At 45.9% G+C, this 60,948-nt stretch overlaps 1 protein-coding gene across 4 annotated transcripts; it reads left to right on the forward strand.

The window, feature by feature from the left end:
* Positions 1 to 20,607: 20,607 nt before the first annotated feature.
* BDNF (brain derived neurotrophic factor) lies at positions 20,608 to 60,451 on the forward strand. Of its 4 annotated transcripts, none has more exons than XM_058026295.1 (2): positions 20,608 to 21,289; positions 56,705 to 60,451. In XM_058026295.1, the coding sequence occupies exons 1-2, from the start codon at positions 21,287 to 21,289 to the stop codon at positions 57,464 to 57,466; spliced, it is 765 nt and encodes a 254-aa protein (XP_057882278.1). In that variant the 5' UTR covers positions 20,608 to 21,286; the 3' UTR covers positions 57,467 to 60,451. The 4 variants fall into 4 exon arrangements, with proteins under 4 accessions (XP_057882278.1, XP_057882280.1, XP_057882281.1 ...); XM_058026297.1 differs by lacking the exon at positions 20,608 to 21,289 and adding an exon at positions 21,801 to 22,010; XM_058026298.1 differs by lacking the exon at positions 20,608 to 21,289 and adding an exon at positions 38,941 to 39,157.
* The last annotated feature ends 497 nt before the right edge of the window (positions 60,452 to 60,948 follow it).

Raw genomic sequence — 60,948 nt, forward strand, 5'->3', positions numbered from 1 at the left:
AGGCAGGGCAGGAGCCCAAACCATGCTCACAGCACCCAGTCCCTGCAGGGCAGGCAGTGTACTCTCTCCTGGCATGGTAGGACCTGCATCCCAGGCCAGGAACAGCTCTCCTGGCATTTCCCCTGAGCCTGGGGAGAAATGCTGGCCCACTGCACTGAGCTGAGCAGGGCTGGCCCAGAGAGTAGTAAAATCCTTTAATACAGGGCTCTCTAACTTTCACTCTGCCTTAAGAGAAGGCAAGATGATCAAACAAGGATTTTTTTTTCCCCTAGTTTAACTATGTCTAGAATATCATGCCCTTTTATTTTCTGCTGTGCTGCTTCCCTGCCCTGCCAAGCAGCTGCCCCCTTTCCCCTGGCTGTGTCTCAGCTGTGGTGGGTGCCCACATGCAGGGCACCCCTGCTCAGCCCCTCTTCTCTCCTGCTCCAGGAGGTCCATACCCCATTACAGCCCAGAGTCGAGAACTTGTGGGAAATCTGATTTCACTGAGTTAACCAATGCAGGAGCATTAGCAAAGAGGAGACTCTGAAAATCCCAGATTTCTGAGGAACAAAAGCTCTTTCAAGGTGTCCTGTGCATTAAAACTCGTACAGAACTTGAAGGATTGAAGTGTATCAGCTTCTTGGCTGAAACTGGACTGACGTGGTTGAAGATAAACTAATTTCCCCCAGCTGAAGGGCTGGGAATTGCTGCCCAGAAGTGCGCAGGGGCCTTAGCAAAGCCCTGTGCCCCTGCAGGGGTGGCAGGAGAGCCCAGGCTCAGCATCAAGCAGCCCCTCCCTCCCAAAAGGCTTCTCCTGCCCTCACTTACAAGCAGTTGGATCTCCTACTACCCGAGTTGTCAGAAGCCAACTTTGCAAATGTGCATTGTCATGGAGACAGTAGAGATCAGCTGAAGGACCATATGGTTCTTTACTCCTTCGAGCTATCACTGGAAGGAGTAGACTGAGGAATATATTTAGTGTTTTCTTTTCAACAGATGACTAAAGATAAGGAAATAAAATTAGCTGGAGAAAACCCTTCCTATGGGAAGTTGGCTGCTCTTTACTCTGCATTAGAAAAAATATTACTGGGATCTCTTGTTTTACAGCTGAGCATTGGCAGGTGTTTTGGAAAGGTCATGGCTGAGAGCCTCTCTTCACAAGAATACAAAGAAAAACCTTGTTATCTTTCTTTCTTTGACATGGTATGAACTTGCTCCCTTTAAAAGCAGGGTCTGTGTATGATTTTTCACAGATAGATGATTCTTCCTTAGAAGAAGACTCCTTTGATCATAACTGTGTGCTCCCATCCACTTCACCATCTCAAAATGAGTGACAGCCTCGCTCCCAAGTCCTTCAACTGCCACAAATGATCTGGTGCTGGCACTGGGGAATGAGTACCTCCCTGCAGCCCTGTTAGACATCCCTCTCCCCTGGCCTGGAGGAGCCCTTGGCTGCCCCTCTGCTCTTCTAATTGCTTTAATAGTGGGGTTTAACAGAGCTGTGGTGGAAATAAGGAGGCCCTTTGTCCCACAGGGTTGGGGAGAGGTGCGCTGAGCAAAAAAAGGACAGTGAAGCTGTTGATGACAACACCATTTCTCAGGAAAAGCTTTGTTTTAGGGAGAGAAAAATTACACTTTAGGTGTATTGACAGAAGTGTATTAATATAAGTATCATGAAAACTATTTGACCAGCTTTAGGAGCCCTATTCACTGGCAAGTGGACCACTGGAATTCACATGAGCTGGGCCACAGGTGTTGCACTTGAGCAGCCAATCTTTAGTAGAGAACAGCATTAGTATAATTCACCTGCCAGTCAGCCCTTGAAGCAAGCAGTAGATTGTTCCATGCCTTTGTGATACACATGCTCAGAAAGGGCAGCCTGACTGCAGTGTCTCAACTGGAATCCCTTCAGGGAAAATGCTCCCCTTGCCAGTCTGAGCCTCGTGTCTCCTCCTGGAGTGCAGGTGGAGGCAGAATGTTCTTTCCCTCTGATTGTGGTCTGCTGGGGAAGAGCTGTAACCTCCCCCATGATGGAGTGGTTAGCATGGTATCTGAGGAATTTCAGGGCTGCTGCTATGGGGTCTCTCTTGCACAGGCAAGTGGGAAAGGAACATCAGCCAGAGGAGCAGCCTGATGGAAACACAGCAGGGATCACGCTGTTCTGGTCCCTTGATCCCCTGCTGCCAAGGACAGACTGGCTGAAAAGGCACTGCTGCTTGGCTCTGGGGTGACAGCTCTGCCCTTTACCTTTTCTCCGTGTTTTTTGCATTCATCAAGACAGCAAAGTGTCCTATCAGGAGCAGCCTCAGCCAGGGGAGGGTAGGAGGTTACATGGCTGTTTGAGAACAGCTGGCAGCTGTGCAGGCAGCATGAACAGAGAGATGTGTGAACAGGAAGGGTGTTTGGCTGCAGCTTTTCAGGTATTGGGAGGTTTTGCTTCCTGATGTTTCTGCTATTTTACTGGCAGGTACATGAGCAGGTGTCCAGGGAAAAGGGCAAGAGCAAAGCTGGCCAGACCTCCCTTCTTCCCTCCTCTAGTTCCATGGTCCTGAGTGAGATACTTCTCTGGGCAAGACCCTGACTGAGGATAGGTCTGTCAGACTGGAGAGGGGAGGAGAGAAGATTCTAATTTGGTAATGATTAAACAAATACAAATTTGACTTTACTCGTAACCAAAAAATTGTGACATTCTTCTGCCTTCTGCCTCAAATTCTTACCCATTTTGCACTTAGAGGTTGGGGTTTTTTTAGCATTTAACTATCTATTTTGGTTTAAGTTGTGTCATGGAGTGCAAAACCAGAACACTAAATAGGACATCCATAAGCCTACCAAGCTGGACCAAAAGAGAGGAGATTCTTGAATTAACACAGCTGAGAGTTGAAGTTTAGCAAAATTTCTAGCTCCTAAGAGTCAGTGTTTGTAATGGGACTTTAAACTGCTTTATAACAGGGCGATGCTGTATTCATCAAAAAAAAAAGCACATCTTATGTGGCATATAACACAAGTTGACAGTTTTAACCATGTGTATAATTAGTGATATTGTCTCAGTAACAGTGAGAATGACTTTTTGTTGGCACTTCATCCCATTAAATTGAAGCTTTCCCAAGGAGGAAAATCTAGGAGGCACTAGTCAGTCACTGACTCACTATCAGCTGCCTCCTTGCTAAAGCCTGAATGCATTCCATAGTAAGTTATTTGTCACAGTGACTCAGCATTGTAGGCTCCTTTTTAATTTCTCTCTCACCACAGAGCCAAGAAAATCTCCCACCTCCCCATGCCGTATGCTACTGAGATAGCAGTTTGTATCATCGGCCCAAGGATAACACATGCAAATGTATGCACAGAGCCTTATAAGGGCATGAGCACTTGCCTCCAGCTTGGACGTCACGATGGCGAGCAGGGGAGAGGCACCAATAATAGATCCTGGTGTTGGGTTGTGTGTGCAGGGTCAGTAAGAGATCCTGGTGCTGGTTTGTGTGTGCATGGTCAATAACAGCTCCTGGTGTTGGTACCTGTGTGTGTACTGTCAATAATAGATCTGGTGTTGGGTTGTGTGTGCACAGTCAATAACAGCTCCTGGTGTTGGTTTGTGTGTGCATGGTCAATAATAGATCCTGGTGTTGGTTTGTGTGTACAGTCAATAATAGATCCTGGTATTGGTTTGAGTGTGCACAGTCAGTAATATCCTGGTGTTGGGTTGTGTGTGCAGGGTCAATAACAGCTCCTGGTGTTGGTTTGTGTGTACAGTCAATAACAGAGCTCCCCTCACCTGAGCCACAGGGGTGATCTGAGCCAGCCATGCAGCCCCTCCTGCACAGGTCACCCAGCCATGCAGCCAGCCCAGACTGCTGTGGGAGGGGCACTGCCAACCCTCCCCAGCCCTCTGTCTCCATCAGGTAGCTCCCCTCTGTCACATTCATATTTTCTGAAAAATCCCTGTGCCCAGGATTTTTCTCCTGGGAAGATGAGAAGCCTCAGAGAAAAAGGAAAACAGTAATTATTTCATTTGCTTCTCGTGTGTTGTGCTCACATGTGGAATGTGTTTGGAGATTGTTTACCCACAGGTGGTTGTTTCATTGGTTTCATGTGAATTATTTTGATTTAATGACCAATCAGGGCCAAGCTGTGTCAGGACTCTGGAAAGACTCACAAGTTTTCATTATTATCTTTTTAGCCTTCTGTCTGTATCCTTTCTGTATTCTTTAGCATAGTATAGTCTAGTATTCTTTAATACATTATAGTATCATAAAATAATAAATTAGCCTTCTGAGAACATGGAGTCACATTCATCATTCCTCCCCTTATCTGGGAAACCCGCAAACACAACACCCCTCCAGCCTAGACAAGTCAGTATGAAACGATAGGAACTCTACAGAGGCAATGAATCTGCTCCAAGTGGAACATCTCCACCTTGGTTAGCCCCGTGGTGAGCTGTGCCATCCTCTGCCAGCTGCCCCATGTCCTCTGTGCTGAAATGCTGCTCCCGTTAGCCACAGGTGTTCTCCAGCTGCTGCCTCCAGCCAGTGGGAGAAAGAGCTGCTGAGCTCAGGCTCCTGCTTGGATTGTGTCACCCCTGAAAGCACAGCCTCAGCCACAGGGCTGAGGGAAGGCAGCTGTGGGAGGTGAAACGTGGCCAGGGGCTCCCAGTCTGAGGAAGAAGTGCGGAGCAGCAGAGGAATGCTGCTGTTTCTCTCTGTCACCTGGTGAGTCAAATACTTCCTCATGGCACCATCCCGTGTTTACCCGCTTTTGTACTGCTTTATCCCTCAGGCCATATTGGCCACAGGTGTAACCCGTGGAGAATTTGGGATTCAGGCAAAGAAGTCACATGCCCTTGTACCAACTGAGAAATGCTATTTATTCTGGTAGAAATTAGTCTGCATTAAGCCAGAATGAGCAGCATGGGAAGCAGACCAAGTAACCAAGAGCTGCAGGGTGAAAAGCTGGGAAAATCTGAAAACCTCCCCAAACATTCTGAAGGGTGAGTACATTGCATAGATCTATTTTTTATTATTATTTTAGTCTAAACTCATGTAAAGTTCTCAAAGCCCAGTCAAAGGACTGAAATTCAAATCAGTTTAATCTGTTTTTTGGTGTAAGAGCCCAGCTTTCAATTAAAAATTAAGGCTGCTGAGATCCAAACAAAGCCAGATAAAACCAATTTCTACTCTGCACACCATGTGATGGGTGACAATCAAAAGGCAAAAAAAAAAGATTAATTGGGTTAAAATAGTACTTTAATGCCTACAAATGGAGGTTGGAACCACTGTGATCTCATGTCCAAGATGTTTTACGAAATCAGTCATTCTCAGGTGTAAGGATGTAGTGTATTCCCAAGGCTGGGCATTCATGGCCAGGGAGATTTGCACAAACAGAATCATTGTGAGTTATGCTTGCCATTTGGGTTCGTGTGCTGGCCAAGGGAGGGTGGGTGTCTGTGCTCTCTCCTGATGGATCACAGCAGGGTTACAGCTGCTGTAATTTTAAGGGTCCCTTTCTGTGCTGCCAGCTAGAGACAGAGCCCTGAGAATGACGTGCCATCCATCCATCACAGAACCTCCCAACCACCTTTGTCTGAGGATGCAGGGACAAAACAGGTCAACTGAGTTCTGCATGTGTTATTTTTCTCCTGAGTCCTTCCTCATTTTGTCCTCCCTTGTTACTCGAGCATTTATTTAGGAAGGTATTTGCAGTGGTTGCAAAGGTCAAGTTCAATTCCTTAGGGGTTAAAAGCCAGTGTTTGCCCAGTATCACCTGCGATGGGAGGGGAGCTGGAAAGAAACTCACTGAAGGTCCATTCTCCAGTGCAAGCTTGATGGAAGGGAGCAGCTTATGAGCTCTGGGAAAAAATCCTCCACAGAAGAGTAAATAGAAATAACAAGTGAGCCTGGGTGGTTTGTGTGCCATTGGACAGTAACAAGTGTGCATTTGGCTACGGGTGTGTGTGCCACTGCTGCATTTTTCCCACTGTAGATGCAGCACTCCTCATGCCTGCCTGAGACAGTATGTGTTTCAATACCTGGCTGTGCTGTACAATGGTGGAGGTTAAGGAGTAAAGCAAAACATAGCAGGCATGTTACTGAAATACTAACCAACCACCCCTGCCAGAAAAAAAAAACAAAATTTAAAATAAATTGTTGGCTTCCAGGTCTTTAAGACGTTAGAAATCCTCTAATGGCAGATCTTGGAATCTGTTGTTTTCCAAGCCTGCTTATTCATCCCCTTTTGGACAGAGCAAAACAGTCACAATTCAAATTTCCTGCAGCTCAGAAGTGCTAAGCAAGTAGATGGTTTGGAGCATCACAGCTCACAGCAACATCAATATTTGTTGTATCTTTGCAAAACTCTCCTCAAGTCACCAGAAATACCTTGACAACATCACCTTTTTGTCTCTTTCAAACACTCTGTCATCTTATCCCATGAAAGATTGTTGTTACTAAGAATCCCCTGTGATCAGAAGTCCCAGCTGAGATGACAATCTCAAACCTGTCCATTTTTTTCTGATCTTTCAGCTGAAAATGCGTGGACTTGAGGAACTAGTCATGTAAACAGTTGCCTTGCACATGTAGAGGCAACTGCAAAGAAAATCCTTTTTCAAAGAAGTGGTAGAATAATGTTTCACATTATTACAGGAATTTCAAATGCGCTGCCAACTTTTTATTTTTACTTTCTTTTCATTTTGGAGTTGTTTGATACCGTTCTATTCTATAGGTGTCAAAATATTTTTAGTGTTTTTTCCTTGATAACTGCAATGACTTGAAGATAGTTCTCATCTCTCCTATCAATGATGGAAAATTCACATCCTCAGGAATAACTCTTGATCTTGGTTATGTGGTGGGTAGAGCTGATGGAGCTCTGATGGCCCCCTCAGCAACAACATGGCTCAGTCCTCCTGGCAGGTATGGGCTGAAACACCTTGATCTTTGGGTGCTTGCAAGCTGGAAAGTCTTCCAGTTCTAAGGGATTAAAGTAGGGCTGGGAAAAGGACATAATTCCTGTGGGAATTTCTCTGAGGCTAGAAATCAGGTATCGCCTTCACTGCAGCAGGTCAGTCTGGGAGAAGGCTCTACATAAGGCTCCCCTGTACCTCCCTGCTCTATCCAGGTCAGGTCCCTCTGCTAAAATAAAATGCATTTCTTGGTTTAGATAGATGCTTGTGCAGTAAGAGATACAAAGGAATTTGCTATGTCCCTCCTTCAGTTCATTCTCTTCATTTTTGGGTGTAATCAGGCTACAGCTGCTGCCCATATTAGAACTTGGTACTTTTATGTCTCCTCCTGACTGAGACTTAAATCCATTTTTGGGAAATATCCCTCCACAAAGGCAACTTTTCCATTTCAGAGCTGGAGTAACTAACTAAAACAGATTTATTCACCTGCACAGTAGAGTCCAGGTTTCTTCATTTCCAGCTATACAATCCAGCCACAAGTTTTGAGGTAAACTTTCATTTTTTCATGGCCTGTAGGGATGGCTGCTTGCTGACAGGACACAGCTGATTGTGGCAGGGGAGAAGTGCAGCTGTGAAGGGAGCATCAGTCTCATGTAAACCATGATACAGACACTGGACACCACCTAAAGCAGCAGACTGAGGGCAAAAAGGTCTCTGAAAGTGGAGCAATGAAGGGCAGTGGCCATGGAGGGATGCTGGCAGGGCTGAGTGATGCTCCATGGTTAATTGCTGCTTACAGGGTCCTAGCACTGAACTTCTTCTTTTCTGTGACAAGACAGGCAGACCAACATCCAGAAAGGCCAGATTACCTTAGCTACAGGGAATCCTACAGGTGCATCCTTCAGCCACTGAAAAGCTTTGATTTCAGATTGATTTTTTTCCATGGGTCAAGCAGGGTTGCTCTTTCACATGGCAGCTCTGTCCTGGAGGATGTTTGGTTGCTCAGCCCTTCGCCGTCACTTCCTAATAAAAGTCTTGATTTGTAGTTTTGGGTTGAAACGCTTAGGACAGCTGTCACTCTGCCCCAAAGTCATAAATCCTGATGGTTTTCCTCATCTGGCAGCCCTCTGTGATTAAAGCAAGAGCTCCTTGGAAGGATGAATCACCGAGGCTCATAGGTATTCACTCCCTGTCTCAGCACTGCAGCCCACTCCATGTTGTCCAGCCTCTGTTTGCCTGACATCAACAATAGATGGGATGTCAAACATGCAGAATTGCTCTGAAAGGAAACAGCAGTGAGTTCTAGAGCTCCAGATTTCTTATTTGCTTTTAAGCTTGGAAATTAAAATGTGGGGGTTCTCTAACAGAGAGGCTGGAGTGGCTGGCAGTTTCCTTTATTTGTGCATATAAAGCATGTTTTGGTGCAGCAGGGAGAGAGATGCCATTGATACCTGCTAACAAGCACACAAATTACTAGTGCCTTTTGTGTAAGTAATTTAGATACTCTTGGGGTTTTTTCCTTCAGCATTCTCTTCTATTTATCAATTTCTTCCCTATATCTCCCACTTTGCCTGCATCTTCATTCATCATTCATTTACAAAGCCATTCCAAGCATCAGAAACCAATTTCCTCCCTGATCCCAGTCCTGTAACAAAACAATATTACCCTGCATGCAAGCAATGTTATGAAGATGTGGGGTGTTTTGAGCAGAGGAGTGTGTAACAGGAGGTGGATTAAGACTAAAAAGCCAAACCATGTTTTGTGAACTGTCTCATCTTCAGCTAAGCATCCCTCCACAACATGAAAATAGATGTTTCCCACTTTGTTCTCATGTAAACTGCCATAAAGATTACACATCAAGCTAATGGATGCTGAATTTTGACTTGCATTTTTGTTCTCTTCTCAATCCTGGATCTTTGATTCCTTTCTCCAATCAGCTTAATCAGCCCAAGCCCACCCAGCAAGTCCCCGTGCAGCAGCTGCTCAGCCTGCCTGTGCTGCTGTGCCTCTGAATCACAGCCTTGACTGGGCTCCAAGGGCTCTGCTCCCTCGGGCTGTGCATGTGGGAGCCTGCAAACTTCCCTGCAGGACCTGCAGGCTCTCACTGCAGGCAGCACAGCTCAGCCCATCTGCAGAGAGCACACGGAGATCACCTGGGCTCTTACACAACCTGCACCAACCCACACCTGCACAAACCTGCTCCCTCTGAGCACTGACTCCCCTGTAGCTCCATTGAGTAATCAATGTAGTCAAGCCATACTGGGCTGATTTGAACAGTTTTTGTTTCTTTTAGAGCTCCAAGACACACATCAGACAGATGCAAGGTTACAGGATGGTTTCTGCAAGGTGGATAAGCTCCACAAAGCTGTGGTGCTGCATCAATTTAAGCAACTAAGAATCCAGGCTGCACTTTTCCAATTACATTCCAAGCTCTTTGTTATTTAACTATATATTTTTTTCAATCTTTTCATCTTGCTGTTGTTTTGGCTCGTATTGCTCTAATCTCGAAGAATGCTCTTTAGACCAATAACCAAAATATATATTTTTTAGAGAGACTTGGTAAGTACAGGAGGTGAGGAGCTCACTTTGACACCTTCTAGAGGAGAGACCAGGTTGCTTGTCCAGGAAGGTGTGGGGAGCTAGGAAGCCAATTGGGTTTAGAGTTTTCCTCACACTGCATGCCTAACTCACCACTGCCTGTGTCCTCTACAGACATGCATGGGTAGGAGGGGAAGGTAAAGGAGTCTGAGACTGCAGAGCTACAGTGGTTTTTACACCCTGAACTGCCCTAGGTTTATTAGGAGAAGCACTCTCACTTTGTAGTGACAGTGGTCACCTTTCCATTTAGCAGCTGGCCCTTGAAGTGTGTATCATATGGGAGAGTGGTGAAGTAAGAATCTTCATAATTATTATTATAATAGATTATGGCTACCAATCTAGCCATAATTTATGGGTGGGAAATAATGACAATGGGTTAGAATTATTTTTTCAATTTCAGTTTTTGATGGTGCTTTGCTTTTGATAAGACTGGGGATAAACACAGAGAATTTCAGATCTTGCTGTCATAATGTCATCCCTGCAAACCAAGAGCTTTGCACGTTAAAGGGTCACATCTGTAGGAGAGAATGGCAGAGACAGAGTCCTCCTGACCGTTTTTTACCCCATCTCACACAAAAATAGACTGGTTTTTACCCTATCTCACACAAATAGCTTGGTTTCACTGCAGCACCCGTGCTGGCAGTGGTGTCTTGGTGCTCCTCTAAGGAAAGGCTTCTGAGAGCTCATTTCAACCTACATCATGTCATTGCTCTTAGTCATTCTCTAAAGTCTCATTTTTATCCTCTAAATTGCCATATTTCTACTCTGGTTTATAGTCAGTCTTGGTCTGCATGTAAGAAACACACAAGTGCATGTAAATTTTACTTTTATCTAAAAGTATTCAAAGCTCTTTATGTTATTTAATTATATAATTTTTTTAATCTTTTCATCTTGCTGTTGTTTTGGGTTGTGTTGCTCTAATCTCCAAGAATGCTCTTTAGACCAATAACCAAAATATAGGTTTTTTTAGAGAGACTTGGTAATACAGGAGGGTGTCATGTTTAGATACAGTGATTTATATTCTCCTAATTAAGTAATTGAGAGGTAGTATTATTCCATTACATACTTCTTATCCACTTACTTGCAATTAATCATTTGTTTTCCACCATATGCTTTATCTCCTAGATTTTAGTCACAATTGTTTTCCTTCAAGTATTGCCACATGATTCAGGTTTAGTGGGGATTACTCCTGAGCAAGGAATGTCAAAAGACTTATGAGAAATACGACAAAAATATAATTATGAGATTATGAGAGACAGCAACTTCATAGGAACTGGGAATCAAACCCACTGAAAGCCAGGGAAACCTTAGGCCAGGTTTCATTTTGGTCTCACATAACTGCACTTACACAAATTATTAATAATGATAGACATCTTGTTATCCCAACAGATAATCTGGAGTGACATTTATTGTACTTATCTGAATCTGCCCATCTTCCTTCCCTGCTGGTATCGGGGTTGCCTTCTCCTCCTCAGAGGGCAGGCTGCCCAAAAATGATTCACCTATAAGAAATCAGAAAATGTTGGCATGCATGATGTGCTCTTCAGGCCTGTGCTGTGACCCTGTGCTGATTGCTAAAGAGCCTGACTAGAGGGAGCAGCCTGGTGGCACAGCACAGGGTGCCTGCTGTGCCAGGGAGGGCCCCCAGCACTGCAGGGCTCTGCAGGTGAGGCTGCCTGCCAGTGCCACCCAGCACAGCAGCACCTGGCTCCAGGCTCTGCAGGGTGAGCCCTGTGCCCCCCTGGCTCTGCAGGGTGAGGCCTGTGCCCCCCTGGCTCTGCAGGGTGAGGCCTGTGCCCAAATGGCTCTGGGGGTGAGCCCTGTGCCCAAATGGCTCTGGGGCAGGGCAGGGCTCAGGAGGACCCCCAGCCACAGATGGAAGGAAGGCAGAGGGTGAGGAGCACTGCCAGCTCCTGTGTCCATGACCTCCCAGGCCATGCCTGTGTGACAAGGTGACCCATTCAGTGGATTAGGGAAAAGCTGCAGGTATTGTTCAGCTGGACCTCAGCAAAGTGCGTGACACCTGGAGGAGCTGCCTGCTCATGGCCTGCATGGGTTTGTTCTGGGCTTGGTAAAGGCTGAGTGGGCAGCTGAGCCCAGGGAGGGATGGTGAGTGAAGTTACACGTGACAAATGGTGAGTGGTGAGTGAAGTTACACCCAGCTGGCAACTGGGCACAGGTCAGCTTCCCCAGGGCCAGTTCTGCTTCATGTCCTTATCAATGATCCAGACAGGGGATCAAGGGCATCCTCAGTGAGTTTGCAGCCAATCCTAAGTTGGGTGGGACTGTTGAAGGCTCTGCAGAGGGACCTGGACAGGCTGGATCCATGGGCCCAGGTCAGTGGAGTGCTCAGTGTGGCCAAGTATTGTCCCTGGATCACAAGAACCCATTGCAGTGCTGCAGGCTGGGGGCAGAGTGGCAAAGGAGCTGGGGGTGCTGGCCAGGAGCAGCTGAGCATGAGCCAGCTGTGCCCAGGTGGGCACAAAGACCAATGGCATCCTGGCCTGTGTCAGAAACAGGGTGGGAGCAGGAGCTGATTGTCCCCTGCACCTGGCACTGGTGAGGCCATGCATCAAATAATGTGTTAAATTCCAGGCCAGAGGAGGTTTAGATTGGATTTTAGGAAAAACTTTTTCATGGAAAGCTTTGTTCATGGATTGGAACAGGCTGGCCAGTGAGGTGGTTTTGTTAGCAGCCTTGGAGGTGTTTAAAAGATGGCACACTTGGGGACATGGTTTAGTGGTGGGCTTGGCAGTGCTGGACTCAGTGACCCTAAAGGTCTTTCTCAACACAAACAATTCCAGGATTCTGTTCTATGACTTCACAGTTCTTCCACAAAACTTCCAAATGCACTACCCTGAGGTGCAGACCATGCAGTAAATGCACAAGAAATATGTTGTGACCCACAGGTGACTCTCAACATTTAGGGTAGAGCCTGAGAAGGCATAGGAGATGGAAAATCTGATTGCTATTTCTCACTGTTTGCCCAAGTCCTCTACTTTTTCTTCTAATTTATGCACACTTCAGAAAACTCAAGTAATTTTACCCCCATATTCATAATTCCTCCTTGCCAGTGTTTTGTTGTGAATGATATGGCATATCCTTGATATTATGATACAAATATCTTTGCATGGATCTTTTCCCAGTGTCAAAGTAATACACTCAGCAGGCACAGGAGAAGAGTCATTATAAATTTCTTAGAAAAAAGTGTTGGGACTGCCAGATCTTGACCGGCATTATTATTGTGGGTAAACTGCTCAGGGACCAAGCTGCACTATCAGAGTCATTTACTGGCAGCTCAAATGCTCTCTGCCTCAGTTTGTCTTTTTGGAAAATGGACACAAAAATGTCCCTCAAAGCTGGAAAGGCTTATTCAGGTTTCTGAGAGATTTGCAGCGAAACAAAATAATCAGATGTGATGCAGCTACTGATGAGGGATATATGATGTACAGATTCAAGAATAAGTTACATGCATAGTTTTGTGCAATTATGTTCAGTGATGTTGTTACCCACCAGTTATCAGATTGGTAAACTAAAATGGGATGTTATCTAATTCATACCAAGAGAGACAGGCTCACAAAATCAAGCAGACTTGATAACGCTGTAGTTATATCACTTTAATTGGAAAAAAAAGTTTCAATTTTTAGTCGTGCCTCAAAGTATTTATCCTTAACTATAGAAGCTCTGCTCTTCTGTGTTTTATCTTGGTTTCTTTGAGAAAGCTGGTATATGGTAGTTTGTGACATTTTCATGGTGAGAGATGCTTAACATTAACCAGTTATTTAGAACCAAAAGCCTGTGCCTTAAGACACATATGGTTGCACTTAAGCTGAAATCACCACTCTACCTTAGAAAATATTGGTTTAGTCATAAAAGGTAAGTGTTCCCAGAAGTGTATTAAAATGCACAGAGAGACAAAAGAGAAATATTGGAATTCAATCTCGGGTACAATGTAAAAATATTTAAATATGCTATAAATTGCATAGATCTAGCATGGTTCACTGAAGAATCTTTCCAGTTATTAAAATATTTTCATTTCAATAAGAGACACTAAAAGTAATCATGCAATATGTGTGCTGTTCAGCATTAGGAACGCTTCTATGTATATTCAATAAAGTTCCCGAAGTCACAAACAAAGGTTACTTCAGCTCCTATGAGGAGTAGTTAGAACAGGAGAGCACATCAGAGAAGAAAGTGGAAGAGAAAATGTACAGGTTGTATCTGGTTCAATTCCAGTGGAGGTGTGAAAGGCAAAAAGGCCTTTTTTGGCCGAAGTGGATTAATTCATTATGACATCTGTGCATCCCAAGTCTCCACATGTGCACTGCAGTTAGGAAAGGCTCTGACTCCTACAGCCCATGCAAAACATCTTCAAGGTAAATGGGTGGCATTACAAGGGGCACTAAGGGAAAATAATGGCCCCTTCTGGCCATTCTAGTTTCAGGTCTTGAATGATATGGCATATCCTTGATATTATGATGCAAATATCTTTGCATGAATCTTTTCCCAGTGTCAAAGTAATACACTCAGCAGGCACAAGAGAATAGTCATTATAAATTTCTTAGAAAAAAGTGTTGGGACTGCCAGATCTTGACTGGCATTATTATTGTGGGTAAACTGCTCAGGTCTTGGGGAAAAAAGTCAGGGTTTTTTAATCTCTGCTGGAACAGAGATTTGCTAATTGCTGCACAGTGGAGATTTTCCTTATAGCCCCCCTTTTTAACAGGTTATCAGGCAGAGCAGAGGAAGGGATGCTGCAGCAGGATCTGGGCTGCAAAGGAAAAGACATGTTTTAAGACACGACGAGATGAGAAAACTGATGCAGATACAAAGTAGGAGTAGCAATAATATTTTTATCAACAACTTCTAACACTGCTGCATTTGGTGAGTTTGCCACAAAATCCCAAACAAACCTCCTAAACAAAATTTTCATCTAGACTTGCCCCTGCCTTTGTGAAGCTTGGTTTTGGAAACAGATCTCAGCTCTACAGCTTCAGATTGAATAAGGACGACACACCTAATTCATCTGTACAAAGAATGGATCTGGAGAGATCTGTTTGGTTTGAGTGTAACTGCACGCTTTAGCAGTAATGAATGATCCTATCAAAAAATTGAGACAGCACCACCTGAGACAGAAAGCATCATGCAAATTGTCATGAGGCATAGTTAAACTTCATGTGCACCTTGGCTCAAAAACATGTGTACAACTCCACAAAAATAACACTTTTTTCTTTGAAAATTTATTTGTGCCCTAACTGGAAGGAATACCAGGACCCTGTGCTTTGGCATCAGAAGCCTTGCTCTAACACCCCTGTTCTCTTGGAGTGCAATTGTAAAGCTCTCAGCCTAGTTTGGAAACTGGGATAGTGAGACCATAGTGTCTGGCAGGCTGTTTGTCCCCCAGGGTTTCATATGCGTTTTGCAGCAAATGTTTTCAAAGTATCTTGTTTTAAAGGATCCTTGCAGGAATTCTTACATAGGAGCAGTTTTATTTATTTAGGTCAACATTAGCACTCTTTCCTGGTTGTTGTGAATACTATCTCAGGGGAGAATTTGTCATTTTAGTCTGAAAATGCCAGGATAAAAATAGATGGGACACTTTCATACCTAACTGGTAGGGGAGGTGTTTTTAGCTAACTTGTTGCAAGAGCCTGGATGGAGGTTATTATTTTATTAAATACCCCCGGTTCAGCAGTAACCTTGTAAGAGTTTATCTGTATTTCTACTTTTTCTTCTCTGTATTTCTACTTTCCTTCAGCATTTTTGCCCCATTCCACTATTGCCTGTTCCTCTCTTCTTCAGTTGCCATCTCACCCTCTTCCTCTGTCACACAGGGCCTTGCAGAGAACACAGTTCTGTTTGAAAGAGTTCATCAGGTGAGTACAGGGACAAAGCCAAGGGTCACTCTTACTCAGAGCCTGCCAGCTCCCCTTAATAACCCTCATATGACAGGCACCCAGCTCCTCCTGCTCTCCCTAACTCAGGGTGTAATTCCTCCCGCAGATATTTTGTTCTCCACAATAACAGGTTTCTGCCATGCTCAAACACCAAGCTGTGACTGCGAGCTCCCATGGAAGCTGAGAGGGGATTTGACTGGTGAGAAGTGGATTCATGTGGTTTGGAAGGTAGTTTGCTTATAAAACATTAACTTTGGAAGAGAATTAAGGTATGTGTTTACTTTTCACCTGTAAGTACAATTAAGGCTAATCCCCTATGGTTGTACATCTGTACTGTGAGTGCTGGTTTTCTTTACTAACTCAGGTCTGCATGTACCAACATTTAAAATTATGATGAAGCAGGGGTGTAGCTTATTTTGTTCATAGTCATGCTGTATGTTTTCTCTTTAAAGAATCTCTTTTAAAGGTTGATGCCTGGAGATGTTTTTCTTGTGGTTACATGAAGCAAGGTGTGGACTTCAATGCCAAAAGAAAGGGTCCCCCACCTTGTCAATGAATCCTATAATCAGGTTGCAATAGTAACAGATTACAGCTGTCATGTTTCTTTTTCTCCAGGTTCTGATTTCTCTCCCTATCTCTGGTTTTCTTCTCGTAAGAGATACCCAGTGTCTCATTTTGCTCAGGTCAGGCAGGAGAACTTACATGGGCCGATAGTTTCCATTACATTTATCTAATCTCCTGTCTTTTCCAGCTAACCTAAATGAGTGCCATGCAAGTACTGAACTACATTTGCATGTGTGGTAGTTTGAGAAAAACAAAACTTTAATTCTAGAAGGTTTCCTGAAACACAGCTTTTCCATAAATGACAGAAATAGTTTAGGCAAAACTTTTCTACAACAGGGCTTTTTTGCTATAAGCTGATGGCAAATAATTAATTAAAGCAAAACTCTCAGACTTGTCCTTGAAGTCCTGCTACAGTCCCACTCCCCTGTGAGAGGGATGCACCTATGGACAGCTGAAAGTGCAGGACAGAGGATTTCCCCAGGATTGGTGGCTGGCTGAAAGCTGACAGCCCTGATGCATGTCCTGCCTCTGTAACCTGTGCTGCTGCCTGCACAGATCAGGAAGGCTGGCCAAGGCATCTGTCCCAACGTATTTGCTTCAGACACTGTGGATGATGGAAACCCCGATTTATCCTGGCTTGTAGCAGGGCTGGCTTTCCTTAAGCACACCGAGCTCTCCTCTCTTACCAAATGTGAATATGAGCCCGGCACAGTTTGTGATGTTAAAAAACGGGCAGGGTACCCCCCGTTGATGGTGACACGAAGCCCTTCTCTTGTGGGCTGAGGAGGGTTGGAGCCCAGGCTCTGTGGGATTCCTGTGGGGATCTCAGCCTCCCTTCCCCACAGACACTTGGAGAGGAGTCGGTGCCGAGCCCTCCTCGGAGGTACGACCACAGCGAGCACGTGTGCTGCTGCCTGTCTGCTCCAGAGGATTTCCTGCTGCTTGCAGGAGACTGAAAGCAAGCTGAAATGTTCCAGCACTCTAAAGGAGGACAAGGCATTGGTGGGAGGCTTGTTTAGTATCTGAGTGGGATCATGACTACGATGCTCATCTGCATGTTACCAGCATGGAATATACGCACTTTGAAGACAAGTAGGCTCAGAAAGAAAGGAAAACTTCCAGGGAGGGAGGAGGCAGAGTGAAAGACTGCTAACACTTGCAGCACGAAGATCAGGGGAAAGATGGAAATATCAGAGCAGGATAATCTGCAGGAGGAGGAAATCAGGCACAGAAAATCAACACTTGATGGGAGGCTACCCTAAATACCTACTGGGAGGCTGGTATTTACCCTCCAGGCAGTAGCAGGGCAGGTGCCAAATCTGCCTGTTGGAGAAGCAGGAGGTTACCAGCAGAACTAGCACACCATAACCCTGGGGGACCCTTCTTGCAAACACACCATTAGATTTTTGGCATGGAGAGAAGCTGGCAGCCCCGTTTCACACCAGCGATGATGTCACACAGCTCTTATTTCAGAAGCATCTCTGTGAAGTTGACAGCTATCTCCTCTGATTCTGCTCAGATTGCTAATGTTGGTGGCTGAGGCAGGTTTTCAGTGGTCCCTGAGGGAGCAGCTGTACATAATGAATGGAAGGTGTCTTTTAGCACCTTAGCACTTAGGTGCTTAGCAGTTATCCACGTATTTTGGTAGTCTTTCAACTGTATGAAAAAGCCAACCAGTAACAGCTCATCATTTTCTAAGGTGTTTTAAGGCAGGGAAAGAGCATTTGTAGCTTGCTTAGGATTTTGGGATGCTTCACAAGTTGATTCAAGGCAGGAAAAGAGCATTTGTAGCTTGCTTAGGATTTTGGGATGCTTCACAAGTTGATTCAAGGCACTGTGACTTTCTAGCAATGCTCCTGCAGGATTCTTCACTTTGTTTTGTCTAAGAGAAGGAAAATGTATGGCTGATTCCCATTTAATTAGGCCTCATCTGCTAAACAGTTCTGTCACTATTTACGTAGGAGTAGTCCCCACTGAAGGCAGGTCCTGCAGCTGTATACTTCATCTGGTAACAATGTGATTCCAAGATAAACAGACTTGGAACAAGAGATGTACATTGCCTTATATGTATGAACTACCTGCATGCAGCCAATGCTGTGCCGTGTCATTCTGGCAAATGCTAGCAGCTATTCTGTTTCAACAGCCTGGAAACAGACCACCTGATTATTAGTTTGAAATAATGGGCTAAGCTCTACTCACTGCTCCAGCTTTTACTGAAGTGTATGACTTGTCAGGTGAGTAACTTTGAGTCACTTGTGCCCCTCTATGGTGCTAAGGAAAAAAGCCCTCCACACCATCTCATTTCCAGTGATTTTTTATGGCTGGGTCTCCCATGGCCTGGGGATAAGGTCTTCAAGAGAAAAAAAAAATAGCTGGAAACAAGACACAGGGAAAGGAAATGCCTTCAAACTCAACAGGCATTTAGGTTTAATTCTAGTCATCCCCTTTCTAATGCCCTTCTTGCAGGAATCCCTGACAGAGGATTGACTGGTGCATTGACTGGTGTCACAACTTCAGCTCTGGCCCAGCAGAATGTCCTGGGCTGTTCTCTCACCTGTGAGTGCCACTACAAGGAAAGAACTCCGATTGTTTCATACTGCCTCCTCCTACTCATCTTCTGCCAGGTAATTCCCATTCTCCATATAGCACCCCCTATTACCCTACCAATGACCTTTTGTTTTTCCATAGACTTTTGTAGCATTCCCTTGATTGCAGTCCCGTTTATTTCATTGATTACACTGACACTATCTAAAGCACACCCTTCAGCAAACACCTGCTTAATTTGGTCTATTGAGAATGAGATGTGATGTTGGTGCTATCAGTTGTCACCTATCCCCAGGGAGGTGGGTGGAGTCCTGTCCTTCAGCAGGAATACTGACCAGGAGCTCTCCTAGTTAGCTGTCCAAAGAAGTGACTTTGCTTGTGGCTCTGTCCCACGTGGTATCCCCAGCAAACACAAGTTCTCCCTGCCTCATCACTGCTGGCAAACCCCATCAGTCTCCTGTAGAAAATGCATCTGCACAGGGCTGAAATGACACCAGGCTACTTCCTGCTCTGGACCTCAGGGGGAAGCTTTGAGGAAGGATTTTTTTTTCCTATAAATTTAATTTTATTACATCAATATGATACTACGACCCCCCAAAGGTTTCTCCTGGGCATCTCTTAACAACTGAGACCTTCATCAGAAAATGAGGATACCTAGAAGTAAGTGAAATGAGGAGTAGGGGAGGAACAGTGCTGCAAAGTACTTTCTTACAAGTGCTACAGAGGGAATTGCTTTCTCAATCAAAGTCTATGTTTCTTGAGCTCTAAAATAAGTATGTAGAAATATGTTTTAAATGATAACTTTGTGAAGTTCTCTCTATAAAACACTGAGGACTCCACAGGGTCAGAAACCTTTAAGATTTAGATATGTGTTTATTTGGTCAAAACATGAATTGTGCAACTTACTACCCAAAGCAGATACTACCAAATTATTTTATTCCCCTGAGGAAGAGGCAGGAGCAAATTGCTTAGAAGAATGTGGGAGAAAGCTGAACTCATTGCAGTCTTGCCACTTGTTGAAACACTTAGGTTTGGGGTTTTATTTTCAACTTTAATGCCACTTAAAACTGGTGTTCCTGACCAGTATTAACACTCGCTATGAGTACTTCCAACTATTGGGGGGAAACTTCAGCTTCCTGCCTGGGGCTCAGCCCTTGAGGAGGTGTCTCGAGTGACACCGGGTGTCAGTGGCAGGGTGATGTGCCGGGTGCAGGGTTACACCAGCAGCAGCAGCAGGCTCTGCCTGCACATGGCACACGGGCAGGGTGTGATGCACTGAGGGGCTGCCGTGCCTCTCCTCAGGGCGGCTTTGCTGGATGCCACTTTGACTTTTCTTCTAACACCTTGTGCCCAGGACAGCCGAGGCAGGAAAGTACCAGCTGTACCAGTCTTAGGGCAGCATCTGCTGGTTATTGCATGGATCAACATAGATGGTTGTCATGGAAGAGGCTGCTTGCTTTGGCTCCCAGGCGGAGGTACCTGGGGCTGGGGGGCGGGAGGAACGGGCGCTTGGGAGAGAAATGACCCGTCCATGTAATTCCAGCACTCAGCCAGGAGAGAACGGGAGCGGACGAGGAGCTCCTCGGTCTTGGTCTCTTTTTTTCCTTATGAGAGGCAGCGCCCATAAACTTTGGCAAGACCAGGTTCAGTTGACTGCAATTCGCCTTGGAAGCGCAGGAACCTTCCCCACCGCCTCCCACAGCCCTTCCCGCGCCGCTCCCGCGGGGCTCTCGGAGCCGGGGAGGCGGGGCAGCCGCGGGGAATAAACCCCAGATGCCAAGACAAGATGGGGATGGGGACTCGTGAGCCTGGGCAGGAGTGACCCTGGGGCTCGGCCGCCTCTCGGGGAAAGGGGCTGCAGGGGCGCCCAGGTGTGCGGGCGTTCTCGCAGCGCAAGCAGACCGGAATTGGCTTGGCCAGAGAAATCACGGGCGGAGCCGGGGCGCTGCTGGGGGGGAAGGGGGGAGAGCAAAGGCAGGAGCCGGGGATGATGCGCTGCCCTCCCCTCCCGAGCTGTGCCTCGGCGGCGGCAGGGGCTCGGAACCGGCCGGCCGAGCATCCCGCCCCCGGGATGCGCCTTCCGGCAAGGGCGGAGGGAGGAGGGGGAGGAGAGGCGTGCGGGAAGTTGCAGCTCGGGAAAGGCAGGGGTTTCGGAAAGGAACTCGTCTTGGCAACTGTGCCACGCTCCTCTTGTGGCAGGACCTAGTATGCAACAAGTCCCCGCAGCACTTCCCGTGAGAGCGCGGTGAACGTGCCACTCAAACGAACAAACGAGCAAGCAGCCCCCCAAACGCTGACTTACCTGTCCCGAGCGTAAAGCCGCAGAGCCGGCTGGCCGTGCGCGGCCCCGGGAGGTGGAAGGAGGGCGGTGGGACTCAGGGCTCGCAGCGCAGCGCGCCCGGCCGTACAGGACTGTGCTCGGGAACTTGGTGTCCTGCTCCGGTTTCCTGGGAGGCGGCTGCGATCACGTTTTATACTGTATTGGTTGGTAACCCCTCTCATTCATTAAGATCACGTAAGAACTCGGAGGGAAACGTGACTCTGAGCTAAGGCGTTTGCGTAAATCTATAGGTTTTTAAAACTCCCTGCCAGTTGCTTTCTGTCTTCTGTAGGCACCAAGGTGGTGGAGAGTTTAAGCTTGCGGATATTGCAAAGGGTTATTAGATTCATAAGTCACACCAAGTGGTGGGCGATCCACTGAGCAAAGCAGAAGTTCTCACATGATGACTTCAAACAAGACACATTACCTTCCAGCATCTGTTGGAGAGACTGGATTTTAAACCACTTCTGTCTCCAGGACAGCAAAGAAACAATGGTGAGTACCTACAAAAAAAAGCTTATTTTTAATACCCGGAGAGAGAGGAACAAAACAACTACACCAAAAGAGCTCGAGATGCTGCTTAACGACAGGATCTGGTATCACGGGCTCGGCTTTCTAGTACTTAATACGCCAAAGAGCGTAACCCGCGGAGGCCGGCAGAATTGTGCTTTAGACGGTGTAACTTTAATTGCGGCGCTCTTTGATTTAGGGCTGCGATGCAAACGGCGCGTCTGAGCCACAAACTTGCAGCTTGCGGCGGCCGGGCGCTCTGCCGCCCGTCCCTCGGCGGGCACCGGGGGGGCCGGGGGCTCGGGGCTGCCCCGGAGGGGGCGGGGAGCGGCGCGGGGAGGCGGCGGCACCGGCGGCGGCACCGGCAGCACCCTGGACAGCGGCGGCGGGGCTGGCTCCGCAGTGCTCCGCGACCCGGCGGGCGCCGGGTGCCGGCTGCCCTCCCCCGCCGAGCCCCGGTGCTGCTTCCACTCCCCTCTCCTCCCCTCCCTCCCCGCCCGCCGCCCTCTCGCCCCAGCTGGAGCTGGGCGAAGTTGAATTCCTAGCGGTGCGGACTGGAATAGGAACAAGAGAGGAGGGATAAAAAAAAAAAAAAAAAAAAGAGTCTTGCAAGCTCCGGGGGTTGGTTTGACGGTGTCAACTTTGGGAAATGCCAGTATTTATCTCCGCGATCTAGCCACTGCTCGTGGTGTTAGCTGTAACCAAGGTAAGCACAGGGGGGATACCCCCGGCGGCCCCTCTGGCTCCTGCCTCTCCCTGTCTGTGGTGCGGGGATGGGTGCCTGCTCTTCGCCTAGTTTTGTTACCTTGCTGGCTGCTTGGTGTGTGAGGGCTAGAGGAGGAAGGAAGGAAAAGCTGGATGAGATTTAACTACGAGTTAACTTAAGTTGCGCCTGATTTAACCTGGGAATCTCGTCTGTGTGTGTGTGTGTGCATGCTTTGGGCAGAGATGCAACCAAAAGAAGCAGATGCGACGGATTTTTTTTTTTTCCCCGGCTAAGGATGCAAGTTGATTTTGCATAGCTAAAGAGATGCAGCTGAGCTCAAGCTGGCACTGTGCAGGACTGATCTTTCACAGATAAAGGGACGCAGCTGATCTTTACCTACACGGAGATTAGCTGACCCCTCCGTGCACGCAACCTACGGCTCGAAGGGAGAGCCGTGCATGTATTGCTGATGATCCAATATCCGCATCTACTTTGCTATAATTAATGGTGTGTGTGCGTGTGTGTGTGTGTGCGCGCGTTTGGCAAGGCTGAAACCCAAACGCAGCCCCCCCAACTGGAGATCATTCGGATAAGCTTTCTGCTCATCTCCCTCCCTATCTCTAGTGCCTCCCCCCACCCCTCCCCGCGCTTCCGATTCTTCCTACGTAGAAATGTAGCTAATAATATTTAGTCTCCGGGCTAAAAATAAGCTCTGGAAAGTCAGCAGTTTGGCGGAGCCGCGGCGGCGGCAGCAGCGCTCGCAGGTAGACAGGCTCAAGGGGTCTCGGGCTCCGCACGGAGCCCGAGCATCGCCCCCATTCCCGCTCCGCCGGGGGAGCAGAGCCCGCCCGGAGCCCCGCCGTGCCCGCTCGGCGCACACCGCCCGGGGAATCCCGGCCGCGGGGAGCCCCCTCCCTGCGAGCCCCCCGCGCCCTCCCTGCGGCAGCGCCCCGCGCCGGCCCCGCTGCGGAGCGAGGGCGGATCCCGGCCCCGCCGCCCCCGCCTCCCGCCGGGCTCCCTCCCGCTCGGCTCGCACGTAGCGCCGCAGGGCAGGGAAGCCCCCGGCAGGCGGGAGGGAAGGATGGATGGATGGATGGAGGGATGGATGGATGGAGGCCGGCCCGCCGCGGGGAGGGGGCGGCGTCCCCGGCGCGCAGCAGGGCGGAGACGCCGCGCAGGCACCGCGCCCGCCGGGCCGGGCCGCCCCCGCCGGCGTCCCCCGGGTCCCCCCGCCCTCCCCAGCGCGGTTGCCACAGCGACCGCCTCCCCCCGGGAGCTCCGTGCTGCGGAAGCGGGGCGCGGTGCCCAGGGATGGGATGGGACGGGGGCGCCGGGGATGCCGCCCCTCCGCCGCCCCCTCCGCCCCGCGGCCCCGGCCCCTGGACGGCGGCACCGGAGCCGCATCGGGCACGGCGCGGCCAAAATGCCAAAATGGAGGTGGCGCAGGACGGGGCTCGCTCCGGATAAAGTCGGGCATCTGCCGCCTGAGCTGCGGCCGTGTCCGCCCTGGGCGCCGGCCGGTAACGGGAGCAGCCGCTCGCCTGCCCGGGAGATGCGCTACCGGCGGCCTTGGCTTAGCGCCGTCCCCCTTTACACCCGCCGGGCCGGCCGGAGGAGGGAGCGGCAGCATCCCTCCGTGGATTTTTCCATTTCCACCTGGAGAACTCGCGTTTGCTGGGGATACCTGTCAGGGTGCCGTAGGAGGCAGCTCTAAAGGCGAGGAGAGAGGAGCCGGGTCTCGGCAGCATCCTTCGGCAGGAGGCTGGGTGACAGTCAAGCACTCATGATTTGCAGTATTGGTCTCATTAAACTCATAATGAAACGTCCTCTGTCCTTTTTTCACTTAGGGAAAAGTAATGTGGTAGAGCCAATATTTCAACACATCCACTCTGAACTAGAGGTTGATGAGCCCTACTAAAAATCTACCCACTTCCCAAAATAATTTTTTTTTCTGTTATCTAGGAGGTTGTCAAGGAGCTTCTAGTTATATGAATTTTCCACTCCATGCATAATTTTGTGTATCTTCCTGTATTTTAAGTTTGCATCCATTACTTTCTTGCCAACTCTTAAAAAACTCCAGCATTTTCCTTTCTGCCTCTGTTGCCATGTTTCTCTGGAATTCTAATCATTCTCTGCAGAGAGGCCTGGGATGGACGGCTGCTAACAAATGACACGGGACGGTTTTGGTCCCATCCTGGTGACTCATACCTTCATCTGCAAGTAGCTTTATTGATTTTAGTATCTCCTGTTTCTCCAGGAGCTGTCACTGCTTTGGTGGTGGTTCATCATCACCTTTCATCTCTTACAGTTACAGTACTGTAAAATGGCCAATGTCCTTGGACTATGTCTTCATCCTCCAAAGTTTTGGTGTGGCAGTCTTGTTTTGCCTTTTTTTAAGGTTTTTTTTTTTACCTGGTACCACAAGTGTTGGCTTCAGTGGTTTGGTGTCTGTCAGGTGTCTGTGCTCAGCACAAGATGGTTTTTATAATATATGGTGTTTGACACAGGCCTTGTCTCTATGCAAGTTTGTCATTCTCAGCAGCTCACCATTTGGATAACCTTTTGATTTTTAGGATTGCTCAACAATTTCCTGTTTCAAACGGTCTGATATTTCTCACTATTTATTTTTAGTGGCCAGCATTCACAGGCATGTATGCTAGTGGATTAATGTCTAGCATTTCATTAATCTGAGGTGGCTGGGTGCATACATTTGGCTTTGTACAGAGAGTCCTTTTTTTTTTTTTCTCCTTTCTTTATCACATTAATGCTGTTGAGCTCTTAGAAATGCACTAAGAAAATGCAGGCTGACAATCAGTAACCATAAGTTGCTTCCTAAATACAGTGGCATATGGTTGCCCTGCCATGAGAAATTCTGGAAAGGTGGATAAATCCCGAGGGACAGATTTTCCTCGGAGCTGTAAGTCTTACCATGAATCATTGTAGTAAATCACCACTAAGCACTTGAAGATGTAGCTGCTAGAATTTTTATTTTTTTTAATCAGCTACGCAAACAAAGAGAGCATCCCTAAGATTTCAGGAGAACTAGTTCATTCCTCTGGCAAAAAATAGTAACGTCAAGTGCAGTAAACAGCATCTGCAAGAAACAGTACCTATCAAAGTTGTTGAAAATCAGTAGATTCCCCAGACCTCGGGAATGAGACAGGTAATGCAAGGTAAAAGATGTCTGAAAAGACACTTTCACGGCTCCCTCCCCTTTGAGCTAACATTAGACTGGGGCTAAGAAACTGGGGCTGGCAAAAGCAGGCTTGTCAAAGTGGTCCTTAAAATGGATTTGATGGCTTTTGGGGCATGGAGAACTAGAAAGGAAGAGTGGAGAAATGCAGGGCTGGTTTTGTAATGCCCGTTTTCGTTTGTGGTCAGCAAGTCCAGCTCACAATAAGGACTGCAGAAGATGGGCAGATGAAATGTCAATGAAAAGGTAATAATTGTAAGCCTGGAAATAAGATGTTGGAACAAGCGTGGGTATCCCATGTTTCTCTCATGTTTGGTTTTCCAAATATTTTTACCCTTCCTTTCTGCATCTCTCCCACCACATTGCTGGGAGTAGTGAAGTGCCCTGGCAGGGGGATGTCAGGGAGCATCCTGCAGCCCCCAGGGCACATTATGGACAGGGTCACTGGCAAGCTGCTCGCCACCTTTGGTGAATTCCTACACCCACGTGCCAGCAGCAAGGTGTAGGGTAGGGCACAGGCTTCTCCCATGAACTGAAAATATCTCTGAGACATACTTCTGCAAAATGATAGCCAGGAAAACATACTGACTGACATGGAGTTCATATAACAACTGCCCACCCATTTCATTATTTCACAAATGTGTGATTCTTGCTTGTGAGCTGTCACCATTAACATTTCCATCTGTCTCAATATTGCTTCTATTCTTAGTTGCTTTGTGATAGATGTAGGTGTATGAAAAAGATTTTCCCTCCCTCCTTGTGTCGTGAAGTAAAATAAGTGAAAGCCACATATATGTATCCACACATTTTCATGCAGGCAGCCAGAAATAGAGGCACTTTCATGGCACTCCCATTACTAGATGTAGAGGGGAAGTAAGAAGCACATGTCTGTGGCCTCTTGGTGCTGCTGGAACAGGCACCATAATGGGGAAAAACATAAATAAGTCAAAATCTAGCTGCAAAAGAACAATGTTGCTTTGATCTCCTTTTGAATATGCAGTTGGAGAGACCTATTTTCCCAGCCATGTAAGTATGGGAATAATTTTACTTATCATGTAATCCTAATTGGTCTTTTCCTGAGGCAATCTTAAAGGGAAAATAGCTGTGACATGCTTTGGTGTTGAAAGGATCAGGTCCTCAGCTGTGTAGGTATTTCTAAACTTAGACCTTTGAAGCTGCTCATTGCTTGGACAAACAGAAAACTCTCTGCAATGTAGGCACAACCTGCTCTTCTCAGCATGTCTGTGCCAGGAGTGGCATCGGTGGCAATGACCAGGCATGGCACAGGAGTCTCCAGCAGAAGCACATCTGCTTCCAGCCACATTATCCCTGCTGGCATTTGAGCTTCATGGTTCTCATGCAGAGTGCAAATTTACAGTCCCCTGATGGAAGAAGTCTCTGAAGTGGCTGGTGGGTGTGAGGCATCTTCACGCTGGCACTGGTGCTTCCAGAGGGAAGGGATGTGCTCCCAGCTGGGCTGTGGGGCCTGGGGCAGAGCCTGGGGGCCAGGGCAGTGCCCCAGAGCCAGCTGTGCTGTCAGGGAGGGGTTCCCCACAGCCACAGACTGCTGTGTTGGCTCCTGTGGGGAGCACTGGCACAGGGACTGCAGTGGGCCAAGCTCTTGCCATGAGTGGCCAAGTGTACACTTTCTGTTCCCCCTGCTTTTGCATAGTGCGGCCTGTCTTGTTTTTGGTTTTTTTTTCCTTCCCAAAATAGCACACAAACCCCCAATTTAACAAGCATAAACCATGCACTCTGGCCTCCAATTTATTTTGACATTTGGCAAGAATGATTTTGCAACGTGTTCATTAAGTCATAACATTTTTGCTACTTTCCCATTCCAACTCCTTATTGACTGTAGCACATGTGAAAATAACGAAGTTATTTATTCTCCAAATGGACAGTAGACCCCAAAACTCCCAAGAAATTGCATTGTTCATGGATGCAATGTATGCAGAGACTTTTAAGGGCCTAGGTCTTCCCTGACTGTAAGAAAAATGGTTCATTTCTGAAAGGGGTGAAGAGGGGTTTATCATCCACTAAAATGCTAAAAGGATTGTTCAGTTAAGGAGGTCTCATCAGACCTGTTGTTTCTTCTTTGTTAAACAGAGCCTTTGTGGGATTTGGGAATAATGCAGTAAAAAGTTTTGGTAGTAGATAATTAGATGGACCAGCTAAAAGCAACATGAAAGGGGGCTGGTAGCACAAGGATTACAGAAGGTGTGTGGGCATTTTGACATCCAGAAAACATTATAGATCTGGTCTCAGCTACCTCAGTCTCATGATGATAATTAAGAAATGTGGGTGTAGAAAAGATCTTTGCACGGTTTGGTTGGATTATTGCTGCAGTTCAGAACACAATTGACAGAGACACCCACATTGGACATGATTGCCCTTTGATGAGGCAGATACTGACTTTTTAAAGCTGACACAGTTAAAATTATGTCCAAAGTTTATGGGGCCAAAAGCTTCTCACTAGACTCCATTATTATAACAAATGGTAAGCTGCAAATTGAAGCAGTTAAAAAAAATTGGGTGAGGCATGCTGAGGTGGAAGGGACCCTGGCAGTGGGAAGGCTTTGGGATAAACTTTTCTCTCATCTGTTTGGCAAGAGAAGAAGTGGCACATAGGCAGTGTCTGTGAAAGGGGGCTGCCTTTCTCTGTGTGTGTTTGTGCTCCCCAGAGGCACACAGCAGGGAGGAGCAGCCAGGTTGGTTCCTTGGATGAGCCACAGCAAAGCCAAGCTCCTGTGCAGCTCGTGTGCTGCGTGGCAGATCCTCCCAGCCCCTCCACCTCCATTTGTCCGGCAGCCATGCAGAGGTGAGACCAAGCTCCCCCCTGAGCACTGAGTGAGGGGAAATATGCCACCAATTTAAACCAGAGCAAAACCCAACCACAAAGCTCACAACCTTTTATCTGAAGGATATGTTTTAAAGAAACATTTGAGAATGGGAAGAGAACAATGGAGGCTGTTTAGATGCTTACTGCTCAAGTTAAGACAAGGCATAGCAGTACAGCTTCACATGCTACCTCTTGCAGTGTATTATTCTAATATTAGAGCCACTAAACCTGTACAGCCATGGAAATGTCAAAATATTGACGTCAGCCCTGATCCCGCATTCAGGTTTCTTTATCCTTTTACGTGTTTCACCCCTTGAAACAGCAGCAGGAGGAGGAGGTTGTATGGTGGCCCACAAGCAGTTCTGCATCTGTCACTTAGCTCCCATTCATATTTCCTCTCAGGAATCAAAAAAGGCCACACATTGTCAAGGCAGACAGACATGGGAAAATATTTGACATTTCAAAATTAATTTTTTTTTCCAGTATTTTTTCAGCACAAACTGAGTTCTATTGTTCAACAGAGTATTCAAAGAGGCTTTCAGTACTTCTGTCTAAAGCTATCCTCAATACTCTGACAATGACATTTGATAAAATATTCAGATTCAAACCCAAACAATATCATGAAAAGACAATGGATTTAATGGATTTCAGGTAAACAGGTGGGTACCAAAGGAAAGGAAAAAAAAAAGGCAGCTGTTTTCTGATAGCAAATACCTTTTGAAACCCAACCAACTCTACTGAGAATGAGATGAAGCAAGAGACATGAGCAGAGGTCAAGAGGCTGGAGCTGCTCATGTGTTGGTTTGCTCTGTAAAATACATGTTCACCTGCACCTGCCAAAAGTCTGTAAAACCATCTGAGAGAGTATTTGGCTGAATTTTGTGAACAGATAGTTGATAATATAGTATTGACCAAGAAAACAGAAAGATTTAGCAGTTTTTAAATGAGGCTAATTTGGTTTGTTTACTGAGATATTTTAAGTGCTTGCAGCACGCTCATCATTGATCACTGTTTTTGAACACTTTTTAAAAGTGACATGAATAACCTCTGTCACAGGTTTTGTTCTCATCCTCTTCTGAGGGAACAAGTACTTCATTCTAGGATTTTTCCCTAGTTTTAGTTTTTGACGGGTTTAGTTGCTGTGCATAAGTCTTTCACAAAGATCTTTGTTGTAGCAGGAGGTAAAGTTTAATCCTAGTTTCACCTCTTTTCTTTCTGTGTTTGCTCCTGCACCAGTCACTCTATCCACAGGCTATTCCCCAGGCAGATCTGATTCTCTGGCCCTTCCTGCCCACCAGCTGTTGTTTTCCTCTCCCAAATCCTTCACCTGGACTCAGTCAGCTGTCCAGCCACGCTCATAGCTTTTCTCACCTCTTTTTCTGAGCTCTTTTAAAGACACAAATGTCTCTGACTTCAGAAGAGCTTTTAATTCCCAGTCCACTGCCTTTGGCACCTAATGGTTATTTTTATCATCTACTTTCCCATCAAAGTATTTCTGCAGCAGTCCCTTAAGAAAATTCTGCTGGCTCCCAAATTTTAAGGAAGCCAAAACATCTGACAAGAAGGCTAAGTCCTTAAAAAAAAGACTTAGGAACCTAGGAAGTTCATTTGGAGTGGCCAGAATTTCCTATTAATTTTCTGTAGGGACAAAGAGGGAAGAAATTCAGACTGATGTGAGGCCTTCAGGCCAGGAGAAAGGATGCAGAGTGCAAATTCAGAGTCTCCTGATGGAGAAAGTCTCTGAAATGGCTGATGGGTGTGATGCATCCCATGATGAACCTTTCCAAATTATTTTCTTTGGATGCATCAGCCTGTCCAAGAGCAGCAGGGCAGGACCAAAGCTGTGTTCCTGCTCAGCTCCTGAGTCTCCAGAGACCCTGGCAGCTGCCTGGGGCTCTCACTGGCCTCAGATCCTTCCTGCAGGGCTCCTGGCACCCCCATGGGGCTCTGCCAGCAAGGAGGTGGGGGAAGGGCAAGCAGAAGTGGTGGAAAGTGCTGGAGTCCTGGCTGGAGCCCTCCCACACTGGGAGAGCAGTGCTTGGATGGAAAAGGAATAGCACTGAGTCTTGCCTGGTGTGGAAGAGCACAGGGTGAAGGCTCTTCCCTTTCCTTTGCCTTCCCAACAGGCAATCTGGCAATCCCTCAGCCATCTGCAAGTGTCCTGCCCCCTTTACTTGAAGCCTTGCTGGGGGAAGGTGCCCACCACCCTCCCAGTCCATGCTTTTCATGGGATGTTAGGAAAGATGAGTGGTCAGTTAAAAATCCATCAGCTAAATGTAGATGAAGGTCCAGCAGCAGTTAGTCAGACCATGAGAATGGGTATTTCATCTGCTTGTCTTTCATTTGTATCAGCACTCAGGCTGAGCCCTTTTTCCTGGGTCTCTGTAAGCCCATCAGTTCATGGAATTAACATTAATTTATGTAATTAATGTTCCTTTTCTGCCAGGGCGAGGGTCTGGCAACAGCACAGCAAACCCCAACTGCAAAGTGAACTGTGGTGTCAGCTACATGCTTCCCCAGCTCTGGTAGCTGGTGCAATTTTCTGGCAGCAAATGGGGTCTAAATCAAGAAACTGATCAGAAATAAGCCTGAAAATTGTACTGGCTCTTATTTACTTTCTTTTATCTTGATACAACTTCTTAAAAGAATATTTTTAACAGATCCTTTAAACATTTGTAGTAAGAGGCAATAGACAAAATGTCATAATTTCCATATGAAGGAGTGCAATTCCTATATAAAAAAGGCATTTTATCCTAATATGGTCTCAGAGTCTAAGTAACGTATTCTGTCACAAGAACTTTTGCATCAAAACAATTTTTCTGTTTCATATCCAAGAAGAAATGTTGAATATTTAAATTCCACATTCTTTTTGATCTTAATTCCCTTCACAGAAGAGCTCTTTAGGTCTCATCAATGTGCTCTAGGTGCAATATCTGAGTATATTTTTCATATTACGGGATCTAACCCAAATTAAGAAACCAAAGGGGAAGGAGCTATACATGCCTGGAAGGGAAAATGATTCTGCTTGGAGCACATAGCAGGGGAAAGCATCAAACTGAAACATAACAAAAGTCTAAAATAAGGGGTTTAATGCCTTGGTGCAAAGTCCTTGCTGAAAACCTAGCATTTGGCTCCCTTCTGATTTAAAAACTTTGCATTCCTGCTGACTTCAGTGGCGTTTATGTTCAAATAAGTAAAGGCACCATGAGGCCATATAGTACAACTGCAATTTGCAATAAATTATAGCAGATTAAACAGCCAGCTAATGAAATACAAAGAGGTGTTTAAAACACTCCCTTGTAAGCATTTACCTTCCAGATGTATAAACTATGTGAAAAGGAAACATTGTCCAGAAAATAAATGTATATTATGTTGTTTATGAGTTTATACTCTAATGGCACAAGTCCTGAACCACCAAGGCCCCACTAAATGTCTCGCCAAAGCCAGGGGTAAATTTTACTTGGGTATTCTTTGAGTCTTTGATATCCAACAGGGCCTAAAATACTAAAAATACAGGGCCTTTGAGCATCAGAATGCAGGATTGCTTCAGATTATATTCAAATTAGGTTTGTGGTGATGGCCCTGTCTCCACTGCTGGGTGTGCCCATCCCTCAAAAGCCATCCTGACCTTGAGCAGGCTGGGCAGAGAAATCAATGTGTTTCCCCATTTGAGAAATGGCGTGGAATGTGAGGAAAGTTATTTTAAAATAGCTTAAAATTTGTATTGATTTTGTGGGTCGATATTTCAGGATTTCTGAATTCCCAAGTAGCCATACATCCACCTGGGCTTTGTTTCCCCCTCTCTGCATCTGGAAATGATGGTCTGAGCACATCACATGCTGCAGAGAGAGAACCAGCCATGCATCCAACTACTCCCATGCTGTGCCAGTGAGCAGGAAAATTGTGTTTTAATAGTAGTACCAAAACCCCAGCTGCACTGGCACTATTTAAAGCAATTCTGCCATGCAAGTCAGTGAAACAATTTCACCTGGCCGGTGCAGAGTTAATAAGAGCCCCTGTGCAATTCCTGCTCCTTGGAGCTGGGTGCTGCAGCGGGAGGACAGAGGAAGTGACGACTGCACCTTCTTTGTTGCCTTTTTTGTGTATTAGCACGCCCTGAGGAGTGGGTGAGCAGCACCCCTCTGCCATGGATGAGCAGACCATTCCTTTCACTTAGACAAATGAGAACTCCTGGGCAGACACATTGACCTCCAGAGGGGAATGTAACACACAGTGTGCTCCCAGTCATTAAATTACCCAAGGATTAACAATCCCAAATATTCAACATGCAGAAATTACACCACACAAATGAAATGTTTCAGTCAAGGGAAACTTTTGCTTTGATGTGACTAATCCAGCACTTGTTTCTTGAGCCACAAGTCACAGTGACTGGAGGAGGAGAACCTAATGGGGTCTGAGCTTCATTTTGAGGACTCTCTTTAATGCCTGTTGCTGCATTGATAATTTTAGTTTGCAATTAACAAAAATATCTACTGTTTTGGAGACACTTCTCTCTTTAATGCTTTAGGTGGTTAACATAGAAAATGTAACATGGAAAATGTTTTGAACTCTTATGTTTTGTTTCTTAGGTGAAATAGCTCAATAAGCTATTTAAAGAAAAAATATCCTGAATTTATCTTTAAACACATCAGCTTGATTAAAGCATTGGTGTGGCTCTGCTTTGAAAAAGGATGGAGCCAAAGTACCTTAACCCCTTCGGAAAGAGGAAGACAACCATCTAAGTGCAGCATAAAATATGTTAATCTGAAAGTCCTGAAGGGCAGGAGAGCCAGCAGAACTATTTAATGTTTACACATGCTTTGCATTCCCAAGGATTTCTGTGTACCCAAGGAGGATCCCTCCTGCCAGCCCCTGGCAGAGTGGGACCCCGTGGGTGGTGGGCACCCCGGGACAGCCCCCTGGCCCTGGTGCCAAGCTCCACCTGCACCTTCCCTCCCCTCCCCAGCTGCTTGCAGATCCCTTATCACCCATCACCCTCCGGCAGTATCACTGAGCTGCTGCACGTGGCCAAGGCAGAGCTTGATGCCAGAGGAGATCTTTGTGGCTTCAACAGGAATAAGCTGCAAAAGGGCATTCGTAGGGCTGTGGACCTGGGATTTTGGGGCCTGCTTATTTTAAGCACACACTCAAAATAAGCTCTCCAAAGTTATGCACTGAGCAGGGTTTGCTAAGGCATAAACCTGCTCTGATAAGATGCCTGGCTAAGTTTATAAAGCCCTTGGAATCTGATCTCTTTAAATATTAAAAATAATCCACTATATTGCATCTAACTGAAACCCACTGAATACTTAGGGGAAAGGAGAGAAGAGTCAATCCCAACACCTTTCACCCACAAGTGCAGCACCAGTTTTCTGATCTCCTTTAATCCTAGAGCTCCAATGGCCTGATTCGTCACAGGAGTGCATCTCTAGCCATCTAACCTTTCCACACCTGGCTCAGGTTTCCACCATCCCAAGGAATCACACACAACCTCTTTGGGGAAGAGGGGATTTTCTTCTCCCTTCCCATGTCTGCTGCTCCCTCAGAGTGTGCATTTTTGTTGTTCTTGTCCCATGCCCTCTTTTCTGTCTGCTGGTGGCTGGGCTGTTGGCAGGAAGCTCAGGCACTGCACGCCAGACACCTGGTACACTGATACTCCTGGGCACAGCCCAGACACTTTCCTCTTTGCTCAGGTAGTGGGTGTTTAATGCCTCCAAAACAACAGCAGTAAGGCAGAGACACTCAGGAGATGAATTGCCAGCTTTAGTGAATGTCAGAGCATCAGGAAATGACAAACCAAACTTTTAATGTTTCTGCGGGGTTGGATTCATTCTCTCCTTACTTTTTTTTTTTTCTTGTTCTCACTTTTTGTTTTTCTGTGCCATCAGCCTCAACAGCTGCCCTGCACTCCAGAGTGTAGGGCAAGCCTGGCCATGGGAGAGGTGTCAGAAGGAAGGGTGAGTTATCCTCCTGGCTTCCCTCAGCCCTTCACGTGGGCTTTAGGGGTCCCTCTGTCCCAGCAGAGCATGGAGATCATGCAAAACCCCAAATGAAAAGCCCAGAGGTTCAGATGGGGAGGGTTTGGGGTGTGTGTGCACGTCACTGCAGGTGGTATTGCCACATATCACACGTTCTATTTCCACAACACTTCATGCCAGAGCAGAGACAGCTACATGAGCAGTGGCGAGGAACAAACCCGGACCTGGCGTGCTCACCAAACAAGTATGTTCATGAGCAGCTTAATAGATGGATGTGTGATAGACACATGCATTTCCTTGTTTGCAAAAGGCTAATCTTCACCTACCACAGAACTCTGTCAGAGAAATGGTTTCATGCACATAAATTGTGCTGAAATCCCTGATTAGAAGGCATGGGACAAGATTCAGGGTACAGATCCTGCCATGGGATGGAAAGCTGGCATACCTTTAGCAGACATGAGAAGAAAACAATTATTTTAATTGTTGGTTAGAGTTTTAAAATCACTTTTGCTGTAGCTGCAGGGTGACAATTCTGAGCTATTAAGTGGTATTTTCTCCAGGAAAAATGTTGTGGTTTTGGTGCCTGCCATTCAAAGAGTAGCTTTTCCTGCTTTATCGTGTGTACATGCAGCCACCAAACCAAGTCTAAGATCTTTGGGTTTGTATTCCCATCCTTGCTGTTTCACTTAATACTTTCCCTGCTAAAATGAGGCCTTTCAAGAACTGCTGTTCACTGAAGGTGAAATTATGCTTGAAATTAAGAGCAGCTACCCTGCACTACTTAAGCACTATAAGGGTCTGTTCTGGTCAGCCAGCAAGCTGCTTGCAGAGCAGAACAGCAGCAGCTCTGCGGGCTGAACCAATGTAAACCTTGGGCTGGCGAGACCCAAGAGCCAGCAGCTCCAGGGCATTGACACAACACTGAGGGCTGGCAGGGGCTGTGCCCACAGCTTGGCCAACCCCTGAATGCAAGGGGAAGTCACCCCCACCATCTTTGTCTCTTCATCTCAGTCAAAGCCTCTAAAATACAAAGATTTTACAAAGTTACACAGAATTTGGCTTTGGTCCTCAAAGATGCTGAAGTTTTTCCAGGGCACTGACGTCAGTGTGGGGCACTAGGGGCCCTCTTGTGTGTGCTGCAGCCACTGAATCATTGCAGAGCAGCATCACAGCCCTGTCATCCTACAAATGCACCATGTCTGCAACCCTGGCTGTGTATATAACTTGTGTATATAATCCGCTGCAATTCTTAGCATTGCTGGAGTGGGAAAAGTTTATTTCCATGAATTTTCCATCTCTTTAACGTGAAAAAAATAGCAAATAAAGGTAACTAGGAAACATGAATAAACATAATCAAATATAAAATGCTTGTAATGATAGAAGGAATTACTTCAGCCAATTAAAATTTTAAACAGAAAAAAACCCCTGTAGCATCAAAACCCGAGTACATCAATAGCATTGTCCTTTTTGTAATCAGGATTAGTTTATATTTCCTGACAGCCAAGTGAGAAGAATTCCAAATTACAGCTTCTTGACCTTTTTCTCATTCAAAAACAGGCCAAGATCCTACGTGAATAAAATGGGGAGTGTAAAGACAGTCTGGGGGAGGGGAGACTCAATCACCCATTGCCTTTTGTCTAATTATGTATCTTTTATGAATGTTACTCTTTTCAAATATTGACTTTTTTATTGCTTCTCCTACAATTGCAATGGGGGAATTTAAGAGCCCCACAAACTACTTTATCATATAATTAGTTTATCAGTAAATTTGGACCTAATACATCAATCACTATAATGCATAAACCTCCGCTGAGACAGAAACCAGGTGTGCGTGCTTCTGCTTCCTTCTTTATAGTATCTACAGCATCATTAGTCCCTATGCTACAGTTTAAATTGAATTCAGCAAAAAGCAATGGTCTTACTCTCCTGCAAGCAATATCAACATTGCAGGGATAAATCAACATTTTATTGATTGACAACTCATACTCTTTTCCTGCTGCTCTTTGGAAAATGGCGAAGTAGGATTTGTGTATGCAAAAAATTATTTTAATTAGTCATTAATAGAAAAAACACTTGGTTCCAAGGTGAATGCTTAAAGTGGGCATACTAAGAGGCTTGATACACTGAATTATCTGAAACCACCAGAATAGGATCTGCCTGCCCTTTTCATCCCCATGCAATTGTGGTGTGACTTTCTTTCCAAGAGCCTCTTACATGTGACATCTGTACAATCCAAATAGGAGAAACAACAAGAGAGAACTCCTTTTGGGTCTACCCAGAAAACATCAGGATGCCTGACCTTTGCATCCTATGTATCCCACAAATCCCAAAGGGGATGGTTCATGTAACCTCCAAATTTATAGTGCATTTTATGGACTAAGGAGTGGAGCTCCAACCAGAGCAGTGTCCATGTCCCCAGGACTATCAGTTGCTTCACAAACTGATACCTTGAAGATACAATTTTTGGGGGTTCATTCATAAAAATTCTCTTGGAAGTCAGGGTCTGATTTAACAGTATGGAACCCAGCTTACATGTGCAGTAAAAATCCAAACAAGTCATTATTTACGCTATTTTTCATTTTGTGAGTAATCAAGCACTGGCTGGTAATAATGCTCCGAGGGCTGATTACACCAGCAAGAAACAGCAGCTCCTCTGACCACACCTCTTCCCTGGGAAAATCTCTACACTGATGCAAAAGGCAACACGTTTGTAGCAGAGAAAAGTGGGAATTTCATGGTTGCATGGAATTGCTGGTCCTCATGTTCTCAGCAGAGCTGAGCTGAAGGCGCTTCCCACAGAGTGAGCACTTGTCAGGCTGTCTGTAACATGCTTCCTTTCCAAAATTTAAAAAAAAAATCTGATTGCAAGCAGATTTTTTTCAGAATATATCCCTTCTCCTTCACACCTGAGAAAAAGCCAGCAGTGTTTCTAAAGCATGATATTTGCTGCTGCTCATCTGCATGCCTGGTGTCCTAGCAGAAGAGCCTTTCCTCCAGGAATAACAAGTGGGCAATGTATTACATTACAGCTGATTAAAGTAGCCTCTCCTGCTGCTGTTTAACTTGTCTGCTTGATCATCCAAATACTTGCACTCACCACCTCATAAACACGGAATATTGGAATTGTGCTGTTCTGTGGCTGCGCAAAAGGGCTGCTGAAAGCGGGCTGCCTTGGTGAAATCAGGTACCCACACTAACACAGTCACACCTGGAAAGTTAAATGGTGCTGCGGAGCAAAGGCTAAAACAGAAAAATAAAATGCACACGTTAACTTTGCAGATTCCCGGTACAACCACGGGTTTGAAACGCCTCTGGAAGATCCACCCTGCATTGTTGCTGGGAGTTGTAAGCTTATACTGGGGAAAGGAGTGGTTGATGTATCCCCAGTGGCAGAATTTGAATAACACAGAAATAGCAGAGCAGGACTTGGCCTGAAGAGCTACCTGGATTAGTGACTATCCATCAGCCAGCAAGGGCTGGACGTGATTCCTCAGGCCCAGGCTGTTAGTGAAGGCTTTGAAAATGCCTCCTTTCTCATAAATTGGATAGATTTGAACTGGAAAACACTGAGACAAAAAGAGGTAGAACTGTCTTCATGCTCGCTGACATTTTTAGTTCAAACACGCGAAACCAAACCCCCAAGTGCAAGAAGGATGGTGATGTGGTAGTCAAGCATGATTTTTTTTAAGCTCTTAAAGCTGCAAAGGTTATTAACCACCAGGAATCTTTCCTTTAATATATATTAAAAGCTGATTTATATGGAAGGCCTTAGGTGTACTCGAATTTCAAACACCTGGGTTATTTTATTTACTTTACTGATAAATGCAGGTGTTTCATAGCAAAAGCACACAGGCAATCAGACTGTCTGAGGGCAGCAATGAGTTGCACACATTTCTCCTAGGATAAATAAATTTTCACAAGTGCGTGGAGTGAATGGCCCCTTGGCATTAATTGCAAATTAGATGGCAGTCAGGGTTTGAGGCGTGGAAAAATACGTTGTTTTGAAAGAGTTGTGCTAGCTTCTCCTGAAAATCAGCTGTTTCCAATTTTGCCTGTGAGGGAAGAGAAGAGACGAGGCTGCCGGAGCCCATGCCAGGCAGGGGGTGAAGCCGGCTCCTCTCGGTTCGCTCCAGCCGGCGGCACACGCGTGCGCTCCCGCTGGCCGCGGCCAGCCCAGCCCAGCCCAGCCCGGAGCGTGCCATCCCTCTGTCTTTACCGAGATCAAATGGAGCCGGTCAATCAGGGGATACCATTATTGCCTCCGCCATTCAATTTCCACTATCAATAATTCACTGTGCTCGCTACACGCGCGGGAGGAGGAGGAGGACATGGCCAAACAGATTTTTGTCGGGGTACAGGACGCTCCCCGCGGGCGGGCGGGCAGCCGGGCAGAGCCGAGCCGCCCCTTCCGCCCGGCACCCCCGGGCTCCGCGCTCGGCCGCGGCTCCACCGGCGGGCGCTGGTGCGACGGGCGGCCCCGCTGTCGGTGCCGGTCCCATCCTGGTGCCGGGCTGGGCAGAGCCGCCTCGGGACGGCCGGGACTGAGCTCTCGCTGGGCGCCTGCAGAAAGTCACCGGTGTAACGTTACCTGGGGCGCTCATTAATAAGCAATGCCTGTTATTATCTTGATTGCATTCTTAATAGGCGGACTACGGAGAGGTCAGCGCGGGAGCGATATTTAAATGGATTGGGCTTGCTTAATACTCGGCGGAGTAAACCAATATCCCGCCGCGGGCGGACCGGCACCCCCCCCCTCGCCCCGCTCCCCGCTCGGGAAGCGCCGGGGGAGCGGAGCGGGGCCGGGCGGGCGGGGCGGGGGCGGTGGCGGGGCCAGGAGGCGGTGCGGAGACTCGGAGCGGGGCAGCGCGGTGCCTACGGCCGCCGCAGCCGCCGGCCGGGGGCGAAGCCGCTCGGCGAGGAGAAGGCGGTGGGGCTGGGCCGGGAGGCTCCGGCGGAGCGGCGGGAGTGTGGGATCCGGCCGCGCTGCCCTCCCGCCCCTCATAAAGCTTTGATGAGACACTTGAGACGCCGCCTGTGTTGTCGAGGCGGCGGGAGGCGGTCGGTGGGACTGGGCGCCCGGGAGAGGATGTGACTTCCCGGAGGGGACCCGGACAGGCTTTGTGTGGACGACAAGGTACGCGGCGCCCCGCCGGGAAACTTAAGGGGCCGGGGGGCAGGGGGTGCGGGCGGCCGCGGAGCCGGGCGGGCGCCGGCCGGCGAGAGGCGTCGGGGAGCGGTAAGGGCGGGCAAGGGCCGGCGCGCCCCTTTGTTCCCGCACCTGTCGGTGCTGCCGGTGCCCGGCGGGGCTTTTGCCGGGGCGAGTGGGAGCGGGAGCGCGGTGCCGGCGGCGCGGGGCCGGCGGAGCGCGGGGCCCGGCGGCGCTTCCCCGACGGCGGCGGGCGCCCGGCGCGGGGCGCGGCGGGGCCCCTCGGGCGGCGGGGCGCGCCCCCTGGCGGCGGGCGCGCGGCGGGGCGGCGGCCCGGCCTCCTCCCTCCGAGCGCGGCGGCGGCGGGGCCCGGCCGTGACGGGGCAGCGGCGGGGCCGGGGGGAGACAGCGGCGGGGCCGTGATGGGGGAGCGGCGAGGCCCGGCCGTGGGGCGGCAGCAGCGGCGGCGGGGCGCGGCTGCGGAGCCCGGCCGTGGGGCGGGCGGCGCGGAGCAGCCGGGGTGCGGGGAGGGCCGGGCGCCGTCAGGGAGGGGCGCGATGCACTTGTTGAAGCTGGACCGTCGCTGGAATGCGAAGCATGCCCGGCACCGTCTCCCGGAGCCGGTGCCGCGGGTGCCCGCTCCTCCGGCCGTCCCGGTGCAGCACCGCGGGCAGCCCCGGTGCCCCGGCAGCTCGGGCAAGGCAGGGCGGCGCACGGAGCGGCCCGAGGTGTCGGGGCTCGGCAAGGAGCAACGACTGGCCTCGACCCACCGGCTGTGGATTCGTATCGGGGTCAGACACGCCCGCACCCGGGAAAAAACCTTGGGCTTAAATGGTAAATTTGTTCGGAAGAGGTTTAGTTAATACTTTGGGAACCTTGGGCTGTCCCATAGATTTATTCTTTTTTTCCCCCTAGGATTAAAAGCGTGAGGTGTCACAGCTGTGGGCCACGCTTGCTTTGCCTGGTTGTTTTTAAGAGGTGCTGTTGGTGTTTTGGTTTGTACATTCCAGTTAAGATCTGTCCTTTTCCTCTCAGTTTATTGTAGTTTGCTCTTCTGAGGTTATGCAAGATCAATAGTCATTACTTATTTATGTTTCTAGTAACACAGTTCTAATGAATGCAAAGAATCTATCCTGGCAATACATTTTTCTTCAGCCAGTATTTCTGTAATCTTTAATTCATGGTGAAAAATAGATAAAATGAATTTCCTTGGTTGTCTATAGATACGAGCAAAGGGCTAGATAATGAGCCGCCTGCTTGTGGGCAGGAGGAACTTTCACAGCACCAAGTTTTTAAAGGCTTTTTGGTCACAAAAGTGAGGACTTTGCTCTGTTAACACGAGTGGCTGTCCTAAGTAAGATCATCATCTTGCCTGCTCTTTTGTGTTGGGTAGTGTGTTTGTGTCAGTCGTGGGCTCTGCTTACAACGCTGGCTGCTGCCTGCCAGCCCTCAGGTGAGAGCTGCAGGGTTGGTGTGGGGATGGAAGGACGTCAGTACAGGGGATGCTCTGGCGTCAGGCTCGCTGCGGATCCCGTAGTTTGGCGTGTGAGAGGAGGCAGCAGCTGCCGGGGGATGCTGCGGCTTCCTGTGAGCAGAGTTCCAGGGCACTGCCTGTGTAAACAGAGCCGGGGAAGGGAGAAGACAGGCGGTGATGTTCTGCAGGAATGAGTGCCGTCCCTCACCTGGGTCTCGGAGCAAAGCAGCGCCTCTGCTTCAACTCGAACATATCTATTTTCTGCTGTAGTACTACCACTAATGTTCAGCTTCACTGAACCTTGTCTGGGAAAACCCATTTGTAAGCAGTGTGCCTTCTGTATGTGCGGCAAGTGCTCTCTGCTTTCCGGAACTGCAGGGTAGATCCTGTTGTTATGTGGCTGTGAAATCAGGGTAAACCAGGTCAGAAAGATGAAGAGCATTTCATCTGAATAAATCCAGATATAATGGTGGAGGAAGATGGGAAAGGACTTTTATCTTGGACAGAGCAGGACTAAACTGAAAAAAATTGTAACTTCAAACAGTTAAGCAGCAAGGCATTATGTTTTAACAGTAGTGCTCAGGAAGTACTGCAATATGCTGAGATACTACAGAATGTAGTGCACAGATGCGAAGGTTTTTAAAGGCTCGTTAATACGTGAAAAAATATAGGGGAAAATAAGGTTCTGTGCTTTTGCTTAAAAGCTTTGTATACATGATAGTGCTGAGCTGAAAGTGGCTGCACTTAAAAAGTCCTTGCTGTAGCTGAAGCATTTGTGCAACTCTTACTCTGCTGTTGCTGTAAGAAAAACACAGAAGCTGCACATTTTGCTCAGATAAGAATTCTCTCAGGGAATGCATGTATAAAAGCAGGTCACAAGAATCTTGGAATAAGGAGACCCTCTCAACCCTCCTATGGGTAAGCACTGCATGAAGAGGAGAAACAAGTCACTCCAGTGAGTGACTTGTGCAATAAGTATGGTCCTATAAAAAAAAAAAAAAGGTATTTATCATACCTGCCTTCCTGGTTTGTATAAAAGGCTGAAAAGTTCTTCTAAGAATGTGCCCCGTGCCTACACTAGAAATCTCACATGAGGCATTGTGTGAATTGTTGGAGGCTCCACTAGAGAAGGATATGTGCTTTTAATAGGTTAATTGCCAACTTGTCTTGACCTGTTTTCAAGCGTGTGTTGTGAGCACTTGGTTTCTTCTAAATAGCTGAAATGCTGCTTAATTGGGAAACTCTCAATCATTTCTTAAATCAGTTCATACACTGGCATTCTTGGTAATCCTTAGTTGTAAACACCCTTTAAAAGGAAGCTTTTAAAGGCACTGAAGCTAAGCTGGTTTTGTGTGTTGCTGAAGTGAACTGTTGACCAACAACCCACTGCCTTCAGTTCCAGCAGGGAAGGCTCTGTGGCAGCCCTTGGATGCTGGGATAGCCCATTAGGAAGCAGCCCTGGGTGAGCTGCCTGGTCCCTGAGTTGGGATGGGGCTGGTAGGCTGTGCCCCTGTCTGTCAGCTCACAAATCTTGCCTACTTTGTTTCCTTATCCATCTACCATCCTCTCTTACCTTTGGCTGCTGGCTCTTTGAGACAGAGGTAGTCTTGCTTGTCTGCTCTTTCTGGTACCCAGCAAGAGCTCACCAATGCTCTTGTAATACAAACAATAAATAACAGATTTTGCTGTGCAACTCTGCCGTGGCACCTTAAACTTGCATGTTACCAATTCCAGGTGCTGAGCAGTCCAGGGAGGAACACTGTTGGCAGGAGTTGTCCATGTGGAACAGGGCAAACAGTCTTATGTGTGAAGTGTAGGTGATGCGTAGGGTGAGCCTCAGCCTTTTCTCCTTCCCAGCATTCAGCAGCTCACAGCCAGGCAGCTGTGGACTCGTGGAGTTCAACTGCTACACCCAACAGCAACAGTGAGCACAGAACTGTCTGGAGTACTGGAAATGCCGTGGGCATGACTGACCAGGCAACAGTCGTACAAAAAATTTTAAAAAGCCAACCTCATCTCAGGTACAATGTCTGCCCTTTATAACCAGTGAACAGAGGTTGGCTGGGCTGGTACTGCCTGATGTGATTGTAATTCTTGGTGACACTGGTACCAGGGGTACTGCAATATCCCCTTACAGCATCATTTAGGCACCATGAATAGATCCAGCTGTCTAAAGACGAGTACCAAGCACAACCAGAGGAAGTAAAAGGAAATTTCATTTAATAATTTTTCATGCCCTGCTGACAACTGCCATAAGGCTGTAGCAGTTGTATACTTTCCTTGGTAAGAATATTGTATTTTTCAGAGAAGTCATTTTCTGAAACCGGTTAATTAGGACAGTTATTTCTGGCCGTGGCATTTGTAGAGAACAGAAGGCACGATTGTTCTTATATTTGTTTCTCTGAGTCCTTTGATCGACTAGAAGCTCTCAATGCTTTACGCTATAAATTACCTCAATCCTTTGGCAGTTCAGTTCTTTTCTTGTGTACTTGGTTAGGAAAATGCAGAAATCCTTGTGACTCAGCTACAGACTACTATAAATTATGAAGAAATGGGGGAGGGGGTCACATTTCACGTTGGGAAAGGCAATTCTAGGAGGATGGAAGGATCCTGGTTGCTAAATTTGAGATAAGCATCTTACAGTATCTCAAAATCTGAGCAGCTGCTGCCACCTAGAGATGCAAGAACCACACAGGGTGCTCCGGCTGCCTCTGGCAAGGGAGCCTGCACCTTGAAAATGAGTTAATAATCCCAGCCCTTGCTCCACAGTATAGATTTAGTGCATGACTGCAGACTTTTTTAGCCCTGTAGTTGATGATTACCTGTGAATCCTCTTCTAGTGATGCAGGTAACTTAAGTTTTGTACAGTCTTCCTTGTGTGGCTTAGGTAGGTAAGCAAAGAAGCATCACTTTCAGTAAAGCATTTGCTGATTTAATTTAGACTGCACCTAAAGAAGTATTTGCAAGTCAAATTTATAAGGGTTCAGTGCAGCTGCTGCTGAGGCTCCATAGCTTTTGTAAAGCTTACACCAATAATATGCAGTGTAGAGTTGGGATTTAAGGTTTTGAGTTCCTTTGAAGGTTGGTTTGTTCCCTATCCCATCTTCGAAGTCTACTTGTTGGGGACTGGAATAGCTAAAAAGTGATTTCCCCAAATGTATGAGCTCAGCAGCCTTTAGACTGCTTTCACTAGATTGAGAATTTTCTCAATCTAAAAGTTAAGTATCAAAGTTAAGTTGAATATGTAGCTATTTATTACTATCTCAAATCTAACAACATGGAATACCCTAGTATCTGCTCCTTGTTTTTTTGTTTTGTACATCAAACTGCTATAGCAGTTTTTTCCTCTGCATTTGAGAGAAAAGCAGTGTTCCCTACTTAATTTGTTTCCTGATTACAGAGGGAAACAATGAGCCTTTTTTACCCCCTGAACTCCTAATCTCATGTTCAGTTATTTCTGTTTGACTCTTCGAGACACAGTATGTTTTGGAGCTTTTCTAACTGCTAGCTCTCAGCTATCAAATGCCTTCTGGAATAAGCAAACCAACATAATTAAACCTGGAGCTGATAAAATCATCTCACAGAGCCCTGAAAATGTGACCCGCTCATTAATTGCATGTGCTGTGTTACTTCCCAGGTGATGGTTTTTTACATTTCTTAAGATATTTGAAGTCTGTCAGTGGGATTGGAGTAAGAGCTTAATCCAAAACTTCTGAGGAAACAGAATTCCCCTGTGGGAAACGGTGATGCAGGGATATTTGCCCCTAGTCAGGAGGCAACTGCAAACTGCTTATCCCATATCAGGGTGCGTGAGAGTTGTAATAGCAAACTGCAGTTTGCAAAACTGTTCTTGGCTCACTGGAGTTCCACATCAGCCTCAACCTTTCCGGTATGTGCACTGAGTTACAAGTAGGCTTTGCATGAATGCAGGAGGAATCTGGAAAAAAAATGGAACTAGGCAAAACCTTGAGCAAAATGCTGTTCTATGCTGTTTATTAATTCAGCATGTAAAAGACTCAACCCAGAATCCTTTACTATGTATCTTTTAAAAATGAGTTAAGCTTAATCCGGTGTTCATATTGTGCCTTATCTAATGTGATCTAAATCCTGTTTTTTTTAAACTGCTCCTGGAGAAATGCTGTTTCATCTTGACCAAGAAATTAAAGGTTCTGATCTCTGGATTCCTTAGTCATTCACTTTTTAAGCTTGGTGCAACATCTAGCATCCATGTGGTTTAGTTTATCCATCTTTACACTGGCCGTGGTGCTCTTGTAGAGATTCAGTACGTGATACACTGAGAAGAAAAGAAATCTAATTTTTGTTGAAAAGCTGGATTAGTAAAGCCAACCTCTCCCCTTAGTCACAGCTCTCAGTGTAGCACAGAAGTGTTGTGGGCACAAAGTTTGAGGTGACTGGGAGTGGGGCTGTGGCTGATTCCCAGTGGGTACAGCTGTGCAGGATAGGTGAGCAGCACTGACAGCAGTGAGCCCCTGGGGTGCCCAGGGGAGCAATGAGCCGTGGGGTGCCCAGGAGTGCTGAGCAATCACCCAAAGGAGCACTCAGGTGGAGTCCATGCAAGATCAAAAGTATAAAAGGTTGTACTGAGGAGCAACAAAGAGCAGGTGGCTGAAGCCTACTTTGGTGTTGTTGTGGCTCCACTGTGTTTCCAACACAGAAGTGTGTGGATACTGTTGGGACGAGTGACAGGACTTGTTTTGAAGTATTTCTAGGTAATTCTGCCTGCTGGCTGCCTCCATTAAGACTTGGATCTTCTCTTGTTATTTACATTCCTTCTGAGTTGATAATCCAGTTTTACTGAGCTGTAAGTGCTGAGAGAGAAATGCTGTTTGATAGAATTTGTACTGAGAAAGGCAGTGTGAGGAGGAAGCAAATTCAATAACAAGTTGGGGCTGGCAAGAGTGATTTAACCAGAACCTGTGCCAGGAAACCGTGGTGAACTATCAATGTCCTTCTGAAAACCATGGCCACCCTTAAGCTTTATGATGGGTTGAACCACAACTAGAAATAAACACATCTGAATTTCTGCATTTTTGCTTTTTCAGATATGAACATTACCATTTATGTCAATGTCATGATTTTGTTGTTGTTGTTATCAGCTTGTGTCTTGTAGACTGGTGGGGGATTGTTTTTGTTTTGTGGGAGGCAGACAAGGATGTTTCACATGTCATTACAGCCCCAGAGTATTTACTGGTGTGGCATTGGCAAATGGATGCCAATGGAATGGTGCAAAGAGAAGAACCAGGTGCTTCTTTACATCTTCCACAGACATAGAGTGTTTTTGACTAGCAAGAGATGTCTGGAAATGAGCTTTCCCCTTAAAGGCTAATGATTGGCACATGAATTTAAATCAAGGAATGAAGCTGCCTTCCTTGAAAGACTTATTTTAGTCCTTTGTCTCTCTTGATTTTGCACTAATGATAAATTTCTACTGTCCCCTGTGCAAAACTTTTTTGCCATTGTAACTGCAAAAGTAGGAGAATTGACCAATGAACAAGGCTGTTGCTAAAGAATGAGTGAATTCAATGTGCCTCCATTAAAAAAAAAGTCAGAAATAATGTTTAAGAATAAGTTAGTTAGAAGTCTAAGCCTCCAAGAAGTCTGCCTTTGAGAGTGACAAACCTGTAGGCAACATCTTGAAGTCCATGAACTTCAAGCATGAAGTCATATCACCTAGTTCTTAATCAATTTTGTCCAACTTGGTAACGTTTGCATATTTTTAACCTGCTCTGATTCCTGTAACTGTTACAAAATTTACAGACTCTTTTGCTTGGAAATACTATAAATCATTTTCCCTGCCTTTAGCTAATGGAAGGACAGGTATGCAGTGAGACCTAGAAAACACAATAAATAACTTCCATGTCTACTTTGAATTAAACACTTTAGAGCAAGTCTTCAGTTGCAAAGCACCACCAGACAGACCTTTTAGTATTCAAATTGTGCTCACTAGAAAATGGCTGCAGGGGAACTGCTGATATTCTGCATATTTTGTAATTTGTCATGATCAGGTGGATGTCAAAACACGACCCGTAGTTTTTTTAAGGACAGCATTGAGCCGTTGGTATTTTAACATAAACTGGAACTCAGTCATCTTTTTTTCCTTTTATTGCTTTGATGGTGCTGCTACCCATGTTACAAGTAGGCATAACCTTGCTGTTCTCCATTTTATCTAAATTAAGGATGACCCTTCTTACTTTCAAAGCTGCCTGGTTTGTGTTTGTAGGGCTGGTAAATACCTGCTTGTGCAGTAGTACTTCTTTATGGGAATTGGTCTTCCCCAAATTTCATAACAAGTTTGCTGCAGGTAAAAGCAGTCTCTGGTCTGGACGAGATAGGAACTTGTGTTGCATTTCAAATCTAACTTAGAGGTTTTCATGGTGAAGGATATTTGTATTTTAACACTAGCTTTGTTTTCCTTATTGCTCTTTGTTATGTAGTGCTTGAGCCCACAAATTGGAAGCATGAGGCTAGAAGCTGAAAAATGCAAGCAGAAACAAAAAGCCATATGGCAATAGCAGGAGTTTCTGCCACCCCACCTTAGGCTCGTGACAACATGCCCTATAGTTAACCTACAGTCAGGAACTAATAATGACCCACATGGAAGTGAACTAGTATGTGTATTCAAAGTAATACCCCTCAGGTTTTAATCAGCATCTTTCTGTGTCAGGCATCTAAATTGCCATGGAGAGATTAGCAAAATATGCCTGTGGTACACATGGTAAAGCAGCTTTGTGTAGTGGTTGAACTGAGGGGTTTGGAGCAAGAGCTCCCCTGTTTTCCCCTGGTTCAGCAGTGACTTGCTGCAGTCTGGGGTAAAATGTTTAAAATACCTTTGGGCTTTAGGCTGCCCAGAGGGAAAACACCGTTTCTGATGTGGTTCCTTCTCACCTAAGGATGTTGGGATTCAGTGTTTGCAAAGCACTTTGGAGACTCTGATAGCACGTTCTCCAAAAAGTGTTGTACATTTGGGAGTCACAACAGCTTAAGTACCAGATTTCTTAGCTTTGGCAACCTCTTTTCCTCTCTGCAACTACTGATTATCTCTGGTGCGACATTTTTGCTTTTGATTTTGAATAGGATGGTGACTTCTACAGCTATTCTGTTGTGTTGTGGAGATGTTTGGGAGAGGGAGAAAACTCAGCTCTTTCCAAGACTAACTGTGTAATTTAATGTTTCTTGCTTTAACTTTCTCTTTCCTCCCCCACCCCCAGCTATTAGAAGAGAAGCTGTCCTTCCCTGCAGCATAGTGGGATCTGCTTACATGAAGGGACAGGTATTGAAGTTTTTCTAGAGACGTGTTTATTTAAAGACTGAAATCTCATATACAAACCTACCCTTTGGAGCTTAAGGGCTCTTACAGTGAGAACAGTGCTTTGCTGGCAGCAAAGCCACTTTCTTCAGTGGGGGGTTGTGCATGAAATGGGACACCCAAGTGAGGAACATTAAGTGGTGTTGGGCTGGATTTTGCATACTTCTCTTTATAGACATGTCCAGGCTGTTTATGTGCTTATATCAGCGAGAGAAGAGCTAGCCTGCACACCTAGAAAGGTTTTTTTCCTTTCTTTTTAAACTGTATTACCCTCAGGAGTCCTGAGGAAGCTGCTTTGCTGGAACCTGTCACATTTTGTTCTGATACAGCTATTAGCTGTAGTTTAGGTTGTGACCCCATCTGATTTTCAGACCACATAAATACTGGTCACCTTTGCAAGTGATATAAATCTGTGAATGAAACACTGTGGATTTATACCAGGCAGGGTCATGTCCACTGGAACTTACTGCTTCAAGGAGCTTCCATAATTTTTGTGGATATAATTCTCCATGATGCCACAATCTGTTATATCTGGTGGCAAATATGAAAAGTCAGGAAGCATGTAACCTCATTTTCAATTAGGAAAGAGAAGGTTCCAATGTTTAATTCACCGAAATCACAGTGTAACACTCCTTGGTGAAAGAAATTACACCATTATACAGCTGGGAGAATGCAGGAGTTGGATAAATTAATTTTTCCTGTAAGATTGCAGGGAGGCACTTTTTTCTTTATGTTCCATTAAATGTTTGTACCTTGAGCAGTACAACTAATGAAGATTGTTTTCAAACCCTTGCATCTTTGCCAGATGTACCCTCCTTACTCCTTCTAGGGATTCCAAACCCTTTCCCTCAGTGGAGCTTGTGAAATGAAAGGGAAAATACAGTGCTCTAAGTCCGTAAGCCTGTACACTGGTGTTTGCCCAAGGATGGAGGAGCAGAAGAGGTTGTTTGGGTCACTCTGAGGTGCTGGCATGCTGGTTATACAACATGACCCTGTGTATCCCTCTGCTGAATCTGGCTGAAGTTGGCCCCAGATTTTTAAAATAGATTAGGGATAGAGTACCAGCCATAGGAAGTGCAAAAGTCTTGTTTCAACATGAAAGCACTGAGAAGGTGAGGAAAAAAAAGCTGAAAACTATAATGCTTTGAAATCTGTGGGAAGCTGTATTGTCATTGCAAAACATCATTGGTGAAAGACCACTTCTTACCAAAGTGTTTTCAGTACAGTTATGTTAACATAGTGACATAATTTTCCAGTAGTGTTATCTTCAAAGATAAAGCTGTTGTCACAGCAAGACAAATGCAGGGCTGGCTGCCCAGTGTAGTGGATTCCCAATAAGCAAATCCTTATATCCTTATACAAATCCTGTTAGCATTGATTGAGGTGAAATCTGCAAACCTACAGATTCCTGCTTCTGCTGTGGTTCTGCTCCATGTAGTTTTGGACTTGAATACTCCCAGGAAGTGCTGTGATACCTCAGAGTAAGCTTTTCTTCCTTGCCCTGTGTAGGGAAATTATTTCCATGGAGATCCTCTGCTGACAGCTGGACTGAGCATGTGTCAAGAAAAATCCACACACAAGGGAAGACAGCCAAAAGATGACTGAAACTCCACTAGCAAATGCAGGAGGACTGTTAATACCTGCCAGGGCTCTCACAACAAGCAGTTCTGGTTTCTGTTCCTGCACATCACAATGCACAGCTGCATTTCAAGTACTGGCCATGGCTAAAAGCGAGGCATTGTCTCACAGCAGTGCCACACACAGTCAGGGTCTCTGCAAAGGTAAGAGCCTTGCAACAAGCAGGAATAGCCCTTGCTCTCCTCTCCTCACCCTGGTGAAAGTACTGCCTGCCCAAACCACTGGTAACTGCTCCATCTGATCATCATCATGCTTTTTAACCATTCTTTTCCCTGGCAAATCTTCACTTATGTTCCTGTTGGGTGCCTAATGTTCTGTACGTCCTAGGAAGCTGCCACTTGCAGCAGAACTAGTGCCTGTGTGGGATGCTTCACATGCTGTTCAATAGTTTGTAGGCACCCTGAGATCCAAGCTCAACTGGTGCAGGAACTCCTGGGTTGTTCCAGGGTGCTGGGCACATGTCACTGTTCAAGGGATCCAACTTGTGCTAGATTGCACAACATGATCCATTCTGTTCCTGCTTCTGGGTGCCAGTTATCCTTGACTCCTCTGTGAGCTTCATGTGTGTACTTGGCAGAATAGCTTAGTCCTGTGGTGATTCAGTGCAGTGCTTCATACCAAAGAGCCCTAGTGAAACAGAAGACAAACTACAGATGCTGCTCAGAGGTCTGAGGTTCTGCCTTAATGCTCTTTTGCACACAGGTTGAATTAGCATTTTATAAAGCTCTAGTGGCTATTGAAGCAAATGATTTCAGAGAGCTGTAAGTATCTTGGCATGGAGGAATTACTTGCGGATTGGTCTCATGATGGAGAGTATGTACCCTATTCCATAGGTGAACCTTCCTTTCACAGAGATTGCTTTCATGTTACTTCTGAATGACCACAGTAATGGCATGAACATACCTTGATGGATACTCTAAAGAGATAAATGCAGATTTCTGAAGTCAGTTTAGAAATTGGAATTTGCTAATGCACAAGTTTTGGGCTTAGAGTATCATCCCTACTGTACAGTGTTTGTGACACAGGGATAGAAGTGCAGCATGTTACTCTACCCATGGTATTCTGAAAAGCAGAAATAAACCTGTTAGTAGTGCTTTTATTTGTAGAGGACATTTCAGTGAATACCTTGGGATTTCAACGTGAAATTTTGGCAAAAAAATGTTGTGGTGAAGCACATTGTGTTTGATGGGAATGGTGGCACACACAGAGGCTCCTTTGGGAGCTGAGTTTCTTTGAGTACAGCTGGAATCACAACTTCTGTGGTTTGAGTGCCCCAAGTGTGGTATGCTGCACGAACAGCTGCAAAGGCAGTAAGTGTGTCACTGGATCAGTCATCAATTCCCATTGTCACAACTTTAAAAAAGTGCACATCTCTTCTAAAGATGTCTCTCTGAAAATGTATGCTACCATCTGTGGACCTGGTCTGTTCCTTCACTTGTGCACACTGTCAAAAGTCCTCCTGCCTGTTTACTGGTATGGGCAGACTGGGTCTGAGTGTGTCCAGCAGAGATCCTGCTGGGAACACCTTGCAGTCCTGCACTTAGCCAGTTTAAATGCAGTTAAGTGTGTTTGCAATGAATCTGCTCTGCACTCACTAAAGCAGCTGAATTCTCACTCAGTGAGTGTTTGAGGTCTGTTTGAGTGTCTAGGAAGGTATGAGCAAAGTCTGTAGGAAACTCTGATATGTGGCTCTGTGAAGGATCAAGACTGTGATGTCATGGCATTATTATTTTGCCATTATTTTCTTTGGGTGCTTTCTCACCTCTGGTTGTCAGAAGCTGATTCCTGTATGTACTGGGGAGAGAATCCAATAAAACCTTGGAACCCCACAAATAATGCCTTGTGTTCCTTTAGACAGATGCATGCCTTTGCAGAGCCAATATAGACATTGCTTGAGTTTCTTTGCTCTCGGAAGCTGTACCACAGACAATATTTAGCAACATAAGAAGAAAGTCAATTTCTTATGCTAAAAGTTCTAGTTAAAGTTAACACTGCTTGTAAATTTGCTTGCTGTTTATCTTGGACTTCAAAACACTTCATAGTGTCTGCTATCTCTGGCATTAAGACTAAGTAGATTTCATTACCTTAGGGAAAACCAACATGAGAATAAAAATAAAATAGGTTTATTCTTCCTGACAAGAAGCACCAACTTAGAAGAATACAAATTGGATATGGGTGTGCATGTATATGTATTGGGGAGTGGGTGCTTTATTTGCAGTAATAAAATGTAATTATATACTTTGCTGCATAAATAGCCTTGAGGATGAGTAGAGTGTGTCAGACATCCAGTTATGCATGTGATAAAGGTTAATACTGTTTGTTCTCAGTATATTTAGTCTTTGCAAATCATGTGCTGACATGCATCCTATTTTGATATCCGTTCACACACTCTGGTATGATGCATAAAGCAGGAACTCATGCCTGTGGCATTCAGTAGGGTTTAGTAAATTGAACTTTTGTGTAAAGATCTTAGAAAATGGCAAGGCACAAAACGAATGTCACTTGCTGCTAATTTTATCTTCCTTTGCGCACTCCTTTTTGGAGATTAAAGCATGAATCTACTCACTACTGAAGGTTATTTCAACTCACATGGCACATACTGGGATGCAGGAAAGCAAGTACATGGTCACAGCTATTCCTTAGGTCCCTCTGCAGGAAATTAGCCTGTTAAGCTGCTGGATTTTTGCTTAAAAGACCCAAAATTATTGAAATAATTAACTGATGAATCTTCATTAAATACAAATACTGAAATAAATAGTACAGCAAGGTATTTGACTGCATATGTAAAGTAGCTGTAGCTAATTGACATGACCTTCATTTAATGAGCCTGCTTCCCATTAGTGGAGATGCCTGCCACAATTCCATGTCCTTACTCTAGCTGTAACTGTTGGACTTTATTGGGCTGTGAAGTAGGTCACATCTTCCTGAGATCCACTCCAATGGGTGACCTCTTTTCATTGCTCCAGCTCCACTGGGCTGTGTGAAAGCAGAGGGGACATTCTTGAGGCCATGAGAATGGACAGTGTTCCCAAAGCTGGACTCAGGTGGGATTTCTGATGGACACACCTCATGTCCCATGGGAGCACCTTAAGGGAGGCTGCTGTGTATCTATGTTGTACATGTTAGTGGGTGTTCAGTGCCTGGGACAACAGCTGGACCAAGATCTCCTCTCCTAGAGAGGTCTGCAATCTTTGATGCCCAGAGGTGTGGCTGAAGAGGAGTGCACAAGGGTTGCAGCCTTTATTCGTTGTTTCTAGAAGGTGTGGTGTAGAGACCTGAACCTCCTACACCTGAGAAGGGAAGGAAAACGAGTGATGTTGTAATGTCAGTGATTTTTTTTTATTGTGTGTTTGTGGGTGCACATCCTACTACAAGTAGCCATGACTGCACTGTTAGTCTGGCATGCAGAGGTGTTGATGCCCTCAGAACGTGCGTTATCAGCCTGGCTGCTCCAGTGGTGAGCCTCTGTGAGGAATAGTGGCTCAGTCTGCCAGCAGAGCCTCGGGGATGGATGTACACAGAAATGCTGGGGCATCTCCATGCAAGGCCTCTCCCTGCTGGCTGTGGCCAGTACAGAAAGGATCAATACCTCTCTTGGTAGTAGCAGGCTGGGAAAATAGGAAAATAGTTTTCTCCCATGTTCCCAGCTCAGTTCTCCTTCCACACGGGGTGGCACAGTGACTGGCTCATAATCAGAAGGATGTGCACAAAATGTTTGGGGTTCACAAGACACTTAAGCTAACAGAACAGGCAATATCTTTAATCTTTGCACTATAGTGAAGGTTTGGTGGCTGGAGAACAGAGAGGAAAAGGACTGGAAGCTGCCATCCAAAGTGTTCTAGTGACCTTATTGGTGCTACATTGGGATATTAGTCCTGCCTCATTGGGAAAGAGATTAACCATGCTGTTGTGCTTTGATGCTGGCTAAATGCCAGGCACCCAGGGAAAAACTCTTCAGCCATTCTCCTCTGCTATAGTTGAGCAGAGAATGGGGAAAGAAAACCCAAAGGGGCTCATGAGTTGAGGTAAGGATTGGGAAGAAATACTTGAAGGGCAAAATAGGCTCAAAACTTAAAAGGTATTTTTAAAAATCACTTCTGTGGCTGGCTTATTCCCTCCTCATCAAAAAAAATCAAGCCAGGTAAAACCAGCATATATGCTTTTGTGTGTCAGTTCAACAATAGCTGAAAGGTTGTGGGATTCTGTCTGTGACATGAGATACCTTATTCTGCTACAGCATGTTAAACTAGTTGATTTTTATAAGCTGCTAATATGAATTGCTGTGGTCTCTAAAATGAAGATATTTCCCAGGTGGTAAAACACTACACCCTTGTATTAAATCACTTGATATAATTTTGCTGCCAAAGATAAGGACTCTGTATAGTGCTCAAGTCGCTGTCAAGATAGAGAGAAGAATGTTTTTACATCCTGCTTCTGGAGTTCAGCTTAGTCTGGGGCTCACTTGCAGAGCAGTAGATGTTTGATCTGTGGTTTCTTGCTGGCAATATTCCTTTATCTGTGCTGCTAAAGCTTACTCTGACATGCTCTTCTACAGTTTTAAATGGGAGGAAGAGGATTGGCTTTTAAGCACTGTATCATCAGGATGTTATGTGGGTAATGCCTGTCTAAAAATTGTTGCTTTTCAGAGTGTAGTTGTACACAATTTCTTGCAGCTTGTTGTGAGTGAAGATGCCCAGCCTCTGTTCTGTTCTCTCCCTGTGCAAGGTGAACAGACAGTGGTGAAGGATGTGACCTGGTCCAGGGTTCTTCTCTCCTTTGTTCACCTGTCTAGCTTGAAAAGCACAGAGCAGCTCCAGCTGGTGTCCTCACCTGATGGGGCAAACTTCTCCCTGCCCTGTGCTTGTTTGGCGCCCCTTGTGCCCCACATGCTCAGAGAGACTCTGTCCCACAGCGTCAGGAACTGGCCAGGACCTCTGGGCACTGCTTCCATAAAAAGAACAGGAACTTGGTTAGGAGCCAGGAGATCTGCTTTCTGTTCATTGCTCTGGTGGCCACAGAGTGTGATGTGAGTGTTTGGGGTTCTTTTCATTTTAGGTTTTATATTAAACAATTCTCTGAAGAGAGAGTGTATAAATATTATTTTTCTGTTCCACTGGCTCTGCATTTGTATGTTAGCTGAGCCACCCATCTTCAAGACAAGAAGAGTTGTTTTGTCTCTCATTTGGTAAAGGAAGACTAGCAATCTATTCCCTTCTTTTGTAAATCACCTCTGTTATGCCTCTTTTCCTCCCCTTTGAGGGAGAAATCTGACACTCCCTGTAGAATGTTTTAAAAATTCCAACGGGGAAAAAGCTGCAAAATATTAATGTTCTGCATGGTTAGAGCAAACACCATGTTCCTCTGAGTCACAGATGCCAGATTTGTTTAATCTTAATAAATCTATGCCACAACAACACTATTAAACAGGAAGAGGGATGGAGGGATGAAGGAAGAGTTGTGCGGGGTTAGAAAGGATTCTTGGCCAAAATCTTGTTTAGTGGGAGTCTGGGGATGAGGGGGGCATGGGCATAAACCTGAACACTTCCCACCCTGCCTTCATTAAGTACATTTTGGGCATTGCCTTTCTAGTGCACATTTCATTTTATTTGTATGTTTTATGATAAATTGCCTTTCCATGTTAAGTCATAAGAGTACTCATTTCCCACAGTACATTTACTGGAGATAAAGTCTTTTTACATAGCACCCTGTTGGCAAACAGAAATAGCATTTACTCCAATGTGTGTTGCCAAGTATGAGGTACTTCCAAATAAAGTTCAAAAGCTCTGAAACATGCATTAGCTGCTTTTTCAAAAATGTGAGCAATGCCGCTGCTTTCTAGCAAACAGAACTGGTGAGAAGAGGGATTGGAAAGGAAAAAATAACAACTGGTGTGGTAGATGTTATAGTAGTGCTGGGGATCAGACAGAAGGCATAGCTCTCTGTCACTGCAGGGTTTGGGGGTGGTTCTTGTAACAGGACTTACAGCATCTACTCTGCCCTTGAGGAGGAAATAATTTCTACCTGAGCAGCCTTAGCAAAGCACTTGGGGAGGAGTTCATGTGAGCTCCCTGCAGCTGGGAGTCCTGACAGGAGTGAGCTGTGCTAACTCCAAGCCTGGTGAGGAATTGCCTGACCAGCACTCCTCTCTGGTGCTACCCCTCCCCTCCCAGTGAGGACAGAGATGGGCATGCACATAAACCCATAACACATGCCAGATTTGGGGGCAGAATGTGAGAGAAGCAGGCCAACTGCTGGGTTTCAGCATGGCAGTAGGGCTGGTGATGCTGGGTTTCATGGTGGCCTCTGGGCTCTAAGTAGGTGTAAATAAATGTTTTCCCCACCTGAGAACAGGGGCTGTGGGGCCCTGGAGAAGCACAGGGCAGTGGTTCTGCTGCTGTCACTTCAGTGTAGCTCTTCCCAGCTCTGTGTTCCAGCACGCCCTTTCCGTGCCGTTCACATGCTGCAAGCATCTGTCCTGCTCAAGTTTACTGCCCCAGGCCATTTTCTTGTTCTGTATTTATGTATATGTACACCTTCTACGTTTAGATGAGAAATTGACAATTGTATGGCTTCTTCCTGTGTTTTGAAGATTGCTTTCAAAACACAAATGCTTTATCCTGGTGCTGCTCAGTTGTTTGTTTATTTGTTTTTGTGGGCAGAATGATGAGCTATTTTCTGCCTTAGATCCTCAAAATCAAGTATTTACATTTGCACTTGAAATGCAAGTCTTGCCTCTCACAGCTGTGGAGCTGTCTTTTATTGCTGAAATGCTGTATTGCTAAAGAGCAGTTCTGCTTTTGCTGTTACTTGGAATAGGTGTAATTGGTCAATAAATAAGGAGTCTGTGTAGTATCTAATCTAATACTTGCACTGAGTGATCTTAGCCTACCGAGTTGCTGGGATCAATGTTGCCTGTGCTGCAGCCTGTGCTTTTTTTGAAACTCTAATTTAAAGAACACTCTTTAACCAGAGTATGCTTTATCACTGGTAATGAGTTGCAGTTGTGTGCAGAGCACCTCTGTAGAAAATGCACAGTCATGTGAGTTTTTATTACTCCAAACCTTGTAAGTTAATTTGTTTTTCTTGCTTTTTACAGTTCCACCAAGTGAGAAGAGTGATGACCATCCTTTTCTTTACTATGGTTATCTCATACTTCACTTGCATGAAAGCTGCCCCAATGAAAGAAGCCAGTCTAAGAGGACAAGGCAGCTTGGCTTACCCAGGCCTCCGGACCCACGGGACTCTGGAGAGCATAAACGGGCCCAGTGCCGGTTCCAGGGCGCTGACATCGTTGGCAGACACCTTTGAGCACGTCATAGAGGAGCTCCTGGACGAGGAGCAGGACATCCAGCCCGGCGAGGGAAACAAGGATGCAGACTTGTACACATCCCGAGTGATGCTGAGCAGCCAAGTGCCTTTGGAACCGCCACTGCTGTTCCTGCTGGAGGAGTACAAAAACTACCTGGATGCCGCCAACATGTCGATGCGCGTGCGGCGCCACTCAGACCCCGCGCGCCGCGGGGAGCTGAGCGTCTGCGACAGCACCAGCGAGTGGGTGACGGCCGCCGAGAAAAAGACTGCGGTGGACATGTCGGGGGCCACTGTCACCGTGCTGGAGAAAGTGCCCGTGCCCAAAGGCCAGCTGAAGCAATACTTCTACGAGACCAAATGCAACCCCAAGGGGTACACAAAGGAGGGCTGCAGGGGCATAGACAAGAGGCACTGGAACTCGCAGTGCCGAACTACGCAGTCTTACGTGAGAGCTCTCACCATGGATAACAAAAAGAGAGTTGGCTGGCGCTTCATAAGGATAGACACTTCCTGTGTATGTACATTGACCATTAAAAGGGGAAGATAGTGGATTTGTGTTGTATAGATTATATTGAGACAAAATTATCTATTTGTATATATACATAACAGGGTAAATTATTCGGTAAAAAATAATTTTATGGACTGCATGTATGACTGAAGTTTATACAGTACAGTGGTTACACAATCTATTTATTGAACATATCCATGACCTGAAGGGGAACAATAGTCATTTGCGCACAAGTTTAAACAAAGAAACAAAAAAAAAAATCAAAAAAAAAAAAGAAAAGCGAACAAAAAAGTCTGCATTACATTCCTCCATAACATTGTGGTTTGTCGCCGTTGCCAAGAATTGAAAATATAAAAAATTTAAAAAAAAAGAATAAAATTGCATGCTGCTTCAATTGTGAATTAATGATAAACTGTCCTCTTTCAGAAAAATAAATTGAACCAAAACATTCTGTTTACATTTTAGACAGTAAGTATCTTTAGTCTGTTAGTATATATGTTTACTGCTTCTAACTTCTGATAGCGTTGAAATTAAAACAATGTCAAGGTGCTGTTGTCATAGTTTTACTGTTTCTCTTTTACTTTTGAACTCCCATCAGATTGAAAAACAAAAAAAAAATCATTACCTTATTCTGGATTAGAAAACAATTTGGTTTTTGTATGTTGTGAAGGTGTTTGCAATAGCAGTCCAACTACTGACAAAAAATAATAAAAAGAGGCAACTGAAAAAGAATGGTGATGTTCCACTTCACATTGTTGAACTTCAGGCTTAAAGACAACACTTATTTAACTGTATGGCAACATGCTTTTTTTAGTTGTTGGGGGGATGGTTTGTTGTTGTTGGGTTTTTTTTTTTTTTGTCTTTCTTTTTTAATTTTCAGTCTTTTGAGACATGCATTTGCTTATACCATGTTTGCTTGTGTTTGAGAAATTTTTTTTCCCCTTTTCTCCCTCTGGAGGGACATTGGTTGTGAACTTAAAGTATTTCACTTACCATAGAACTGGAGCTTGTCATATAGAGAATATTCTATAGTGTTCAGAGCAATTATTTTCCTATAATAAAAGACTGTGCTTGGATCAAATGTCTTGGTGAAGCACGGTGAGAGTGTCACTAGAAAAAGGGTCTAGAAAAGAGGATGAGGGTCTGAAATCAGGCTGGTTGTGGGATTTTATAGCTCAGCCAGTTTGGGAACAAATAACAGTGCTTTGGGCTGGCTGAGGCTGTCCCAGTTGCAGTCATCACTGAATGTGCATTCTGTTAGAGAGCAAGAGCTTGGCCATGTGCGTGGGTGCCCTTCCCCTGCAGAGCATGCCAGCAGCCCCAGCCCTGCAGAGCAGGTGGGCAAACTCTGGGGCATCTGTGCCTGAAGGAGCCTAGAAACCAGCTTGGGAATGGACAGAGAGGAGCTGCTTCCAGCAGAAAGTAATTGGCATTTTGTTCGTGTGGCTCCACCTCTGCCAGCAGGCTTACCTTGTGAAACAAATACTGCCACTAAAAATCCACTCTGGAAGCAAATCAGGAGCAAGTGCTGGAGGAGCTGGCTTAGGTGGCTTAGGTCTGAGGGCTGTGCTCACTCTGTGCTCCCCCTCTGCTGACAGAAGTGCTGCTAGAAAGGCAGGCTGTGGGGCTGAGCTGTGCACAGCACACTGGCCACAGTGGGCTGAGTGCCGAAATAGCTCCTTAGAAAGCTCACTGGAGGCTCAGGCTATATTTGTAGTTCCTGGAGATAAAAAATAGCTGAACAAGTAGGAGAATACTGCAAAATATAATCTGCTTCTGAATGCTGTAGAATCTGTGTTTATTAAAACTCTGACTGGGCAAAGCTTACAGAAATATGTTTGCCCCAGTAATGCTCTTTGAAGAGCATATTTAAAACTGAATTTGTGTCATCACTGGTAGAAATCCATGCTGGAAGCTAACAGACACTTCACATCAGTGATTACTTCTGCTTTGGGTAGAAGGGCAGCCCCTTCCTGAGGGTAACTGCCTGTCCAAGTGCCAGTGGCCAGACTGTGAGTGAGAAGAGAAGGTTGTGTGACCCACCTGAGCTTCAAACTTCAGCCTTTCCCATTGATTGCTGATGGGCATTTCCCACACAGAAAAAAAATAAAACCAAAAAAAAACCCCAACCTGAAACCTTATTGAAATTCTCAAAACTTCATCTCAGATACTCTTCATGCAAATTAAATGATAGTATCAAAGACTGTTTTGTGTTGGAAGAGACCTTAAAGGTCATGTTTATCATGGGCAGGTCCACCTTCCACCTGAGCATTTCACTCCCCTGGGGCACACCTGTGTGTGTGTTGTGGTTTGCATTGAGTAAAGGCAGCGTGACTCAGGAGCTGCTCTCAGCAGCAGAGAGGTGCTCTGATGGCAGCTCCTCTCAAAACAAGGGCTGGCTGCTGGGAAGGAAAGGATGATGCTGATGTGGGGATAACAAACACGTTACTCAGCTAGACTGCAAGAGATAGCTTGGATCTGACAGGAGTCTAATTCACATACAGGAATCAAATAACTGCCAGTTCAAAGAGACTTCCAAGAGAGAAATGTTAATGCCCAAATCATGCTAGAAATAAAGCTCCTTCCTTCCCAGAGTTAGCTGTGGCTATATCCTTTACTTGTAAATGCTCAGCTGGCACAGTGAGGGTGGTGCAGGTGTGGCAGAACGAGAGGAGTGGGATGGTGGCTCCGGAGGAATGAAGGACATCCCATGGAGCTGGGGCCCAGAGAGCTGTGCACCAGAGTGATGCAGAGATTGTAGAGATGGGATTGAGAACATGCCGGCTCTGTGCTCAATAACTGATCAATAATTGATATTATTGATATTATTGATATTGATATTGGCAATTAACCTGTAGAACTCTGCCTGGCACCTACACCAGAACGATATTCACCAGAACATGCCAGCTCTGTGCTCAGTAACTGATCAGTAATTGATACTATTGATATTACTGGTACTGATATTCACCAGAACATATTGAACAATATTCACCAGAACATGCCAGCTCTGTGCTCAGTAACTGATCAATAGGCAATTAACCTGCAGTAGTGATTGATATATTGATATTATTGATATTGGCAATTAACCTGCAGCCCCATAGCTCTGACATTAGACATCCATGCTCACAGGCTGGGCAGTTTCAGTTAACACAGAGACAGAGAGGGGAGGGTTGGTTTTCCTTCACATCACTTCATTAAACTCTTAATTAAACTTCATTAACTCTTGCTGTGGTCTGTTGGTGACAGAAGTATTCCATGCATGTCAGCAGGCCTAGTGCTGTGTTAAAGGACTCTTGCAACTGTAAGTTCATGTCTGTGGCCTTGTTCTCTATTATTCATCTTGTGTAACATAAATATTTATTGTATATTTATATAATTTTATGGTTTTTTGGGAAAATACTGAAATTGGCATTAAAATTTAAAAGCAACTGCGTCATATTGTAAATATAATTGAGCTATATTTAAGTGTACTGATTAACATAATATATGTTTAACTAGAGTTTTTTATGTTTTTAAATATA

Source organism: Melospiza georgiana, chromosome 6 (genome assembly GCF_028018845.1).
Source record: "Melospiza georgiana isolate bMelGeo1 chromosome 6, bMelGeo1.pri, whole genome shotgun sequence".
Classification (NCBI taxonomy): Eukaryota; Metazoa; Chordata; class Aves; order Passeriformes; family Passerellidae; genus Melospiza; species Melospiza georgiana.